The sequence below is a fragment of the Nicotiana tabacum genome, chromosome 19 (genome assembly GCF_000715075.1).
Source record: "Nicotiana tabacum cultivar K326 chromosome 19, ASM71507v2, whole genome shotgun sequence".
NCBI lineage: Eukaryota > Viridiplantae > Streptophyta > Magnoliopsida > Solanales > Solanaceae > Nicotiana > Nicotiana tabacum.
This window is the reverse complement of record NC_134098.1, coordinates 44,726,423-44,798,511: the sequence shown is the minus strand read 5'-3', so window position 1 is coordinate 44,798,511 and position 72,089 is coordinate 44,726,423. Positions and strand designations below refer to the sequence as shown.

Below are 72,089 nucleotides of genomic sequence, written 5' to 3'. Positions count from 1 at the left end.
CCGAGATGGATGCAAGGTTTGGTTAGGTGGTTAAGATTGCCAGGCGCTTGGATCATGTTTGTCGTCTTGAGTGAGAGAAAAGAGAGGCCAAGAGGCCTCGTGGTTTGGATAGTTATAGTGGTGCCTCGTCTGGAGGCCAGGCACATCACAATAGAGACCGTCCTTTTAGGCTTGCTCAAGAAGCTTGTCAGATTCTCCATGATTTCTCAGTTAGCCACAGTTCATACAGTGCTTTCCCAATTCAGTCATCATTGAGTGCACTATCGGCACAAAGTTCTTACTATGCTTCATCTCTTTAGTGTTTCACAAACAGTATTTTGGGTTATCAGGGTTAGTCGCATGGTAAGCAGCCTCGTCACAGGAGGGGTTGTTTCCAGTGTAGATACTGGAGTCATCACAATAGGGATTTCCCCAGACCTCTGAGTAGTGCACCACAGCAGAGCATGCAACCTATGGTTCCAGATTTAGTAGCCACACCACCTATGCAGCCAGCTAGGGATGGGGCTCAGTTGGTTCGAGGTCACCCTAGAAAGGGAGGTTAGTCAGGTGGTAGACATGCCCGTTGCTATGCATTGCCAGCTAGGCCATAGGTAGTTGCTTCTGACACTATGATTATAAGTATTGTTTTAGTGTGCCACAAGGATGATTTAGTGTTATTTGACCCTGGTTCAACTTATTCTTATGGGTCATCATATTTTGCTCATTATTTTTGTATGCCTCATGATTCTCTTGATATATATGAGACTATAATTGATCTTTTATTGCTCAGTATGATTGATTTTGAGGTGATTTTGGGTATTGATTGGTTATCTTCGTACCACGCTATTCTTGATTGGCATTTTAAGACTGTGACGTTTACTATGTCGGGGTTGTCGAGGCTGGAGTTGAGAGGTTCTCTCGGTCACACTCCTAGTAGAGTAATTTCATTCTTGAAGGCTTAACGAATGGTTGAGAAGGGTTGTTTGGCATATTTGACCTTCGTGAGAGATGTTAGTGCTGATACTTATACTATTTGAGTCAGTTCCAGTAGTGACGGAGTTCTAATATGTGTTTCCTACAGACTTGTCGGGCATGCCACCCGATAGGGATATTGATTTTGCTATTGATCTAGTGTGGGGCACTCATGCCATCTCTATTCCACCATATCTTATGACACTAACGGAGTTGAAGGAGTTGAAGGAATAGTTATAGGAATTTCTTGATAAGGATTTCATCAGGCCTAGTGTGTCACATTGGGGTGCACCGGTACTATTTTTGAAGAAGAAAGATAGTTCTATGAGGATGTGCATTGACTACATGCAGTTGAACAAGGTTACCATCAAGAACAAGTATCCACTACCGCATATTGATGATTTATTTGATTAGCTTTAGGGTGCTAGGGTATTCTCAAAGATTGACATGAGATCGGGCTACCATCAATTAAAGGTAAGGGCTTCAGATATTCTTAAGATGGATTTCAGGACCAGTTATGGGCAGTATGAGTTCTTAGTGATGTCGTTTGGTCTGACCAATGCCCTAACAACTTTCATGCACTTGATGAACAATATATTTTAACCTTATCTGAATTCCTTCATCATTGTCTTCATTGATGATACATTGGTGTATTCTCGTAGCCAGGAGGAGCATGCGCAGCATTTGAGGATCACGCTCAAGATTATGAGGGAGAATAAGCTATATGCTAAATTCTCCAAGTACGAGTTTTGGTTAGACTCGGTGGAATTCTTAGGTCACGTGGTGTCCAGTGAGGGATTAAGGTGGATCTGAAAAAGACTGAGGCAGTTCAGAGTTGGCCTAGACCTTCTACCTCTACAGAGATCCAGAGTTTCCTATAGTTGGCTGGGTATTATCGATGGTTTGTACAGGGGTTTTCATCTATCGCAGCCCCACTGAGTTGACTCAGAAAGGTGCCCTATTCAGGTGGTCTGATGAGTGCGATGGGAGCTTTCAGAAGCTCAAGGCTACATTGACTACAGATCCAGTTCTGGTTTTTCCTTTGGGATTGGGTTCTTATACAGTGTATTGTGATGCTTCACGTGTTGGCATTTGCATGCGTTGATGTATGATAGTAGAGTGATTGCTTATGCTTCGCGTCAGTTGAAAGCCCATGAGAATAACTACCCAGTGCATGATTTGGAGTTAGCAACTATTGTTCACACACTCAATATTTGGAGGTATTATCTTTATGGAGTGTCTTGCAAGGTGTTCATGGATCACCGGAGCCTCCAACATCTATTCAAGCAAAAGAATTTGAACTTGAGGCAACAGAGGTAGTTAAAGCTATTGAAGGACTATGATATCATCATTCTTGATCATTCGGGGAAAGCTAATATGGTGGCCGGCGCCTTGAGTAGTGTCATGACCCAAAATCCTAACCTGTCGTGACGGCGCCTAACACATTTACTAGGCAAGCCGACAATCAGTAACAAATAAGAATTTGAATTAAAATATGATTTAATAAGCTCAATAACAGAAAATCTCATAAATGCTGGATAAGACAATTGTAACTTAACTACAACCATCCCAAAATATGGTGTCATCGAGTACATGAGCACTACAAAGTCTCAACATCAAAAAACAAACTCTAGTACAATAGTCTGAATAATAGAGCAGTACAAAAAAGCATGAAAAGAATGAGAGTCAAGGTATGCGGATATCATGGCAGCTACCTTGAAGTCTCCAAGCAAGCACTGGAAATAATCTATCAATCACTGTCATCCAGATGTACCTAGATCTGCACATGAAGTGCAAAGTGTAGTATGAGTACAATCGACCCTATGTACTCAATAAGTAACAGAACTAACCTTGGACTGAAAGCAGTGACGGGCTCAGAAGCGTACAGTCAGAACAAATATATTGACAACACATATATAGTAATGAGAATGTCAATAATAACTCAGGGAAACTTCCATATTCAGCTCGTTCATGTACAGAAATTTAGACATGCTTTCAAGTTCATAATTAAAGGCCAACACGGATAAGAACGTCAAAATATAGGAAGCTTAAGGAATGATATATCTTTATGCCTACATGTCAAATATGCATGTCAAAAGTACGGTATCACACTGATATTTCCAAGTACTAACTCTCAGAGTGCTCAATCTGTCTATCTCATATTCCCACTCATCACACATAATCACTCAGCACTGTACGGGTGCCTGCCATTTCCCCTCACCAAAGCACGTGTATATAAATCAGAGTACTTGTGCTCACGGCTGGTATGTCACACTCGGGAGGCGCAGATCCTGCCCAAGCATTAACATAAAGCCTATAAGACTTGTTGCAGCGTGCATCCCGATCCACAATAATAAATACGCCAGTAAGGCCTACTGCAGCGCGTAGCCTGATCCACAATATATAGCGAGCGGTCTCTCACCAACAGGAACATAAGGCATCGGCCACCACGTTGGCCTTCCCGGTATGATATGAAATGGTGATGTCATAGTCTTTTAACAGCTATAAGCATCTCCGTTGCCTCAAATTTAGATCTTTTTTCTTAAACAAGTGTTGTAGACTCCTATGATCTATAAATACCTCTCAAGACACGTTATAGAGATAATGTCTCCAAATCATCAATGCATGAACAATGGCTGCCAACTCGAAGTCATGAATGGGGTAGTTCTTCTCATGGGGCTTCAACTAGCATGAAGGATATGCAATCACTATACCCTCCTACATCAAGATATACCCAATACCAATCCGAGAAGCAACATAATAAACCATATATGAACCCGATGCTGAAGGTAAAACTAGAACTAGAGTTGTCGTCAAGGCAGTTTTGAGCTTGCGAAAGATCTCCTCACACTCATCAGACCACCTGAATGGGGAACCCTTCTGGGTCAATCTAGTCAAAGGTTCCACAATGGATGAGAAACCCTCTCCCAGCCTGAGAAGTGGTTGGTGCAGCTAGAACCGAAACCACCTGAGCAAGGCTCCTAGATACAATCAAAATCTGGGCCAAAGCCTCCTGAAGGGTTGGGATCACAATGGGCACAGCTGGTGCCTGAGCTGGTCCTACTGGCTCAACAACATCTGGTATCTTCTCCTTAGCTAAAGCAACCGGTGGCTCCACAGGTGTTGCTCTAGTTGTGGTACGAGCCGCACCTCGACCTCTACCGCAGCCCCAACCTCTCGTGTCTGTAACTAGTGGTACTGGTGGTTGTTTGCTAATTCCGTTCACATGTGTCCTCACTATCTATGAGAGAATAGAAGAGTAGAAGTTTAGATTTCGTAATTAACTAATATGCATGACAAGAATACAAAAATGTGAAGTTTCCTAACAGTTCGGTAGCCTTTTGAGGATAAGTACAGACGCCTCTGTACCGATCCGTAAGACTTTATTAAACCTGCTCATGACTCTTGAAACCTAAGTAACCTAGTGATGTGATACCATGTCACGACCCAAACCGATGGGTCGTGACGAGTGCCCGAGTTCTACCTATCGAACACCCCTAAGCATTTATCTAAGATATAAACATGAAATAAATATATATATATATATATATATATATATATATATATATATATATATATATATATATATATATATATATATATATATATATATATATATATATATATATATATATATATATATATATATATATATATATATATATATATATATATATATATATATATATATATATATATATATATATATATATATATATATATATATATATATAGCCAACAAGGCCACATACTAGCCGACTATACATGAATGTCTACAAACCTCTAAAAGAGTGTAAAACTGTATAAAGGATGGGACTGGGCCCCGTCATACCCATATGTATACAAAAGTATCGTACCAAAACTCAATAGCAGCTCCTGATCAAATGGAGCACACCAACTCTCGCTGAGCAGGGATCCTAAGATGGGAGACCATCAGCCTGTTTACATGCACCTACGGGCATGAAACGCAGGCCCCCGGGCAATAGGGGCGTCAGTATAAATAATGTACCGAGTATGTAAGGCATAAAAATTAATATATAACAGACATAAAAGAAACATGGAGTAAAAGACTCAACCTGTCAGTCTGAATTGCTCTGTTAATCATGAAACATTTATAATGTCATGTATATGTATATAAATGTCATATCATGCATATGTATATACGTACATAACATCATCAAACCTCTTAGGGCATCCCATCATATCATCTCAGCCTCTATGGGCGAAGTCCTAAACGTATACCAGCTGATGAGGTGGTGGTGCGTATATAACTCCATAACCTTTCCCCACACCCCAAATACATTTACTATACGCGTATATAACGCCATTTGGTCATGGGTCAATATACATGTATAAATGAATGCAATGCATAATGAAGTAAATCAATAAGATCTCTCGAAATATCATGAGACCCATGAACAGAGGATATGATAGTAGGACATATGGGGAATCCAGAACCTAGGCAACCCTAGTACTTCTAAGAATAGAATCATTTATGAAAGTTGTGTGCTTACTCGTTTCGTTGTAGAAAAGAAGGGATAGCCTTAACATACCTCAAGTCATCAACGCAACTCAACAACAAGCTTATGATAACTAGCGCACCAACCGTATAACAAAAAAATACATGTACGACTTAGATGGTGCTAGTATATTACGTATCTCAAACGATAACTCGACTCTAATATAAAACGGGCAGCATTTCCCTTGATTTTTCTGGTCCCTCAAGCATACTATAGGAGAGATACAAACACAATACAATCTGCAACTCAAAACCAACTTAATTATAATTCGGAACCTTCAATACAACAAAAACCCCAAATATACCATAACACACCCAATCAACAAGTTATCAATTAACCTGAAACTATAATGACGAGCGACCAACCTACTACGCTACCACATGTGGCATTTCTCCATGCCCTTTTATTCTTCCAAACTCCATAAATCAGCAGCACAATAGGCCAACACGAGTGGACTACAAAACAGTCCACTAAAAGTGGAAATAAATCGAACTCACGGCTTCCAATCACCATCCCGTGAGTTCTAACTATTAGGAAACCAATTTATCAACCTTCCTTGATATAAACACTTAAATACAGAAATTAGACGTTTCTTAACTGCGAAGTACCTTACAAAACTCGAACTACAAAGAAAAAAGAGAGGCGGTATAATGATACTTACGTCATAGGGATCGTTTTGATGTTATCGCTTCTCGATTTCGTACCCGGGATGTTAGTATTCTTTGAAACACTATTAGAGAGCTCAAGGATAGGTTTTATGGTGTTCTCTTGTCGGTTTCTATGTAAATATGAAGAGAGAGACGAGTTAAGACCTATATATCAACTTTTGAAAAGTCAAAGAGGTGCTAGCTTGGCACTCTCACATTGGCCCATCTTCCGACGCTTATATCTTTTTATCCGGATGTCATATGAACAAACAGTTAAGTTCGTTGGAAACTAAATTCCAAGAAATTTAATTTGGTATATAATATGTCCCAAAAATACCTCATATAGCACACAAATATATTTCTCAAAAAGCTTTGTTACAAGGCAAATCCGTAGTCAGTTTTTCTGCAACTTAAATCCGATTTTTTCCAAACTTTATATTCTTTATCCAAACATCATATATAGTTATATTATGACTTTAAACTCATTTAAATTATGTTTAACAAGTCTCATATTCATTATACGTCACCTTGGGACACACAGGGTATAACAATATCCCCCCCCCCCCCAGAAACATTCGTCCTCAAATATTAAACTTCCAGAGATTAATAGAACTTTTGGCAGAGTCTTATCTGTAATGGTACCACTACCAACCTGTTAGAAAGAAAACCCAACAATACAAATCCACACAGGGCCACAATCATCAATAACACCAATGGCCTCACACGACCAATGACAATAACTAAAATAAGAATCAAGTACCATATACGTACCTAAGGTTGTGATGTCTCAGTCCGATCCTCCTACAGAAGTGGAAACAAGTGAGGATACATAGACTTCATTTCTTCTTCATCTTCCCAAGTCATCTCCTCCACATTATTGTTCCTCCAAAGTACTTTAACCGAAGATACGTCTTTAGTTCTCAATCTCCAAACCTGTCTATCTAGTATAGCAATGGGAGTTTTCTCATATGATAGTTGCTCTGTGACATGAACATCGTCAATTAGAATGACTCTAGAAGGATCTCTGATACACTTACAGAGCATAGACACATGAAAAACTGTATGAACTGACTCCAAGTTGGAAGGCAAGTCTAACTCATATGCTACCTGGCCTACTCTGTGTATGATCTTATAAGGTCCAATGTATCAAGGGCTAAGCTTTCCTTTCTTACCGAATCTCATAACGCCTTTCATCGGTGATACCTTTAGGAATACCCAGTCATCTACCTGAAACTCCAAGTCTCGTCGTCAATTATTTGCATAGGACTTCTGATGACTCTGAGCTACTACTAGCCTTTCCCGTATAATCTTAATCTTCTTGACTGCATGTTGTACCAACTCTGGTCCTACTAACTTAGTTTCCCCAACCTCGAACCATCCAATAGGTGACCTACACTTCCATCCATAAAGAGCTTCGTATAGAGCCATCTGAATGCTGGAATGATAGCTATTATTATACGCAAACTCAATAAGTGGAAGATGATCATTCTAACTACCCCTGAAGCCTATCACACAAGTTCGTAGCATATCCTCTAGTGTCTGAATAGTACGCTCAGCCTAACCATTTGTGTGGGGATGAAATGTTATACTAAGACTTACTTGAGTCCCCAATCCTTTTGGAAGGACCTCCAGAAATTAGCTATAAACGGAGCACCTCTATCTGAGATAATAGATATAGGGACACCATGAAGTCATATTATCTCCTTAATGTAAAGCCTTGCATAATCCTCTATTAAATACATAGTCCTGACAGGCTGAAAATGGGCTGATTTTGTAAGTCTATCAACAATAATCCATATAGAATCAAACTTACACCGGCTACGAGGTAAGACCATGATGAAATTCATATTACTTACTTCCCATTTCCAATTCGGAATCTCTACAACCTACAATAATCCATCGGGTTTATGATGCTTAATCTTAACCTGTTGACAATTAGGGCACTGAGCAACAAACTCTGCTATATCCTTCTTCATTTTGTCCCACCAGTATATTTTCCTAATATCATGATACATTTTCGTCGCTCCTGGATGAACATAATAACGAGAATAGTGAGTTTCTCCCATAACCTGCTGAGCCATATTAGGAACACATAATCGACCTCAATATCTGAGGACTCCATCTCCTATAATCTCAAATGGTGTCTTCTCTTTTTGAGGGGTTGTATCTCTATAATGAGCTAGCACAGGATCCTCATACTGGCGTTCCTTCACTTCAGTTACTAAAGAGGATGTTGCCGTGTCCTGAATAGCAACTCTGGTATCACCTGAATCTAGTAATTGAACTCCAAAATTAGCTAGTTGATGAATCTCATGGGCTATCTCACTCTTATCTGGGTGTAAATATGATAGGATACCCATAGATCTACGGCTGAGGGCGTCGGCTACTACATTCACCTTTCCTGGATGGTATAAAACATCAACATCATAGTCTTTCAGTAGCTCCAACTATCTCCTCTGACGTAAATTCAATTCCTTTTGCTTGAAGACATACTGATGGCTTTTATGATCCATATAGATATCAACATGAATACCATACAAATAGTGCCTCCACATCTTTAGTGCATGAATCACCGCGGCTAACTGTAAATCGTGGGTCAGGTAATTCTTCTCGTGCTTTCTTAGCTGTCTAGAAGCATAAGCTACAACCTTACCATGTTGTATCAGTACACAACCCAATCCAATGCCCAAAATGTCACAATAGATAGCATAACCATCGGTCCCCTCTGGGAGTATCAGAACCGGTGTTGAAGTCAATCTGTCCTTAAATGGCTGGAAACTCCACTCACAAGCATCATTCCACTGAAACTTAGTTGCCTTCTGAGTCAACTTTATCAATGGTGCTGAAAGAGAAGAAATGCCCTCTACAAATCTCCTGTAATAACCTGCCAAACCCAAGAAGCTACGAATCTCAGTCGGTGTCATGGGTCTAGGCCAAGTCTTCACCGCCTTAATCTTCTGTGTGTCAACACAGATACCCTCATTTGAAATAATATGTCCAAGGAAAACTACAAAATTTAACCAGAATTCACATTTAGGGAATTTTGCGTACAACCTCCTTTCTTGTAGAACTCTGAGCATAGTACGCAAATGATTTGCATGCTCAGCCTCTGAACGAGAGTAAACTAAAGAATCATCTATAAATACAATCATGAATAGATCTAGAAAGGGTTTGAACACATGGTTCATCAAGTCCATGAATATCGCTGGAGCATTGGTCAAACCGAACGACATAACACGAAACGCAAGGTGCCCGTATCTGGTCCTGAATGTTGTCTTTAGAATATCCTTCTATCTAACCCTTACCTGATAGTACCCCAACTTGAAGTCTATCTTCGAGTAACACCTGGTACCCTGCAACTGATCATCATCTTATTCAACTGTCTGTAATCAATACACATCCGCAAGGAACCATCTATCTTTCTCACAAATAACATAGGTGCTCCCCATGGTGATGTACTGGGTCTGATAAAGCCTTTTTAAAGAAAATCCCTTAGTTGTTCTTTCAACTCTCTCAGCTCTGCAGGTACCATTCTATAAGGAGGAATATATATATCGGCCGAGTATCTGGTAATGTGTCAATAGCGAACTCAATCTCCCGCTTTGGCGGAAGGCCTAGAAGCTCATCGAGAAAACATCGGGAATCTCATTAACCACCAGGATAGATTGAAGGGTCGGTGACTTTGCTTTAACATCCTGTACCCGAACTAAGTGATATATATAGCCCTTTCTGATCATCTTCTTTGCCTTGAGATAGGAAATAAACTTACCTCTCGGCGATGCAGTATTACCTTTCCACTCTAAAACTAGCTCCCCTGGAAACTGGAACCGAACAATCTTTGATCTACAATCAACGTTAGCATAACAACAAGCCAACCAATCCATACCCATTATAATATCAAACTCTACCATATCTAGCTCAATCAGGTCTCCTATTGTAGAACGACTAAGAACTACTACTATACAATCTCTATATACCCGTCTAGCTATCACTGGATCCCCAACAGGTGTAGACACCTCAAAAGGTTTAATCAACTCAGGTTTTATCCCAAACTTGCTAGCAACCAACGGAGTGACATACGATAAGGTAGAACCTGGATCACTCAATGCATATACATCATATGAGGACACTGATAATGTACTTGTAACAACATCAGGTGACAACTATTGATCCTGTCGACCCGCTAATGCATAAACGCGGTTATGAGGACCGCTCGAGCTAGATGCTCCCTTTCTGCCTCTACCACGACCGGCTAGTGCCTATGAACCTTGCCTAGGGGCGTACTGATGATGACGAACCAGCTACAGATCCCTCTGGCTGAACTATACATGCACCACCACTCGTTGGACAATCTCTCATAACGTAGCCTGGATAACCAGAAGTATAACAAACACCCAACCCCACGAGGCACTGCCCGGCATACTGCTTACCACATTGAGCACATCGTGGCAAGGGTGGCCTCATCTGACTTGACTCACCTCTATACTGAGAACTAGAAGCCCTGGAACTCTGACTAGGACCTGGATATGTGGAACGATCAAATCTCCTACCGTCAAACTGAGGGGGTGCATAAGCCGAAGGCTGGGCTGGATACCTCGGGTACTACTGTCTTTGACCACCTCGAAACTCACCAGAAGGACTTGAATATCTCGCTCTCTTACTCTGGCCCCTATCATGCTCACGATCGGCCCTCTGCTTCTACTTCTGCTCCTCTACACCCTGAGTGTATGCATGAATACGAGAAATATCAATGCCTGGATGAAGTGAGACATACAGTCATTAAGAAGGTGCGGCTCCAACCCCATCACAAACCGATGAACCCGATCCTCCATATTAGCTACAATAGTGGGAGCATACCTAGCCAAAGAATCAAACTAAAGGTTGTACTCCCAAACACTCATATTACCTTGTCGAAGGGTCAAGAACCTATCAACTCTGGCCCGTCTAAGCTCTGGTGGCAAATAATGACGAAGAAAAGCCTCTGTAAACTCATTCCATACTGCTGGAAGGGCATCCTCACCTCTGGACAACTCCTAAGACTCGTAGCAATTAATTACAACATCTCGAAGTCTATATGAAGCTAGCTCAACTAACTCAGTCGCAATGGCCTTTATTACCCTCAAAGTCCTCTGCATCCTATCGATAAATACCTGAGGGTCCTCATTTGGATCTGCTCCAGTGAATATCGGAGGGTCCAAATTAATGAAATCATGAACCCTCGCACTAATGGCCCTATCTACATGACTAATACCTACCTCCTGGCGCTGAGCCTGTGCGGCCACTAATCGAGTCAATAGCTAAATAGCATCTCTCATCTCCTGACCCGGTGCATCTGGATGAGGAGCTAGGGGTACTGGAGCGGGTGTTGGAGTTGGTGCCCCTCAAATCTCCTCTGAAGAGGGAAGGGTATGTGAAGTATGAGATGGAGTCTCACTATGCGACTCTCTCCGAGCACTGGTAATTCGTGGCGCTCGACTTGTAGTATCATCTGCCATAGACTTGCCCTTATGGGCGGCTATAACCTTCTTGGGCATCACTGAAAACATAACATATCGTTAGGAAAATGAATCCTCATATCGCACGATCTATGATAAGAAGGGAGGATAACATCTTATATGTCCTGCAACCTCCTTTTTATAAGTACTCATAAACAAGACTCTACTAGACACGGTCTGTAGACAACCCTAGGATGGAACTGCTCTGATACCACTTTTGTCGCGACCCAAACCGATGGGTCGTGACGAGTGCCCGAGTTCTACCTATCGAACACCCCTAAGCATTCGTTTAAGATATAAACATGAAATAAGTGTAGGTCATCAATAACGTCTGGAAATAAACTACTGATTCATATGAACAACATACGTGGGAAAACATGCCCAAAAGACATATATATATATATATATATATATATATATATATATATATATATATATATATATATATATATATATATATATATATATATATATACACATACGGTAGGGCGAGCCGACAAGGTCACATACTATCCAACTATACATGACTGTCTACAGACCTCTAACAGAGTGTACAACTGTATAAAGGACGGGACTGGACCCCATCATACCCATATGTGTACAAAAGTATCATACCAAAACTCAATAGCAGCTCCGGATCAAATGGAGCACACCAACTCTCGCTGAGCAGGGATCTTAAGATGGGGGACCGTCAGCCTGTCTACCCGCACCTGCGGGCATGAAACGCAGGCCCCCAGGAAATAGGGGCATCAGTACGAATAATGTACTGAGTATGTAAGGCATAAAAATTAATATATAATAGACATGAAAGAAACATGGAGTAAAGGACTCAACCTGTAAGTCTGAATAGCTCTGTGAATCATGAAACATTTATAATGTTATGCATATGCATATAAATGTCATATCATGCATATGTATATGCGTACATAACATCATCAAACCGCTGAGGGCATCCCATCATATCATCTTAGCCTCTGTGGGCAAAGTCATAAACGTATACTAGCTGATCAGGTGGCGGTGCGTATATAACGCCATAACCTTTCCCTATACCCCATATACATATACTATACGCGTATATAATGCCATCTGGTCATGGGTTAGTATACATGTATAAATGGATGTAATGCATAATAAAGTAAGTTAATAAGATCTCTCGGAATGTCATGAGACCCATGAACAGACGATAAGATAGTAGGACATATGGGGAATCCGTAACCTAGGCAACCCTAGTACTTCTAAGAATAGAATCATTTATGAAAGTTGTGTGCTTACTCGTTTCATTGTATTATATGGATCATGCCAAAAGAAAAGAAGGGATAGCCTTAACATACCTCAAGTCGTCAACGCAACTCAATAACAAGCTTATGATAACTAGCGTGCCAACTCTATAACAAAGAAATACATGTACGACTTAGATGGTGCTAGTATATTACGTATCTCAAACGATAACTCGATTCTAAAATACAACGGGCAGCATTTCCCCTGATTTTACTGCTCCCTCAAGCCTACTATAGGCGATATACAAACACAATACAATCAACAACTCAAGACCAACCTAATTACAATTTGGAACCTTCAATACAACAAAAACCCCAAATATACCATAACATACCCAATCAACAAGTTATCAATTAGCCTGAAACTACAACGACGAGCGACTAACCTACTACCCTACCATATGTGGAATTTCTCCATGCCCTTTTATCCTTCCAAACTCCATAAATCAGTAGCACAATAGTCCAACATGGGTGGACTACAAAACAATCCAATAAAAGTGGAAATAAATTGAACTCACGGCTTACGATCACCGTCCCGTGAGTTCTAACTATTAGGAAACCAATTTATCAACCTTCCTTGATATTTAAACACTTAAATACAGAAATTAGACGTTTCTTAACTGTGAAGTACCTTACAAAACTCGAACTACAAAGAAAACAGAGAGGCGGTATAATGATACTTAAGTCGTAGGGATCGTTCTGATGTTATCGCTTCTTGATTTTGTACCCGGAATAGTAGTATTCCGATTTTTCCCAAACTTTATATTTGTTATCCAAACATCATATATAGTTATATTATAACTTTAAACTCCTTTAAATCATGATTAATAAGTCTCATATTCATTATATGTCACCTTGGAACGCACAGGGTGTAACATACCAACTTGTCGCGATCCAAAATCCCAATATGTCATGACGGCGCCTAGCACATTTACTAGGCATGCCGACAATAAATAACAACTAAGCATTTGAATTAACTAAAATCTGCATCTGCGGGACCGTATCTGCGGATCTCCTCTACTTCTGCGACTTCAGTTTCCCCTAACCAAAATCCGCATCTGCGGGAGATTCTTCGCACATAGGGGCTCGCAGATGCGGAAATTACCTTGCACCTATGGCCACTACCTAACCTAGCCAACCTCCATACCTACAGTCCTTCTGTCACTTCTATGACTTCACTCGTGCTGCCTCTTTCTCGCAGGTGCAATCACACCAGGCATCACAAAGTTCAGCGAAGTTCCAAGTCCAAAATCAATCCGAAATTAATATGAATCTCACCCGAGGCCCCCGAGACCCCATCCAAACATACTAACACATCGTAAAATATGATACGAACTTAGTCGAAGCCTCCAATCACATCAAGCAACATCAAAAACATTATTCGCACCCCAATTCAAGCCTAACGAAACTAATGAATTTCCAACTTCTATAACAAATATTGAAACCTATCAAACCAACTCCGATTGACCTCAAATTTTTCACACAAGTCATAAATGAAATAACATACCTACTTTAACTCCCGTAACCAAAATCTGAGTCCGGTATCAATAAAGTCAACTCTCGGTCAAACTTTTCAATCTTCCAAACCTTCAACTTTCCAACTTTTACCAATTCAAGCCAAAACGACCTACGGACCTCCAAATCAATATCTGGAAATACTACTAAGTCCAAAATCACAACATGAAGCTATCGAAACCATTAAAACTTTATTCTTGAGTTATTTACACATAAGTCAATATCCGGTCAACTCTTTCAACTTAAGCTTCTAACCTTGGGACTAAGTATCCCAATGCATTTTGAAACATCCCCAGAACTAAACCAACCACCAGGGAAAGTCATATATCCAAAAATGAACATAGATTAAGCAATAAATGGGGAAACAAGATTATAATACTCAAAATGATTGGTCAGACCGTTACAAATAGGAAGGCGTAGAGCATTGGGAGTCTTGTTTTCATTCCAGCTGGGGAGAGATCGTTAGGTTTGGATGTTAATGCTTTTGCCAACATATTTGTGAGGTTGGATATTTCGGAGCCTAGCAGAGTTGTTGCTTGTGTTGTATCACGATCATCCTTGTTTGAGCGCATCAAGGAGGATCATTATGATGATCCCCACTTTATTTTCCTTAGGGACACGATGCATCATAATGATAACAAGGAAGTGAATATTGGTGATGATGGAGTATTGAGGCTTCGGGGTCGGATCTGTGTTCCTAATGTGGATGGCTTGAAAGAGTTTATACTTAAGGAGGCCCATAGTTTGAAGTATTACATTCATCCTGGTGCAGCAACGATGTACTATGATTTGAGACAACATTATTGGTAGCGGAGGATGAAGAAGGATATTGTTGAGTATATTTCACGATGTTTGAACTGTTAGCAAGTGAACTATGAGCATCAGAGATCGAGTGGTTTGCCTCAGAGATTATATATACCGGAGTAGAAGTGGGAGAGTATAACTATAGATTTTGTAGTTGGGTTGCCACGGACCTTGATGAGATTTGATGTTGTCTGGGTTATTGTGGACAGACTGGCCAAGTCTGCACACTTCTTTCCAGTCATGACTACCAACACTTCGAGTAGGTGGATCAGATTTATCTTTGAGTGATTGTTCGCCTTCATGGTGTGCTTGTGCCTATTATCTTAGATCGAGGCACTCAGTTTACATTGCATTTTTGGAGAGCAGTGTAGTGTGAGTTGGGCACACAGGTTAAGATGAGTACGACATTCCATCCCCAAGTGGACGGGCAATCCGAGTATACTATTCAGATCTTGGAGGACATACTGTGATCCTGTGTCATTGATTTTGTGGGTCAGTGGCATCGATATTTTCCTCTGGTAGAGTTCCCCTACAACCACAACTATCATTCGAGTATCCAAATGGCTCCGTATGCGGCCTTATATGGGAGGCAATGTCGTTCTTCAATTGGTTGGCTTGAGCCTGGGGAGGCTAGATTGTTTGGCACTGATCTAGTTCTTGATGCTTCGGAGAAGTTGAAATTGATTCAAGAGCGGCTTCGTACAATTCCAGGCAAAAGAGTTATACTGATAGCAAGGCTTGTGATGTGGTATTCATGGTGAGTGAGAGGGTTTTTCTTAGATTTTCGCCCCTAAAGGGTGTGATGAGGTTCAGGAAGAAGGGCAAGTTTAGCTCTCGGTATATTGGTCCTTTTGAGGTGTTAGAGAGAGTTGGGGAGGCAGCCCATAGACTTGCCTTGCCACCTAGTTTTTCAGGAGCTCATCTAGTGTTTCATATTTCCATGCTCTGGAAGTACTTTCAGGAGCCTCTGCATGTATTGGATTTCAGCTCGGTGCAGTTGGACAAGGATTTGACTTATGATGAGGAGCTAGTGGCCATTTTGGATAGGCAGGTTTGCAAGCTGAGGTTGAAGAATATTGCTTTGGTAAAGGTTCAGTGGAGTGGTCAACCAGTCGAGAAAGCAACTTGGTAGACCAAGCATGATATGCAGAGCAAATATCCTCACATTTTGGCATTTTAGGTATGGCTCTGAACTAGTTCAAGGACGAATACTTATTTAAGAGGTGAAAGATTATAGCGACCCGGTCGGTCGTTGTTTGTATTTTAGCCCACTTTTCCCGATTTGATGCTTTTCGTATGTTTATTTGTTGTTATGTGACTTGCGAAGGCTGTTGATTTGATTTTGGGAATATTTTGCATTGAATCGGAACACTTAGTTTCAAGGTTAGAATCTTAAATTATAAGGGTTGACCAGAGTTTGACTTTTGTGTAGACAACCCCAGTATGGTATTTTGATGGTTCCACTAAGTTTGTATGGTGATTTTAGACTTAGGCATATGTCCGGATTTGGATTTGGAGGTTCCTAGGTTGATGTGGTTCTATTTGGGGAAAGTTGGAAACTTGAAAGTTTGGAAAGTTCATAGGTTTGATTGGGAGTTGACTTTGATGATATCGAGTTAGGATTGTTGTTCTGAAGTTAGAATAAGTCTGTTATGTCATTTGGGACTTTTGTGCAAAATTTGAGATCATTCTGAGTTAGTTAGACGTGGTTCGACATGAGTTTTGGAAAGTTTGAAGCTTTCTTAGGCTTGAATTGAGGTGTGATTCGTGATTTTGATATTATTTTGTGTCATTTGAAACCTCGAGTATGTCTGTGTTATGTTTTGGGAGTTAGTGTCATTGGATAGGGTATCGGCGGCCTTGGGTGTGTTGCAGATGAGTTTCAGATTTTTTCCATGTTGTTTGGCAATTCTGGTTTGCTATTTTCGCACCTGCGATGGATTGAGTGCACTTGAGAGTCCGCAGAAACGGAGGATAGTCTGCAGTGTAGGTGGCAAGTGGGCCGGTCCCGGGACTAAACGGGCCAAGTAGGCTGGTCCAAACACTCCCGGTCCGGGGCCGGTCCCTACAAAAAGACCACGTAGCCCGGGACTGTTTAGCCCGTTTAATTTAGGACCGGCCCGGGACCGTTTGGACCGGCTTACTTAGCCCGTTTAGGCCCGGGACCGGCCCACTTGCCACCCATACTACATACTATCCTCCATTTCTGCGGACTCTCACCTGCCCTCAATCCATCGCAGGTGCGAAAATAGCAAACCAGAATTGCCAAACAACATGGAAACAATCTATAACTCATCTGAAACACACCCAAGGCTGCCGAGACCCTATCCAATCACACTAACTTCCAAAACATAACACGGACCTACTCGAGATTTGAAATGACACAAAATAATATCAAAACCACGAATCACACCTCAATTCAAGCTTAAGGAAGCTTCCAACTTTCCAAAACTCATGTCGAACCACGACTAACTAACTCGGAATGATCTCAAATTTTGCACAAAAGTCCCAAATGACATAACAGACTTATTCCAACTTCAGAACAACAATCCAAACTCGATATCATCAAAGTCAACTCCCAATCAAACCTATTAACTTTCCAAACTTTCAAGTTTCCAACTTTCCCCAAATAGAACCACATCAACCTAGGAACCTCCTAATGCAAATTCGGACATATGCCTAAGTCTAAAATCACCATACAAACTTAGTGGAACCATCAAAATACCATACTGGGGTTGTCTACACAAAAGTCAAACTCTAGTCAACCCCTATAATTTAAGCTTCTAACCTTGGAACTAAGTGTTTCGATTCAATTCAAAATATTCCCAAAATCAAACCAACAGCCTTCGCAAGTCACATAACAACAAATAAACATACGAAAAGCATCAAATCGGGATAATTGGGCTAAAATACAAACAACGACCGACCAGGTCGTTACAATCTTCCACCTTTTAAATAAGTATTCGTCCTTGAACTAGTTTAGAGCCACACCTAAAATGCCAAAATTTGAGGATATTTTCTCCGCATATCATACTTGGTCTCCCAAGTTGCCTCCTCGACTGGTTGACCACTCCACTGAACCTTTACCAAAGCAATATATCTGAGTTGAGGAACTTCATCGATAGAGAGGATAATATATCTAAGAGTGGGAAATTAGTTAAAACTGTAATCTGAGTTGAGCTAAAACTTGATCTTCCATCATCGCATATTTATACTAGCTAAAAAGTACCATACTTTGGTCTTTTCATGTTACAATAAAGTAAGCAATAGTAACAATTATAAAAGAAATTAGAGAGAGATTGTGATAGATTGATGATTTTATAAGTAAAATAAAAGAATGAGGGTGTATTTATAGTTAAAAATAGGAAAAAAGTATAATTATAAAAAGTTTGGGGTTAAAACAAAGTTTGGGGGTTTAAATGGCTATTTTATAAATACCAAACAACTATTTTTGACAGCCCAACGGCTATATTTTTTTATTTTTTAAAAAAAAAAAATTAAAAAAAAATATAGCCGTTGGGACCTTTTGGCCCGCTAAGGGACCGGTCCGGTCCCGGTCCCTGGCGGGCTAAATGGTTCCGGGCCTAGCGGGCCCAAAGCGTAGGACCCGCCCATGAGCCCGACCCAGGCCCACTAAAACCGGACCAAACAGTCCTGGCCCATTTAGCCCGTTTGGCCCGCGGTCCCGGGCCTGGACCGGCCCACTTGCCACCCTTAGTCTGCAGATGCAGATAGTCTGGAGAATAAGTGAACACATAAAATCAAAGGCACGAAAGCGGTATTTTTGTCTGCGGATGTGGAAATCACTGGGCAGAATATTTAATTCGAGGATTTAGTTATTTTTCATTATTAGGAGTTGTGGAGCTCGGCTAAGGGCGATTGTTGGAGAGTTTTTTACTACAAAGTGAAGGGTAAGTAAACTCTGCTTGATTTTGATGTTAGATCTTGTTTCCCCATAAATTATTACACCTAGACTATGTGATTTAAAGGAGAAATTTGAGGATTTGTTTTACAGTTTTTGGAGAGTGAAAATTGGTAATTTGAGGGTCGATTTGAGGTTGGATTTGGACGAAACACACATGTTTAGACTCGTAATAGAGTGGATGTTCGGAATTTGCGAGTTTTGTCGGGTTCCGGAGTGCGGGCTCGGGGTTGACTCTTTGAGTTGACTTTGTATATTTGTTAAAGATCAAAGCTTTATTATTTGGGGTTATTTGTGGCTAGATTCGAGCCGTTCGGAGGTTGATTTGCATGGGAAAGGATTTCTAGAGTATTGATTTGGCTTGCTTGAGGTAAGTATCTTACCTAAACTTGGTTGAGACACTAGTTGTCTGAGTTATTAGTGTGTTGGTTACGCGCTATGGGTGGCGCACATGTGTGTGTACCGGGGTATTATCCATGCTCGGGTTAGTGATTAGGCCATAATATGTCTTGATTTGATTGCTAAGTTTCATGCTATCATGATTCTTATGTTGTAACCCCTTTGTGAGCTAATTGAATAGTGTTAGAGGTTATTTGTTGTTTAATCTCTTGTTCAACTTGTTAATTGCTATTTTGTGCGTAATCGCATAATTTTGAACTATGGTAGTATAATTTGCACATGCCTAAACCTTAGCATATCACTTAGATCAGTCCATGAGTATTTACTTTGATATATATTGTTCATGTCCATATATTCTTGTATATACTTTATGTGTGATATGGAATGGTTTGATAGCACGTGAGTGATATGTGCGGATCTAAGTTATGATAGCACCTGAGTTATATGTGTGGTTGTTATATATGGAACGTGAGTTATTCGTACAGTGTGTGGATAAGGATCTATCCCCCTAGGGTCACACTCTCGTGTTTCTCTCTTGATGGTGTACACGCAGTATGAGAAAAACTAATCAGTGTTTGGTTATTGTATTTCTGTTCTACTTGCTATTTCATTGGATGTATACTTATTTTGTACCCATATCTTCTCTATATGCGGTTTGTTTTTATTAGTGACAACACGATACATATCTTTACAATATGTCTGCATGTGCATTGAGACTTAAAAATAGATGCATATCTTCTCTATATGCTAGATTGTTAACTGATACAGAGCTTGGCACATTATCTCTTATGCACCGAGGTGACTTTATCTGTGTTTTATGATTTGATGATATTATTGATGTGTAATTTGTGAACTGAGTAGGTTATTAGCGAGTATCATTGATAATTCTTGCCTCCATTACCTTGCTGAGGTTAGTTATAATATTTGCTGATTATATGAGATTGGTTGTACTCATACTACACTCTGCACTTAATTGTGCAAATCCAGGCATTGGACCGAGCCGAGAGTTGCTATGATTGTTGCTGTGAGTTACCGAGATACGAGGTAGAGCTGCATTTCGACTGCAGTCTTTGGCGTCTTGTTTCATTTCAGTGTTGTTGTTTTCATTTCAGAAAGTATTTTCATTTTGTATTCCAGACTTGTACTTCTTGTAGTGGCATGGCTCCTGCTTGGTTGTGGATGTTGTGCATGTCCTCACCATGTGTGACAGAAAACGAATAGAATGATTCAAACATCAACAATAAAATAAAGTCACATGATACAAAAAAATAAAGAAGTGACATTTCCTAAAGCTTTATAGCCTCTAGAAAATAAGTACACACGTCTTCGTACAGTTCCTCCAGACTCTACTAAGCTTGCTCATGACTCGTGAGACCTAGGGAACCTAGTGCTCTAGTACCAACCATAGGGTCGTGATGGCACCTATCATCCACTTGCTAGGCAGGCCAATATTTGCTAATTATTTAACCAGTTTTAACAATTTATAACGAGATAATGACAATTATTGATTGATAAACGCATAATATATGGAATAATAAGATGAATAACACTGTCTAAACTACACCCAGAAATTCGGAGTCACAAGTACATGAGCGACTAGAATACTACAAATACGGTATGAAATGAAATATAACTGTCTGGAACTAGATAAACAGTAAAAACATGATAGAAGGGGACATTAGGAACTAGGAACGCCGAGCAACGCTACCTCAATTCTCCTGTAGAAATCGGATCCGAGCAATCTCTTCTACGCTCCGCTAGGACCAGCACCGGGATCTGTAAAAGAAGTGCAGAATTATAGTATGAGTACAACTGATCCCATATACTTTGTAGGTGTCGGGCCTAACCTTGACCAAGTAGTGATAAGGCTATGACATGACACTCACTATAAACCTGTACGAATAATAATAATAATAATAATAAAAGAAAACAGAATATAGATAAAGTAGTAAACTCATAAGTACAGGATTCGAAGGTCAACTAACAGAGGGCACCAAAGTAACATCACCTCGTAACCTCATATCACAGTACAAAAATAGAGTACTATAACTACCAACAGTTATAACACAGTATACTCTGGTGCGACGTGCAACCCGATCCCACATAAACACAATATATGTTATGACGTGCAACTCGATCCCAATATCATATCATTATCTGTTGTGGCGTGTAACCCGATAACAACATCAATTTATTTCAATACTTTTGCAGCGCGCAACCCATTCTCAATATCAACTCATTAATATGAACAACTCAACACAACCAATAATGTAATCCCAACAGAAAAGGTACCAAAGTGTACAAAGAAGCAGGGATCTACTAGCACAACAAAGAATAACCAACACCTTTACTCAGAAACCTCAACAAATCATTAAGACAAAAATAGCTAAATGACTCACATAATTGAACAGAATGTAATAAAGTACAAGTAAGGTAATTACAACAAAGGCAAGTAAAGGCATAAAACAGTGAAAATATCCAACTTGTACAGGTAAAAGCATATAGGAGGTAGGCAAATTTTGATCAAGTAACAAGACCGAGCAACAGTTAAATGATAAATAACAAATAAGGCATGATTTAACAGTTAATGACATTTAGCAATCAAGGCAAATAGCGCAACATAACATGGTATAACTAATGACATGAAGGTAAATAATCCATCTCGCATGCTTTAACCAATGACAATGCATATCACTCGTCACCTCGCATATACATCATCCCCACACATAGTTCACATAGCAAATAGACCAAACAAGTCCTAATTCTCTTAAGTCAAAGTTAAACACGACACTTACCTATTTACGCAACCAAATCAATAACTCAACCACGCCTTTTCCTTTAGAAAGAGCCTTCAAACCAATCGGATCTAGCTAAATATCATTCAAACAATTCAAAATAAGGTTTAGAAACTACCCACGAATGAAAAGGGTTCAATCATTAGCTAAATTTAAAAAGTCAACAAAAGTCAATTTGAGGTCTAAATCTCAATTTTATAAAATCCCCAAATTTTACCCAAAACCCTAATTTCTACCATGAAATTCCTTGATTTGATGTTAAAAATTCATGAAAAGTAATGGGAATTGATTGAAAACTAGTTAAGGCTACTTACCAATGATTTTGGTAAGAAAACTTTTAAACAAATTGCCTTTAGAGTGTTTAGGATTGAAAAATGCTGTAAAATGAGCTAACTCCTAATTTTTCCCTCTTTACCGAGCTGCAGGTGTCGCATTTGCTAACAAGTCGATATGTGAGACACTAGTCACAAATGCGAACAGTGCATTAGATGCACAAACATTGCAAATACGACAAAACCTTCGCATTTGCGAAGGATTCCCTTTCGCATATGCGAGGCGAAGCTTCGCAAAATGCGAAGCTACCCAATACTACATTTCATCGCAAATGTTATGCTAGAGTATCAAAAACGAATATAGTAAACCTCACAAAAGAGACTCATTCTTTGGAAATGTGAAGGCCCAGCCCCAGCCCATGCTCGCAAATGCGATCACTTGACCGCAAAAGCGAGGTTCGCAAATGCAAAGCTTTATTCCATACTCGAAGAAGTCGATTCAGACTCCTCAGGTGAGTCTGGTAGTGACATAGACGTCACCTATGAAACAGACTCTAGTCAATCTAGTGGACAATGCAATCGCAATAAAGCATCTTGTAATTGTGACGATCTTCCTCCCAAAATCAGAGTTTTGTCTGATAACTCTAAAGAAGCCATCTTCGATGTCATTCAACACATCAACGATAAAGAATCAAGAAATCGCTATGTTCGATCGATCTTAAATTTCTTGAAAATTCAATGAGTCGAACCTCTTCTCTTAGAAGAACGTCCTTAGCACGACCTTCGTCAGCTAGACCCCTTTCTTTTTCAAAAAACCCAGAGGAAAATAATCACACTGACAATGACAAGGGAAAAATCATAGGAGTCGATTTCTATGATGAAATTCCCAAAGTCTACTATCAAGACCTTCCCACTAGTCCAACTCCTAGTGAAATGAACCCTCCTCATGATATACCTAGTTTCGTTAAGATGATTAAGTCAGGAGTTCCTTTCACTCCACACCTCGAGATTCTAAAAATTCTTTGGACTCTTCCTGACAATCAAACCAAAAGAAATTGGTATGTCGCCACGTACTCTCTTCGGCAAAGAGAAAACTTCAGAGACTGTTGGATAGCAGACATGAAAAGAATTAGATGTGAAATCGAGTTCTTTAAGTGGTTCGAAATATCTTGCAAACTCGATAATCAAAAGAATTCTCTTCAAGTCCTCATCAACAAGTGGTATACAACCACTAATAAAGTTATCGAATCAGTCACTCCTCCCCTTGAAGGGATCAACATCTCAGTTTCCAATATCGTGATTCCCGTTTCTTCTTTTAAAACAAAAGTGAAAAGCCTACCGACATAGTTTCTTGCTCCGGCGTCGATTGTGTCATCGAGCAAAATAACTACACCAATCAACTTCTTCATGTTGTCTCTAGACAGATAGAAGATTCCAAAGATAAGTCTTTATTCAGTGGAAAACCAGCTCTGTCGAAACCTAGCACTAGTCAGAATGTTGAATCCAACCCAGACTTCAAAATGACTGAATTCTCCACGGATAAATTCCTAAAATTCAAATATTCTTTTGATATATCTGGTAACATTCTCTACAAAATAAATGAACAACGTGCTAATTTCAATATCTCTAAAAAGAATGACTTGAAACAAAAAAGAGTTGCCACTATTTAGGAGAAAGATATCCTTCTCCATAGATTTTCCAATGATCGGTATCATAAAGAAAACAATTATCACAAATGTTCTTCCTTTCCTGACCTTCAGTACGAAGAAAATGTTTTCCTGTCTCACGAAAGAAGAAGTATCACCGAATGGAATATCGATGGTTTAGCTGAACATCAAATATACAACAAACTCCATGAAATAGGTGTTTCCGTCACAACTTATAAGATCAGAGGTTCTTCAAATAAAGAAGCAGCCTAAATGATTGTCGCAGGTTTCACCGGTATGTTAAGACATTAGTGGGATAATTATTTCTCTGAAAATGTCAAACAAGCCATCTATACCTCCACAGTTTTTGAAACGGTCATTAAGACTGAAGGAACCACTGAGACTTCCTCTCAAATAACCAGAGAAGACGTTTGTGCTACCCTTCTACCATATCGCAAAACACTTCATTAGAGAGCCTAAACTCTTCCAGGATAGAAGTTTGTAAATCCTCAACAATATTTTTGGTCCGACCTTAGACGATTTCACCTGGTACAAAGACCAATTCATCAGCAAGGTCATGATTAGACCTGATTGTCGTCTTGATTTTTGGAAAAAATGCTTCGTCAGCGGACTTCCTCCTCTTTTCGCTGATAAGATCAGAACCAAAATCTGAGATCGTTGTGATGGTAAAATTCCTTATCATCAAATAACTTATGGTGACCTCATCAATATAATCAATGTCGTAGGTATAGAACTCTACACTGACATCAAGCTGAAACATCAGCTCAAAAAAGAGCGATCCTTCTCTAGACGAGAGTTAGGCAGATTTTGCCAAGACTTTGGATTTACCTCCATTTCTGCCCCTTCTACCCATTCTTCCAAAAGGGACTAAAATCCAAATCCTACAAGAAAACTCTTCGTAGCAAATCTTGTAGATATTCCGAGAGGACCCCAAAAGAAAATCCAAGTTTTGCAGACCTTCTAAGAATTCTAACAATAATATTTGTTGGAACTACGGAAAGACTGGTCACCGAGCCAATGAATGAAAATCAGGTAAGAAGAACAAGAAAATCAATCTTTTAGAAATCAGCGAAGAAGAAAAGAAAGAGCTTTATTCCATACTTGAAAAAGTCGATTCAGATTCCTCAGGAGAGTCTGGTAGTGACATATATGTCACCTACGAAACAGATTCTAGTCAATCTAGTGGAGAATGCAATAGCAATGAAGCCGGGTATTACTCAGGTACCTCACACACATAGAGAGAAAAAAATACCACACTAAAAGCTATAGCAATAATAGAACAAGATTTTAAGTAACAGTCTTACGTAGATAAAGGTATAACATAATATACGATTAAAACATTGTGAAATTATAAATTTTCCTTGCCCCATACAGTATACATACCTCCAATTGAGGAGCCTAGGTACGAAGACCATACTGTGCTCATGGTTTGCTTCCATAAGCATGGTTACTCCCTTTTCACTTTCGATTCTTGCCTTAGGGGCAACAGTGTTTGACATAAACCTATAATATACTCTGTAGATAACGGCTATCTCTCGAGTATTGGCTTTGCTATTCATATTCTTGGTTTTGATATTAAGTGTCAAGGCATCCATGACATTGGTAAATAACCCATCCTGCATGCTTTAACCCATGATAACGCATATGCTATCATCACCTTGCATATACATCGTCCTCACATATAGTTCACATAGAAAATAGAACAAACAAGTCTTATTTACCTCAAGTCAAAGTTAAACAGGATACTTACCTCTTTCCGCACCCAAATCAATACTCAAGCACAACCTTTCCTTTAGAACAAGCCTCCAAATCAACTGAATCTAGCCAAATATCATTCAAACAATTCTAAATAAGTTTTATAACGAATGAATAAGGTTCAATCTTTAGCTAAATTGAAAAATTCAATAAAAGTCAACCTCACGCCCACTTGGTCAAAATTCGAGATTCAAACCAATTCCCGATTACTCATTCTCCCCCCATCTTTGTTATGTGATTTGTTTCGAAATCCGACCTCTGAAACCACCGGAAGGATAAGGCTTCTTCTAGATGTTGCCTCTCTACCCTGACTACTAATCCTCTCAATTCGTCTAGCAATCTCTACAACCTTATTGAAAGAAATATCAACCTCAGTCTCTTTGGCCATCTGTAGCTTGATACCATAAGTAAGGCCATCTATAAATATCCTCACCCTATCCCTCTTAATAGGGAACAAAATGGCTCCATGGTGTGATAGATACACAAAGTTTTTCTCATACTGGATAACTGTCATGCTACCTTGATAGAGGCACTCAAACTGGATGCGTAGATCCTATCTCTAGGTGAATGGGATAAAATTCTCCAAAATAGTTGTGAAAACTAATCCCAAGTGAGTGGAGGTGAACTTAGCGGTCTACCCCGAACATACTCCCACCATCTCTTGGCCGAACTAGTCTTCTGAAACACTGCAAAGTCGACTCAATTGGACTTCACTATACCCATGTTGCACAATACCTCATGGCAACATCCCAAGAAGTCTTGTGGGTCCTCAGAAGGTGTACCACCAAAATAAATAGGGAATAGCTTGGTGAACTCGTCCAACCTCTTCAACCCCTCTGTCGACATAGTGGATCTCTCCCCCATCTGTGTAACAATAAAGGGTTGAACTACTCTAACTGCTGGAACCGTCTGAGTCTGATATATAGGAGCCATTTGATCTGTAGTGTGAGTAGCAAAAGTCTCAGCTCCTCTCCCAGCCTAAGAGACGGCTGGTCCTCTCCATAGGCCCACTAAGCGGATTATGGAGTCCTGCAGTACAGGGGTGGAAATGAACCCCTCTAGGACCTGAGTTGATCCAATTGGCATGGCTAGAGTATGGATCTCCTCCTCTTGCTTGATATGAGGCACTGCAATAGGTGCTTCTACGCGGGCTCTAGGCTGAGCTTTGGCTCTGCCTCGGCCTCTACCTCTTGTAGTGGCTGCTACCTGGGGCTATGCCTCCTGCTCGGTTGTGGATGTTGTGCGTGTCCTCACCATCTGTGAGAGAACACGAATAGAATGATTCAAACTCCAGCGATAGAATAAAGTCACATGATAAAAAAAGAAAGAAGTGACATTTTCTAAAGCTCTATAGCCTCTAGAAAATAAGTACAGACGTGTTCGTACCGTTCCTCCAGACTCTACTCAGCTTGCTCTGACTCGTGAGACCTAGGCAATCTAGTGCTCTAGTACCAACCATGGAGTTGTGATGGCGCCTGATCCACTTGCTAGGCAAGCCAATATTAGCTAATTATTTAACCAGCTATAACAATTTATAACGGAATAATGACAATTATTGATTGATAAACTCATAATATATGAAATAATTAGATAAATAATGCTATCTAAACTACTCCCAGAAATCCGGAGTCACAAGTACATGAGCGACTAGAATACTACAAATACGGTATGAAACGAAATATAATTGTTTGGAACTAGATAAAAAGTAAAAACATGATAGAAGGGGACTTCATGAACTACGAACGCCGAGCAACTCTACCTCAATTCTCCTATAGAAGTTGGATCCGAGTAATCTCCTCTACGCTCTGCTAGGACCAACATCAAGATCTACAAAAGAAGTGCAGAATGATAGTATGAGTACAACTGACCCCATATACTTTGTAGGTGTTGGGCCTAACCTCAACGAAGTAGTGATGAGGCTATGACCTGACACGCACTATAAACTTGTACGAATAATAATAATAAAAGAAAAAAGAATATAGATAAAGCAGTAAACTAATAAGTACAGGATTCGAAGGTCAACTAACAAAGGGCACCAAACTAACATCACCTCGTAACCTCATATCACGGTACAGAAATAGAGTACTACAACTAACAACAGTTATAACACATCATATTCTGGTACGGCGTGCAATCCGATCCCACACAAATACAATATATGTTACGGTGTGCAACCCGATCCCAATATCATATCATTATCTATTGTGGCGTGTAACCCGATCCTAACATCAATTTATTTCAATACTGTTGCGGTGCGCAACCCATTCCCAATATCAACTCATTAACATGAAGAACTCAACACAACCAATAATGTAATCCCAACAAAAAAGGTACCAAAAAGTACAAAGCAGCAAGAATCTATTAGCACAACAGAGAATAACAAACACCTTGTACTCAGAAACCTCAACAAATTATTAAGACAAAAATAGCTAAAGGACTCACACAATTGAATGCAATGTAATAAAGTACAAGTAAGGTAAAGACAACAAAGGCAAGTAAAGGCATGAAACAGTGAAAATATCCAACTTGTACAGGTAAAGGCAAATAGGAGGTAGGCAAATATTGATCAAGTAACAAGTAACAAGAACGAGCAACAGTTGAATGATAAATAACAAATAAGGCATGATTTAACAGTTAATGACATTTAGCAATCAAGGCAAATAGCGAAACATAACATGATACAACTAATGACATGAAGGTAAATAATCCATCTCACATGCTTTAACCAATGACAATGCATATCACTTGCCACCTCTTATATACATCGTCCCCACATATTAGTTCACGTAGCAAATAGACCGAACAAGTCTTAATTCCATTAAATCAAAGTTAAACACGACACTTACCTCTTTACGTAACCAAATGAATACTCAACCACGACTTTTCCTTTAGAAAGAGCCTCCAAACCAACAGAATCTAGCTAAATATTATTTAAATAATTCAAAATAAGCTTTAGAAACTACCCACGGATGAAAAAGGTTCAATCTTTAACTAAAATAAAAAAGTCAACAAAAGTCAACCCCGACCCCTTTGGTCAAAAGCCAAGATTCGGATCAATTCCCGATTATCCATTTACCCTCGAGCCCGACTATGTGATTTGTTTCAAAATCCGACCTCAAATTGAGGTCTAAATCTCAATTTTATAAAATTTCCAAATTCTACCCAAAATCCCTAATTGCTATCATGAAATTCCTAGATTTGATGTTAAAAATTCATGAAAAGTAATGGGAATTGATTGAAAACTAGTTAAAGTTACTTACCAATGATTTTGGGAAGAAAAGGTCTCAAAGAATTGCCTCTAGAGTGTTTAGGATTGAAAAATGCTGTAAAATGAGCTAACTCCTGATTTTTCCCTCTTTTACCTACCTGCAGGCGTCGCATTTGCTAACACGTTGTATATGTGAGACACCGGTCGCAAATGTGAACAGTACATCAGATGCACAGACATTGCAAATGCGACAAAACCTTCGCATTTGCGAAGGACCCCCTTCGCATATGCGAAGCTGCCCAATACTACATTTTGCTAGAGTAGCAAAAGCGAATATAGTAAACCTCGCAAAAGCGGCTCATTCTTTGCAAATGCGAAGACCCAACCCCAGCCCATGCTCGTAAATGCGATCAGTAGTGAGGCTCGCAAATGCTCGATATGAAACTGAAAACAAGCGACTGAAATGCAGTGGCTATTCCGAATCAATCTGCAACGCTTCCGAAACTCACTCGAGCCCCTCGGGATCCAATTCAAACATGCACACAAGTATAATAATATCATGCAAACTTGCTCGCTAACTCAAATCATCAAAATAACATCAAATAACATGAATCGGCCGTCAAAACTCAAGATTTCAACTTGAAAACTCAACATTCATAGTTTTTCACATAACACGCCAAAATGCGCTTGGGTCACCCCGTACTCCAACCAAACATGCGTACAAGTCCAAAAAATCATACGAACCTATCGGAATAGTTAAAATACCGATCGGAGATCGTTTACCTAAAATGTTGACCGTGATCAACTCTAACCTCATTTTAAGTAAAAAAAATCACATTTTCATCAAAAATTTATGTAAAAGCTTTTCGAAAAAAATGCATGGACCACACACGCAAATCGATAAATATCAAATAAATCTATGAGAGGTTTCAAAATACATAAATAACCGCTAGTACTCAAAATGACCTATCAGGTTGTCACACACATACACACAAATACACACACATGCACACACACATATAAAGTTATGAATTTGGGCGTTCCTTTCTTTTCTTTTTTAATTTACTTTTGTGGAAGTAAAAATTTGAAATAGGAAAGACCGTACAACAGGACCCAAAAATTTATTTATTTTAACATATGAAATTAGATATACATAAGATAATATGATAATATACAATATGTATTTGTTAGTATATATAATATACAAATTTGTAGGAAAATATCCAAATTTAAAAAATAATTATTAATATACCAATATACTTTTATTTAACAAATCTCCATCATATACTTTATTTGAGTACGTAAAGTGGTATTCTCAATATTCGTGATATGATTTGTAGTATGTCATAAATACTAGTGAATCATGTTATATTTTGTTTGAGCATATGGTAATCCTATTTTTCTTGATAAAATGTGTAATAAATCATGCTAAAATTATTTGAACATGTTAAATGATATGCCCAATATTTTTGTTATACTACATTACCATGATTGCTATTGAATCATGGTATATTTTACTTAAGTATGCTACATTGTATTTCTAATATTCTTGGTATACTGTATAGTATACCATGATTACTGTTAAATTATGGCATTCTCAATATTCTTGGTATACCATTATTACTATTGAAACATGGTAAACATTGTTTGAGTATCTTAAATGGCTTTCCCAATAATCTTGATATATACGCACTAGTATACCATGATTACTATTAAATCATGATATTTCCACTATCTAAATAATTATTCATTTTATTACTTTTGAAATCATAAGTTTTATTAAATAAAAAAATTAATGCATTTCAAATCATGGATACATACAATATTAGTAAGATATAAAATAAAAGGATGACAATATTAAGCAAAACCAATAACATCTGCTATTATATCCCAAATTCGGTATCACAAGTGCATGGGCATCTACTACAAAGTACAATACCAATACAACATCTGTGTGAAATAAAAAATAGATAGGATAACATAAATGAATATGATGGAGACTCTGTGTGTTGCAGTTCATATCATGGGATGCAGCTCACCGTAAAATGTCCCCTCAAAAGTTGCGTCCTTGCACCCAAATGACAATCAAAAAGATCCTGCATATTTACTGCAGAAGTACAGTATGAGTACGTAAATCAACGCGTACCCAGTAAGTATCTAGCCTAACCCCAGAGAAGTAGTGACGAGGGATCGACATTGACACTTACTAAAGGTCCAGTAAAATAATATAATAAGACATGATGTATATGAAACATAACAACAATAATGAGCTAAGAACTGTAATTAACAAAAATTCTCCAACATTGTGAAAATATAAATTTCTCAAATCTCATATGCTATCTCGACAGATAAGAAACCTCAAATAAATGACAGGTCTCAATCAAAGGAAATTCTCATGAATATTCAGACTCCTAGCGATATTGCCCACGAGTCATGTCGGGGTCGTACGTCCCAATCCAGAATAATGTATACACTACCGAGGGTCGACCAGCGCGAACCATAGATGCATCTCAATATGTTGCCGAGGCGTTCGGCCCGATCCACACGAAGAGAAGGAACTTATCGAATTTACAACGATCGACTAGTCGTTTTGAGGTTTAGCATTTTGTTCAGTGGTTCGAGGTCTTGAGTGGCTTCAAAATTGTGTATTATGACTTGCATGTATGGCCGATTTCGGTTTTCAGGAGAGTCGGGATTGATTTAGAAGAATGATTCTTGTTATTGAAGTTTAAGTGGTAAGAGTTGACCGGAGTTTGACTTTTTTGTACACGACCCCGAAATGGTATTTTGATGATTTCAATAGTTTCGTATGGTAATTGGACTTAAGCATATGACCGGATTTGAATTTGGAGGTCCGTAGGTTGATTTGATGCTTTTTGGCAAAAGTTGGAAAATTGAAGGTTTGGAAGGTTGAGAGGTTTGATCGGGAGTTGATTTTGTCGATATCGAGTACAGATTGTAATTCCGCGAGCTGATATAGCTCCGTTGTTTAATTTGGGACTTTCATGCAAATTTATATTCTGGATCCGCCTCTTCTTAATAGTGCATCCATCCTCTCAAAATCTTGGATACGCCTATGATTGAGTGAACATTTGAGTAATGGACTAAAAACATCTCACGTGAGAACAATCTGAATATAAATCTTACATAAGAAATGTACAATCATGAGGAAAGAAAATGCCTTTCTGTTGAATTTTCGAATTATGCCGTTAAGAGTTGGTTATGGAGTTTAGTGTAGCTGTGGGTTTAGGATTTGAGGATGAGGAAGATACAAATATTTTAAATCAGTAGACTTCTATTTGAGGAAGTAAAAGGATGAGAAAGGAAAGGAAAATTGAGGTTTATAGCCCATTTCTTTATATTTATTCATAAATTTGGTAACATTAATTTATCTATTGGCGTGGTCCTTTTGGTTATTTCTTTTTTTATATTTTTAAAGCTTTGAAGAAATCTAATTAAACCTCTAAACTTTTGAATAGGCCTATTATTAGCTTCTCAAGAGGCGCACACAATCATTTTCTGTTAAAAATGTCATGAACAAAATAGAAGCAAAAACAAAGCAGTCTAAATTGCTGTTTTGGTCTGTAACAAGCTAGATATATCAAGTAAAGCTAGTCTTTTTCCATCTTCGACATATATTAATTTCGTCTGGCCTCCATACTCAATAGCTATATAATGCAGGAGATGATTTACTCACCCCGCCAAACCAATATCTTTATTCACTACTGTTTGATCAGCGGCTCGACTGGCAGGCAATCACTACAATATGCAGTGGCTAAGGTTTATTAATAGTATTCTAATTGTAAGTATCCAATAGTACTCTCTTGTCCATAGAAAAAGAATTTTAATGCTAGCGCAGAGTAGTAATAAGGGCTTTCACTCTTCAACGCTGATCGATAGTAATATTTTTCATTGTTTTGTGTCAAATGTCAATTACCGATGTCAAATTTTAGTTCGTACTTATTATGTATAACCCACTGGTTCATCTTATGCCTAACTTTCTTTGTTTTTTTTCGTTTTTCCTCTTTGCTTGTTAAAAACAGATTTTTGCATTATTTGTTGACCATGTCACCTCAAAACCAGATCTGGTGAACCGTTTGACCGGTCGAGATCCGGCTTCCCTAGTGTTGGAGATATGGGTAGCCGGTGCTTTTGTATTTTTTATTTTTAAGATTGTACAAAAGTGTATTAGGCGCATCTCACCTAATAGACTTCAAACAACTACAGAAAGATTAATCGAACTGTTTCCTTATTTAGAACACTCCGTCTTAGACGGTATAACCTTTAGTGATACTACGTGTCAAATTTGTCAGTCCGAATTTGAACAAACTGAGCATGTACGAGTGCTCCCGTGCCATCACGTGTTTCATCACAAATGTGTAACAGCTTGGATGGCTCGAGAGCTTATTTGTCCAATTTGTCGCCGCGATTACAGTCGTATTGTAGCTCAGTAGTTTAAATTTTGACAAATTTGTCTTGTAATAGTTATTAGATAATTCTTTACCTTATGACAATAAAAGCTGTTGTACTTGTACAGTATAACGAATATTATAGTAAAATAGCAGTCCAGCAGTAGCTATATTTTTAACCTTATCCATACTGACTCGCCAACTTACGGTAATACTAATATAATTCAATGTAGCAACACAGTTTGAACTTATTGAAATAGTGACTATCTTTGACTTTCTTTTTATAAACTTTTTGGTAAAAGAAGTTATGAGGTTCAATCTTGTCACTGGGTGGCAGAAAAAGTAGGCATAATATAAGCACGTGAGGATGGAGAGACGACTAAGGCAATGAGAATTAGCCATCCAGTTAGGCTTCGTTTTTCACACAATCTTTATATATACACAATCTCTCTGTAGTGAATAACATGGAAGATTAGATTGTATTTAACGACCTAAATCGAGAAATTACAGTAGGAAGACTAAGCAATGAAACGGTATCAAAGAAAGGTGATAAGAGGATTCAGATTCTTCACAACAATTCGCATAACTCTCTCTACTCATGCATACTACAGAAAACTACGTCGTTATATTATATAGCAACTATGTTTCCTTTAGATTGTCAGTAGCTTATCAACACCTTTTAGGGTAAGTTACATATTTGACCAGTCCACCAAAATAATTATATTCACGAACCAAATAGTTTTCCCCCACCTTTTATCAGCCTGGATCCCAGAAATAGTCAAAATAACATTTTTAGTGGGCCCAATTACTTCAACGTGGTCTGGCCCGTTTAGCCTATTAACAACACTCTCTTTGTTTTGGGTTTCCGACTCCAAAACGCCAGAGCATGGACAGAAACATAATCAAGACTAATGCTGACACTCTACGGCAAATGAATCCAACTGTTGATCAATTGCGCCTTCGAAATTAAATTTCATCATATAAATGTCTGACGGATGTAAGAAACTCTTGCAATAAGCTACAAAGAAGTGGTCTCCCATGTGCGCAGAGGAAGAGTGAGGTAGGTTTTCAGTGGGTAAACCAAGGTTTTCACTAAGGATGTTCAAATTAAATTATTTTTTTGATGAATGGGTGCACCAAAATTTTAAAATTAAATTACATATATTTAGGTAAACTATAAAATATTTCTCCATTAAATATTCAAAATAAATTATAAGATATCTTATTTAGAAGAATAATCGCACTACACAAATCATTACTCGAACACAAGAAAATAAATGAAAAAAGAGCAACCACTGATGTCCCAATAGTCCCAGCTTACAGTACTTGACTTCATCTACTCGTTTATATTGCCCGTGAGTAGGCAAAGACAGATTTTCAAGCTCCCTTTTGTGTTGGATTTTTAATACCCCTCTATTATTAGAAATTATTTAAAATTAACCCATGTTATGCTATTGGCTCAGAAAATTGAAGTCCCTACCATATTGGTATTGAAGCAAATATACCCCTAACTCGATCAGCGGAATGTGATATCTAAATTGAATCGAAGGAAGTACAATGTGAGTAGATGAGAGCAAACTTATAATATCTAATTCAACCTGTACACGAAATTTCACCTTCAAAGGTAAAAATTCACGAAGAAACACGCAATGCATGCCATCTAATTAAAGAATGAGAGAATAATCAATATGAATCCGCGACGAAAGAAAATGGAAGAAAACAATAGAGGAAATAGAACAAAAACAGTGAAAAATTCCTTTTTTCCAGTGAAGTTTGATCTTTCCGGCAAACACCTTGTTGTGGCTTACCATAAAGCCATTCCACGCACTTAATTTTCACGGAGAAGCACATACTTTTTATGTTAGCATTTCGTGTCTAATAGGCATAGTTTAAGCATAAATTAAGTGTTCAAATAGATCATATATTTAATTTATGTGTTTAGATTAAAAAAATAAACAATTTTAAAAGATCGTCTATGTATTTGACCTTTTGAGTTTGGAACAGGGAGGGTTCTGAAAAGAGAATGAGAGTGAGAAAGAATAAAAAGAGAGGAATAAACAGTTTAATACTATCTTACAAAATTACAAGTAAATACTATTAAAAAGGTTTCTATACTTGGCTGCAAATGTCGATAAAAAAACAACACTATAAAACTGTGGTTTCCAACCCAAAACACCGATAAAAAAGCCGGCCAACAATACTAATTCGGCCGGTTTTCGTAAAAAACAATTAATTATATTTTGTCAGTTAGCCGATTGCGTCGATCAATTTTTATACCGATTATTCTTTTTCTACACATTCAATTTGATCGATAACCCTTCAAAATCGACCGCATTCGGTTAATGTTTTAGCCGGGAAAGGGCGTATTTTTGTAGTAACGTCACCAAGCAATGTCAAGTGTTTGTGTTTTTCAAGGAAATGCTAAAAGCTGGTATCGGATCTGCGACATAAAATTGTAAATTCATCAAGAGTTGCTGAGACATTCTTTAGACATTGAAAATAAATATTGTCATAATAGTTGTATTACAAGACTTAGACTTGTGCTCTCTCACCAGGTCCCCCATAAAGAACAAATAGGAAAGGCTTGGTATCATCCCAAAGTGGTTCAAATAAAACCTTATACATATTGGGATTATCGGTATGCGTAGTCACATTATCTACTTCAAACGTTTTTCCTTCCTCGTTTAGAATTGTAAGTTTCGTACAATACGCATCATAAGCACTGTCTTTAATGGGGAAAAAGCTTGAGCCCATAGAAGGTTCAGGTACACCTGGTGGACTGTATACCACTCCTCCCCATTCAACGTTCGTAGCAAAACTTGTAAGGCCAGTAAAGATTCTTTGCGGCCAAAAACCAACTTGTTTATAGTCCTTTTCCATTAGAAGCCACCAGTTTCCGTTGGCTAGATCCTTAAATTTTTAAAAGAAAATGTCAGCTGTCAATATTATTGCGCATTTCAATTGATAACCCCTAAACTTGTACAAACTTGATAGAAATTCTAAATAAGAAAAAAATATAAAATATACCCGATCAATGTACATTTTTTCCTCCCAAATAGCCCCTCCACGTTGTGAAAGATAATCCTCGAATGACATATCAAGAGGTATCTCACTACTTACTTGTACAAAGCCAGGACACAATGTATTGAAACAATGAATTTTACCGGCCTAAAAAAAAAAAGAGAGAGATATATGATACATGAATTCTTGCAAATTGAAATAAATTATTAAACTAAAAGATACACTAGTTTCATGAACTCAAGACGAATCATCAAGGTACATAAGTTACCTGTAAGTGTATAAAAAGCCTAGTTTTGGAATCCCCATATAAAGTTGGGTCCACCTAAAAAAGAAATAGAGATATCATGATAATCGAGTATGCGTTTACTCATAAATTAAGTTTCTAATTTACATTTTAGAGGTAAAATATTAATTCAATCTTTGCAACATCTCATTATTCCATGAAACAATTTGATTATGGATGAAAAGGTATGTTAAACTTACTCTCCAACCAACTTGTAAGATATCTGAGTCTTTTTGAATTTTTAATCGACATGCACTATGTTGCTGGCCTTCAACACGAGGATTATAGAAATTAGTTGCCATTCCAGCTCCCGCAAACTTGTTATTTGGATTATTTAGAATTTGAGCTATTGCAAGCTGAATAGGAAAAAACAATATTAACTCACATAGAGTATCCAAATCAACTTATCTATATTCACGGACACCGTAAGTTTTTCTTTCTTTTCTCAACACAAGTGAAGCAGACGACAAAAGGCCAATTCCTAAATTCCAAACTTATTTAACTATATTTACATCAAGTAAGGCAGTTTCAAAAAGGCCAACGCAAAGAACTTGGCAGCACAAATTGATATTTCGACCCCCAAATTAGACTATAAGAATAAGAAAAACTGATTCCATTTCTTATTTCAAATTCAATTAAAAGAAACGTATAACTGTATAAGAAAAGCAATCAGCTGGAAATGACCGTTATTTTGATGTGTGGGGGAGGCTTTATGTGGTAAGCACATTCACCTTTCAGTTGATAAATCAAGAATTGAGTTACTATGAAGGGTAAGTAAGAAACTACTGTTAATCCTTATTGAGTTACTGGTTGTTTGTTTAGTTATTTGATCAACACAAAATAAATACTCCCTCCTTTCCGATTTATGTAAACTTTTCCGAAGCATGAGAGTCAAATTAATTAACTTTTTATCTGAATTCAAACATATTTTTTTTTACAATTTTAAAATAAAATTACATATTTAGAAATTACATAAAAAGTAATAGAAGTCACAATAATTAACATTCAAAATATTTAAAAAGAATTTATGGAAAACGTGGCCAAAGAAATTTTTTTTGACTCTCCAAATAGTAATAAGTTCACCTAAGGTGGAACACAGGGAGTACTATAAACTTTCCAATTCCTTGCACATAATATTATTTCCCCTTATAAAATGACCCTGTAGAAACACAAAATTGAAAATGAAAACATGATAAATTTTTTGCATACTTTTGTACCTTATATCCTTGTGAAGATATGTATCTTCCTTTTGCCTCACTATTGTTGTTGCTCTGCATTAGATGTACAGAAATATATGAGTTTTGCCACGATTAGCGAAACTTAAGCTTGTTTATATTTGTGCATGAATAACTTTTCTTATTTATAAATAAGTGAAACTTTTAGAATCTATATATAAGTAAAATATTGAATTCTCATGTTTAGGTATAAATTATTCAAGCAAAAGCAGTAAATTGGCATAGATTATCTCACGACAGCTGATTGAGAGCCGAATGTGACATTTTCTGGCGGTGGTATACGTCTTTGTCTAATAAGATCATCTTTAGTTATTCGCTTAATGGGAACAGTTCCAAAAGGGCAACCTCCATCTTTTGACCATATTGTCGATGACCTACTAGTTGTTGAGGCATCTGAATTTTGCTTCACTCTAGATAAAGTAGGTTTCATCTGTTCAACCAAATATTTAATTACATGTCAACAATATAATATTTTGTAAAAGAAAATTAAAAGTAAAATGGAAAGAGAGTAGAGATATGCCTTAGGATGATAATTATGGTCCTTCAACAACGGATGATCAAATGCATGTTGTTTATAGAAATCTATACAATCGTATATATCTTCATATTTCGTCTGTGAACAAAACAAATAATAAAATAAGTAATCTAAGTTTCAGTAATTGCACTACTTGCTATTCAATATGTACCTTTTAAATACAAAACAATCTCACAAAAACAACTGTCAGTAGACTACTCCTTTTTCTAAAAAACTTTAAGACATTTGACTTTGAAAAGTTAAGCCATTGTAATGCCTTTTGTCTGCAAATTTGCAAGATAGTATAGAAAAATATTAATATGTAAAGAGTTATATAATATAGAGGGTTCAATTTTCAAACACAAAAAAAATTTATAAAAAATATGGAAATAGAACATAAGGTCCTTTACCCAAAAACCATGTGACAGAGTAATATTGTTTTTCCCCCCTACAAAAGCGATATTAGCCAAAAAAGAAAAAAAAAACAATAATGTCCCAGAGACTTACGAATAAAATGATCTTTTTAAACCCAAAATAAATACCTTAGCTATTTTGACCGCTGGCTTGTTCAAAAGCTTTAGCTGTTTCTCTAACTCTGCATCCTCTAATTTGGATAGGTTTTTCTCTCCTTGTACCCCATTATAACTCAAAAGGAAATATAGCATCAACAAAGTTTGTTGAACAATTCTTTGATGCATCCTGAATTCATTCATTCTTTTTATAAGCATGAATGTCAGGTGTTTTCAAAAAATTAAACTAATTAACACAACATGAAAGAACTAAAAGATGAACTTGATTTGCTAGGTATATGAGACCTTTGTTACTACGAGAAAGACTTATATAGAGGCATAGAAGAGCATTATATTGGCTAATTATACAAGATATTAAATTACTGAAATATTTTGATTAACAGAATCTATAAAGATTTTATAAATGTTGACTGACCATCTCTGACTAAGAAAGAATGGGAAAAAAAGGAATTTCACACATCTACTTTGAATATTTAGTGTCTCATTGGACAAACCTTTTGTCATACAAATAAATTACTGGAGTATCATACAAAAAGCCAACGAATTGTTCAGAATGAAACCATAAGAGAGCATGGTCTTAGTCTCTTATGTTTACCTAAATGGTGTCTAAATTTTTGTCTATTTAACAATTTAATTTCCCGCAGACAAAAATTCTCCTAATTGAACTGCCTAAAGCAATTAGGCATAAATGTTTGTTGTGAACTTAGTTTGGTTTTAATACAAGGCTTTATTTTAGTAATTAAGAAATGTTATTATCAAAACGGGAAGAACAATTCAAAGATAATAAAACAAGCCTAAAGTTGGACATAGAACCCCCACCTTTTGGGACAAGCCTAAAGTACCTTAGGTCTCATTTATTTTTATTCAAATTCAATTAAGATTAAAATATCTGCATCTAAATATATATCTTGAAATAAAAATTTGTACTAAGATCTAAATACTAAATAATTAAGACAATTATATTTTCAACATCTGAATATATAAAACTTATCTTTATTTTAAAATCAATAATATAAAACTCAAATAAAACACTAATTAATCAATGTTATATCATAAAATCTTTTTAAAATATAATATTGTAATTGGTGGTGATGGCAAAAGGTGGCGATTGTGGGTGCCAACTAGGAATGGTGGCTAGTTGAGGTGTTGGTCGTAGTTATAGATACTGACTGGGTGGTGGTTAGTGTTGGTGTTGACTGAGGGTGACACGGCCCAAAATCCACTATAGGTCGTGTTGGTGTCCAACGTCGTCGTTAGGCAAGCCAACATTGAACTAACACATTAATTATTTATTTTATTATTTTTAAAATAATAAATTTTATTAAGTAAAAAAATTTACGCATTTAAAATCATAGGTACATACATAATTAGTAAGACATAAAAATAAAAAGTGATAATAATATGCAAATCCGTAAACATCAACTAGAATATCCCAGAATCCGGTGTCACAAGCGTATGAACGTCTTTTAAAGAGTGCAATAATAATACAACATTTGTCTAGAATATAAAATAGACATGATAAAGAAAAATAAATAAGATAGAGACTCTGTGGGCTGCAGTGCGTAGCATAGAAGGCAGCTCACCATAAAGTCCTCTCAGCAGTTACGTCTACGCGCCAAGATGGTCACCAAATGAACCTTTTAGATGTTGCACATTTCATGCAGACGTGTAGCATGAGTACGTAAATCAACGCGTACCCAGTAAGTATCTAGCCTAACCACGGAGAAGTAGTGACGAGGGATCGACATCGACACTTACTAGTGGTCCAATAAAACCATATAATAAATTACAACAAATGAGCACAATAGTAACAATGAGGTAAAAACTGTAACTTATATAATTCTCCAACATTTCTTTTGATGATTTAAATCTCTCAAATCTCATGTGTTGTCTCAGCAGATCAGAAATATTAAGTGCAATCTCAAACGGACAAGGAATACCATATAAGTGTCAGGTCTCAATCAAAGGGGAATCTTATGAATATTCGGACTCCTAGTGGTATCACGCACGATTATGCTGAGGTCGTACGCCCTGATCCAGAGTGGTGTGTACATTGTTGAGGGTCGATCGGCGCGAACCAGAGGTGCATCTCAATATACTGCCGAGGCATTCGGCTCGATCCACTGGAAAGGAAGAAATTTATCAAATTACGAGTCATGTACTTACAACATAGGTACATGAGCATCAAGTAAATATGACTTTTACCGCTTATCAAAATATATCGCCAAACAACTCAAGGTGATAAGCTTGGCCTAATATATTTTCGAATCAATTTCAATTATAAATTCAAGTAATTAAACTAGCAAATTGAGTTCAAATAATTCAAATATTACATGATAAAGTCCTAGGTCTGCCCGGATATAAATATACTTTTAACTACGTATGGACTCTCATCACCTTGTACATACGTAGTATCCACAACTAGTAGCACATAACAATTTAATACCTACGAGGTAGTTTTCCCCCTCACAAGGTTAGACATGAGACTTACCTCACTCCGAAGTTCCATAACCGGCTCCAACACTTCTCTAATACCTCAAAACCCATGCCCATCAATCTGAAACTAATCAAATAACATGCAAACCAGTAAGAATATACTCCAACACTCATAATTAATAAATTTATAACAATTCCCAACTCCGCTAAAAAAGTCAACAAAGTCAACCCCCAGGCCCACGTGCTCGAATTCCGTGAATTTTTGAAGATAAACATTACACATAATACCACGAACTCAAATATATAATTTTTTACCAATTCCATGTCTAATTTCGTGGTCAAAATAAAAAATACAAATTCTAGGTCGTCTACAAAACATCCCACATTTTCCACTTAAACTACTGAATTTACAAGCCTAAATTCATGTATATGACTCATAACGTGTAGAAATTACTTATCTCATGATTGATGATGAAAATAGCGCTCCAAAATCACCCCAAAGTCGCCTCCCATGGAAGAAATAAAGTAAAAATGAGCCAAACCTCCGATTTAAAATAACACTTCCTAGCCCGACCTTCTTCGCGAATACGGCCTTACCCTCGCGTTCGCAAAGAGAAACATGCTCCATCTCCAAAACTCCTCTTCGCGAATGCGAGACAGGGGTCGCGAATGCGGTGCTTTACTAGCCTGCCCATCGCGAACGCGTCCGTACTTTTGCGAATGCGAAGACCAAGTCCCCCACCATGCCAGCTTCTTCATCGTGAACGCATCAATGGAATCGTGCGAAGCCTTACCGCCCAAACTTTCGCGAACGCGAAGCACAAAATCCCAGCAGCCAGAATCTTTCTTCGTGAACGCGTGAATCCCTTCGCGTTCGCGAAGAACAAAACCAGACACCAGCATCAACAGTTGCAAAATAAGGAAAAATGATCCGAAACCACTCCGAATCACACCGAGGCCTCCGGGACCCCGTCTAATCACACAAGCAAGTCCCAATACCTTATCCAAACTTATCCAAAGGATCGAAACGTCACGAATAACATCAAAATTATGAATCGATGATCAAAATTCTTCTTTCTACTTTTAAACATTCAAATTTCGACGAACGCGTCTGAATCATATCTAAGCATTCCGGAATGACGCCAAACATTACATACAAGTCACAAATCATAATACGAACCTATCCCAGGGCTTGGAATCCCAAACAGACATCAATAACATTAAAGTCCACTTCAAATCAAACTTTGGAAATTCTAAAACTTTCAAAATGCCAACTTTCCACAATAAGCGCTGAAATGCTTCCGGACCACCCGATTCTCAACCCGAACATACGCCCAAATCTGAAATCATCATACTTCTGAGATCGTTTACTCCAAGGTCAAACCTTGAAAAACGCTTCCAACTTAAAGCTTCCGAATTGAGAATTTTCCTTCAGAAACGACTTCGAACTTCCCAAATTCAATTCCGACTATGCGTACAAGTCATAAAACATGAAGTGAAGCTATTCAAGGCCTCAAACCGTCGAACGATGAACTAGATCTCAAAACGACCGGTTGGGTCGTTACATTCTTCCTCACTTAAACATACGTTCGTCCTCGAACGTGCCAAAAACCATTCCGGAGTTGCCCAAAATTCCTGTTTAACACCTTGTGCATCTATATGTGCCACCACAACCCATGTGAGCACATTAGCTCGAGCCAAACTGAAGATACTTCATGCTACCTTAACCCACAATCCTTAAAACCAAGTTCCAACATCCGGAATTCTCTACGAGACCTGATTCTAACATACAAACACCGTATCAATCTCAACACTTTGTACCTAACATGATCATGTACCCATGCTGAAACCACACAATGCACCGCATAATTTGTATGCCCATAATAACATCCTCCAACCGTAAAAGTTGCAAATTCACTAACCTGATGCCCGTAGTATACTTTATAATGAGTATAAGCCCTGATCCAACCCTCACAATACTGCAATGATGAAAGCGACACGTAGAAGCTCATAACCACTTGCCTAATCAATAAATACTGGAGTCTCTCCGCTTAACAAGAACCATTTCCTCATTCTAAAATGATTACTGACAGTTTTCTCATAATATACATTATATAAATCCGATTGCACTGATTTCAGGCCCGACAACCTCGTCTCACCCAGTTCAAGCTGCTCGACCGGCAAGCCACATCAAAAACCACCTAAAATCTCATATGACGATATTAATGCGTCAACAAGCCACAATTCGAATATGACCAATTAAGGAAAAACAAACTCGGGAAAAGAACTATCCAGCCCGCATGACTAATAAAACGGCCCAACAAATGCTATGAACTTATCTCAGAGATGAGAAACAAGGCATACAAAATAAGTATAAGGAATCATACTCAATATCGCACTGTTGCGGCGTGAAACCCAATCCAAACATCGTACCTGTGGCGGCGTGCCACCCGATCCACACTTAGCAATCAATAAAGAAATACCTACCGAGCCAAAATGCTCATACCCACGAAATGCCCGAATATCGACCACAAGCATGCAAAGTGCATAAACACAACCGTGGGGAGATAGATAGCGCCATGCGCTACTAAATGCCAAGCACGACTAAGTTGCAATAAACGACCTGCATCTCAAGAGCCATCTTGCTCATGTAACACCACAAGCTCGGGATCACAACACATGTGCGAATGATCCAGCCGTCTCACAACCCACATGGCATATAGAGTATTACATAGAATAGCTGACGACAGGAATAACATCCAATGCTCGAAGACTCCTCCATAAGCAATGTTATGCCGAATGAACACATCCGACCTAATGTAGAGCATACATTCACATTAGATCTACCAACGGACCTCAAGTCTATTTCGATCATTCCCAAATAGGTCTATAACCTCCCAAGGACCCACAATGACATTATACATAACATATATAATTGACAGTCAAATTCGAAACAACTTCCATAGTGCATAACTAAAGTAATAGAGTGTCTCTCAGACATACACTCTCTAATTAGTGACAATACTAGAATCTTCATACCTGATTTCAATATCTAACACTTAAATGACTAACACGTCACACTTATAAGATCATCCCGTGGTATATACTCCCACAACCTTCCACACCAGGTAGTAAAATCTACACATCCATGGCTACCAACCATATTATTTCTGTAATGCAAATCATGAACTCGCAATTCAATACACAATGCCTCTTCCACATAACACCATTCTCAGGTGACACTAAAATAGCGCCAACATACTCTAAAAGTCTGAATTTCTATCGCTTCTTTGAACTCGTGACATCCTCGACAAAACTAAACCGCAACCTTGACTTTTAAATCCTAATTCCATACCGCTCACTGCATCTATCATGCTGTTATGCGAGAGTACAAGAATTTTATCATAACTCTTGAACCACCAGTAGAATAAACACTTCATTGGCTAGAAACCTTTTACTTAACTCATTTCAGAAGAACAATCGCATCACGCAGCCATATTCCCATAACGCATAATACGCCAACCGCAAGTCGTGGTCTAAACCACCATAACTCTTTCGGGAATCATTCACACATAGCAAAACCATCAGAATTAAATACCTCTAAATCAATCATATTACGGATACTGCCAAATGCCCAAGTGTATCCACAGATATCTGAATAACCTTACCACACCGAAAGAACCGACCCTTTCCTTAACCATGCTAATTCAAACCACTATTAACTGACTCAACTTCTTCCGATTTACTCTTGAATTGCCTTCAAAACAACACTTCTATTCAAACACACAATGGACCTCGAACAATACTCATCCCGAGTGACCACAATCACGAGACCACGTCGTCTCAATGCCGATAAGCCATTCTATACCCTCCCTTGCACTTGATAGTATCTCTAACTGATACACCCATTCAGAAAGACCTTCCACAAATCCGAAGTTGTTTCTCCCATTTCTCAAACACTGCACTGCAGACCCGATGATAACATAGAAATTTCACAAGTATTTTTCACACTCTGCTGCAAACCCAGTCTTTAGACACAAAACGAACCCAAATTCCTTAGACACCGCACTGTAATTCTTGAACCCACTAGAACCATTGTTAAGAGTCACCCACTCTGACCTGGTCCTGAATATAACCAAACTCTAGTGCTTTGTTAGCACATAAACACTCCCAAAAAAGCAACCAGATGAATTCTTTTTCTTGTACATCACATCCGTAAGAAGCATAAACTCTGAGTCATCCCAAAATCTGCACATGAATCAATAAGGCGAAATGTAGCACACATTTATCAAGTCCTTTGCCCGAATTACCCTTGATGTTTTCTTTCCTTAATTATAACAAATCCACCAACGTACCAATAACCCAATACCGCCAAGGCACATAAGCACATGAATCGATCGTAGGCGGTGGGCTCCCCCACTTAGCTTTAAGATACAATCACATAAATCCATAACACACAACAACTCCTCCTTCCCAATTACCATGATCTCACACCGTTAACCAGCCAAATTTCTCGTACTCTCTTATTAAACGTTTCATAAAATATTCTAAATTATCAGCCACAATGGCACATTCGACCTCCTGATAGTCGTACCATCTTGTTCAAGCGATCCAAGCTCACATCGCAGTACATGCCTCCCGCTGGGCAGAAAGTAGAACTCTTCGTGGGAACGTCATAAAAAATCACTAAACCGCTAACCTGCTCACAGGAGATAGCCCACCTGTGGAATTCCATATCAACTTCTTCCAATGACATTGCTCTGGTTACAACTACCACGAAATCAGTAAACCCTCCTGAGCCCATGCTCGTCCACCAGCTGTAAGAGTATGTTCATTCCCTATTAGCATCAACTGAAGGTCCAACAATATGTTCCAAACTCGAATTCTTGTTGCATCCAAAAATCGATAATCAAGCTTTCACACCCTCTTCATTTCAAGAAAACTCCTTTCCGTTATATTTAACCCTTCTCAGTACAGTAGCTGCCATCCTAAATAAAATCCATAGACTTAGTCATTGTCCACCATAATCCCTAAATTGCTCTAAACTTTCTCAAGGCATGTGATTATCCTACCACATAATCCATACGCTACTCTGCCACTCCCACTTCGGTTATACCATCTCCTTAAGCAACTATTCGGCCTCTGTTGTTCATACTTGACTTGCTAGCAATTCAACCACCACGAGACACTTCCCACTATGTCCTTCCTCCTCCTTCGCTACCAAAATACTACCTCAAATCATAATCTATCTTTGTAGCACCCAAACGGATAAACTGCCACCAACTCTGAGCTTCCATAAAGAACATCTCTCTCGATCCATCAATACTAGAAACACCGTTTCGACTCTGAAGCCTCCATATACTACCATCTCTGATAACTGCTGCTTAGGTACCATTCCACAACACCCTGCCCCGAAGGCAATTCAAAGGATACCATAACACTGATGAGCCTTAATGCATTTCAATAAGGACAACGACACCACATCACAATGAGAATTCCACCACGTTCGAAAATATCAAGTCTCTCTATTCCGTCAACCAAGGCCTGAACATCCATAGTCAAATTTCCTTTCCTCCACTGGAATTAAAATGCCAAATATCTAAACCATAAACCGAGTAATCCTCCTTTTGAGTCATTCACATTTTAGCGACACATAAATAAGTACCTTACTATTCATACCAACACTACACATTAACAATGCATGAATATCATAATACATTGTGCATAGCCTCAAAACCGTAGGCAACACTAGCATTGGGCTAAAACGACCGAACACCCTTCCACAAGGTGACGATAATAGCATGCCTGATTACGCATGGAGAAACATCCTGGGACATGCGGAGCAGATATCCACACTTATTTGGCACTCCAGGTACGATTCTAGACCGGTTTGATAACGAACGTTTGTTTAAGAGGTGGAAAATGTAACAAGTAGACCGGTCATTTTGCTTTATAGATCCCCATTCCCCTAATTAAGACTCCCCCCATATGTGCTTTTACTATTTTATGATTGCATGGATGGTTAGGTTTGGGTTTGGAAGGGTTCATGTTGAAATCAGAACACTTAGTTCCTTAATAGTAGCCTAAGATGGCCAAGTTTGATTTGAATCAATATTTTGAGTAGCCGACCTCGAAATTGGTATTTAATTGTTTAATAGGTTTGTTTAATGATTTTGGACTTGGGCGTGTATTCGGATCGGGTTTCGGATGATCCGGGAGCATTTCAGCGCTTAATGTCGAAAGTTGGTTCATTGAAAGTTTTCTAGTTCTTTAAATTTGATTGGAGTATACTTTGGTGTTATCGAGGTCCGTTTGGGATTTCGAGCCTAGGAATAATTCTGTATTGTGATTTATGCGTTGTACAAAAAATTTGGTGTCATTTCGAGTAGTCTAAGAATGATTCCGCGCATTTAGAGCTAGTTGAGAAGTTTAAAGTTAATAAGTTGATTCAACTTGGTTTTGGGTTGCCATTCTTAGTTTTGATGTTGTTTTATGTGTTCCGAGGGTTCGTAAAGGTCCGTATTACGTTTATGGACTTGTTGATGTAGTTAGACGGGGTCCCGAGGGGCTCGGGTGTGTTTTGGACTGCCCGGAGCTAAGTCTAAAACTACTGCATTGCTGGTTCTGGTTTCCTTCATCGCGAACGCGGAGGTCCTCTCGCATTCACGATGAAGGATTTGGGGAATGGGTGATTTTTCTCTTCACGATCGCGAAGCAAGGGACGTGTTTGCGGAGGCTTGGAACCAGTGGCCTTCACGTTCGCGTAGAAGGCCTGGGACTGGGCAACTCAGTTGCCCTTTGTGTTTGCGGGTTGAGGCCCGCATTCGTGATGAGAGGGCGTATCAGTGCATCGCATTCCCAAGAGTCTTCTCTCTATCGCGAAGAAGACTTTCCTGGGCCTGGTGCTTTGCCTTCACGATCACGAGGCTTCTTCCGCAATTGTGAAGAAGGATCGCTGGGCATTGGGCTTTAATAAAAATTGGACTTTGGCCTACTTTGTTCATTTCTTGGTTGACGCTAGAGCTTCTTGGAGAGAGGTTTTCCAAATTGGGTTGGGTAATTACTCTAATAGTTAAATCGTGAACTTTTGAGCAAATATTGCTTAGTTTGTATAACCTTTGGCTAGTTTTAGGATTCCTCGGCACCGACTTGAGGCTTTTAGTGTGATTTATGGACCGAGAAATGGGCTTGGAAACGAGGTAAGTCTCTCGCCTAACCTTATAAGAGGGAATTAACTCCATAGGTGCTTAAATTGTTATTTGCTACTAATTGTGGGTACTACGTATGCACGATGTGACGAGAGTCCATAGGTAGCTAAAATTCATATTATGTTCGGGTAGACATAGGACTTTATCATGCAATACTTGCACTATATGAACTCAATTTGTTTGTTTAATTACTTTTATTAATAAGTAAAATTTGATTAAAGATTATGTTTGATCGAGCTTAATTACTTAGAGATTTGGAGGAATGATTAATAATTGCTGGAAAAATTCGTAGCTCCTTTATGGGCTTACCTTGGGTTGTAAACACGAAATTCGTAGTCCGAAGAGTTTCCCTATTCCTGTGGATCGGACCGAACGCCTCGGCAATATATATATATATATATATATATATATATATATATATATATATATATATATATATGATTGTTATGGATCAGACCGTACGACCTCGTCATAACTCGTGCGTGTTGTCTCTAGGGGTCCGATTATACTGGATATATCCTTCATGACTTGAGAAATTGTAATTATGTGTTGGCCTTTACTTGTTGAGATTAGCATGTGATATTTGGGGACTTTTTAACTTGTTGTTTTGTTAAAGAATCATTTAATTATTTCCTCATATTCCATTATTGCTGTTGTATTTCATGCCTATTTATAATTCTTGCACATTATGTATATTGACCATTAGTAAGTGTCGATGTCGATTCCTCGTCACTACTTCTTTGAGGTTAGACTAGAAACTTACTGGGTACACGTTGTTTATGTACTCACGCTATACTTCTGCACATATTGTGTAGGTTCTGAGGCAGGTACATTTGGAGTTCGTCCAGGCACGCATCCGCATGACCCGGAGGCCTAGTGGTGAGCTGCTTCTCATGCTCCATTCTGCAACACCCAGAGCCTTCTCTTGTTATGTTTATCATTTCTGTCTATTATGTTTCAGATAGTAGTTTTGGGGAGTTTTATATTCTACTAGATTCTCGTGCACTTGTGACACCGGATTTCGGGGAGTCCTAGTGGATATTCATGGTTTTTGATTATTAAATTCTCTACTTTACTCTCATGTTTAGTTTATGTTTTACATTACTACGATCATCTATTTTTTGTTTCGTTATTAAATAAAACCAATGACTTTAAAAAAATATTAAAATGAACAATTAAATGGATAGTTCACCATTGGCTTGCCTAGCGGCGACGTTGGGCGCCATCACGGCCTATAGTGGGAACTGGGCCGTGACAGCTTGGTATCAGAGCACTAGGTTCACATAAGTCTCACAAGTCATGAGCGGGCCTAATAGAGTCTTGTGGATCAGTGTGGATACGTCCGTACTTATCTTCGAGAGGCTATAGGGTGTTAGGAAACTTCTCTTTCTTCATCTCCTATGGTGAAGTTGATGTTGTGCTAAGTATCTTTCTCTTATTTTCTCACAGATGGTGAGAACGCACGCGGCAGATGTACCCGGCGGTGGAGAAGCTGCTCCCCCTGCTGCTATAGGCCAAGGCAGAGGCAATGGGAGGGCTCCAGCTCCTGCTAGAGGACGAGGGCATCCTAGAGTTGCTCCCATTGTACCACCAGTGGATCCAGTAGACGATCCTCTCATTAAGGAGCAGGGTGAGATGCTTGCAGTTGAGCCGGCCCCAACAGATTTCATGTCCGCACTGGGATTTCAGGAGGTCATGGGCCGTATGCTACGGTTCATGGACTCTATGACGTAGGCTGGTTTATTTCTAGCAGATCCAGCCATATCTTAGGAGGGAGGGGGAGCACAGACCCCTATCGCTTAGGCTCCAGGGCACGCTGCTGCCATATATTAGACTGAGGTGCACTACCTTTGAGCAGGGCTCAACTAGCTGCAACAGCTATACCAAAGCCCAAACCAAATGCGACCGTCGAGCCGCATAAGCTATTGGATAGATGGACCAGACTGCATCCTCCTGCCTTTGGTGGTGAGCGACATGAGGACCCCCATGGATTTTATTGACCGTTGCAGAGATATGCTGCACAACATGAGAGTATTGGAGTCCAACAGGGTGGAATTCACCACATTTCAGCTGGAGAGCAGGGCTCGTAGATGGTGACAATCCTATCTTCTTAGCAGACTAGTGGGTTTGCCTCCCTTGACTTGGGACTAGTTAACACGTCTCTTCTTGGAGAGATATATTCCACCCTCTCAGAGGGAAGAGCTACATGGTCAGTTCGAGCAGCTCCAACAGGGTCAGATGTCTATGATCGATTATTAGGCGAGGTTTTCTGAGTTGTATCGCCATGCACTTATGATAATCCCCACCGATGCTGAGAGAGTGCGGAGGTTTATTGTGGGCTTGAATTATGGTATTCAGGGTACTATGGCCCAAGAGGTTGAGATGGGGACTCTTTATGAGCAGGTTATAGAGATAGCTCGGTGGATTGAGGGTATCCACAACCACGACTGATTGTATACGATGGGGGAGAAGAAGCCTCGGCTTTCTGGAGGATTCAACGGCGCCCATTCTGGGGGCAGAGGTCAGTTTGTGAGGGGTCAGTCCAGCAGACCCACTTATTCAGCACCACCGCCTTCTCGGGGTGCACCTGTGCGGCCCTATTTCAGTGACATTCTAGAGAGCTCCTACCGTCCACCGGCTATTCAGGGTTCTTCCAGCGGGTATTCAGGTCCTCAAGGTTAGTCATCTTCCGCACCGAGAGGTTGCTATGAGTGCGGGGAGCTTGGTCACATGAGGAGATCTTGCCCCAAGTTACGGGGCAAGGCAGTGCAGCAGGGCCATCACCCTATGATCACCGCACCAGCTTTCGCACCGATCGTCGGGCCTGCCAGAGGTGGAGGGCTGGCGGGTAGGGGTCTCCCTGGAGGCGGAGGCCAGTTAGGTGGCGCTCCAGCTAGGTTTCATGCTTTTCCAGCTAGACCAGATGCAATAGCCTCAGATGCCGTGATCATATGTATTATTTTTGTCTGCGGTAGGGATGCTTTGGTCTATTTGATCCAGGGTCTACATATTCATATGTTTCATCTCTATTTTCTCATTATCTGGATGTCTTGTGAGTCCTTGGGTGCTCTTGTATATATGTCCGCGCAATGGGTGGTTCTGTTGTTGTGGATCGGGATTATTGGTCTTGTATTGTGACTTTCTGTGGTTATGACACCAAAGAGGATCTTCTGTTGCTTGATATTACCAACTTTGAGGTCATCTTGGTCATGGACTGGTTGTCTCCGTATCATGCACTTCTTGATTGCCATGCTAAGATTGTTACCTTGGCGATTCCAGATTTGCCTAAATTGGAGTGGAGGGGTTCATCTATCAGTGCATCTAGTCGGGTTATCTCTTTCTTGAAGGCTCAACACATGGTTGAGAAAGGTTGTTTGGCTTATCTGGCTTATGTTCGAGATACTGCTACAAAGACTCCCATGATTGATTCAGTGCCCGTTGTGCTGGAGTTCTCCGATGTGTTTCCTTCTGATTTACCAGGCATACCACTAGATTGTGATAGCAATTTTAGTATTGATTTGGCGCCAGGTACCCAACCTATCTCTATTGCACCATACCAGATGGATATGAAAGAGTTCAAGGAACAACTTGAGGAGTTGCTCGTGAAGGGGTTCATCATGCCAAGTATGCCACCTTGGGGTGCACCGGTATTATTTGTGAAAAAGAAGGATGGGAGTATGCGGATGTGCATTAATTACCGCTAGTTGAATAAAGTTACCATTATGAACAAGTACATGTTGCTGCATATTGATGATTTGTTTGACCAGTTGTAGAGTGCCAGAATGTTCTCTAAGATTGACTTGAGATCTGGGTATCATCAGCTGAAGATCCGTGCATCCGATGTTCCGTAGACGGCTTTCCGAACTAGATATGGTCACTATGAGTTTCTAGTGATGTCTTTCGGCTTGACCAACGCCCCGGCAACGTTTATGGATTTGATGAATTGGGTGTTCAGTCCATATCTGGACTTATTTTTCATTGTCTTCATTGATGACATATTGATCTACTCGCGTAGTATGGAGGAGCACGAGCATCATTTGAGAGTTGTGCTTCAGACCTTATGGGAACAAAAGCTATATACTAAGTCCTCCAAGTGCAAGTTCTAATTAGAGTTTTTGGCATTCTTGGGACATGTTATATCAGGGGAGGGTATTAAGGTAAATCCTAGGAAGATCGAGGCCTGTCCAGAGTTGGCCTCGTCCTACCACAGCGACCGAGATCTGGAGTTCCTTGGGGTTAGCAGGTTATTATCGTCGGTTTGTGGAGGGATTCTCATCTATTGCAGTACCTTTGACTAGATTGACCCAAAATGTTGATCCATTCTAATGGTCCGATGATTACGAGGCGAGATTTTAGAAGCTCAAAACCGCATTGACTACAACACCGGTGTTAGTGTTGCCTTCTGCTTCAGGGATGTATACCTTGTATTTTGAAGCTTCACGCACTGGCCTGGGTTATGTATTGATGCAAGAGGGGCGAGTTATTGCATATGCTTCACGTCAGTTGAAGCCCTACGAGAAGAATTACTCCATACATGATTTGGAGTTAGTTGCGATAGTTCATACTCTCAAGATCTAGAGGCATTAACTTTATAGGGTGTCCTGTGAGGTTTACACCGATCATAGCTTCCAGCATTTGTTTAAGCAGAGGGATATCAATTTTAGGCAGCACAGGTGGCTTGAGTTACTGAAGGATTATGATATTACTATCCTTTACCATCCGAACAAAGGGAATGTTGTTGGGGATGCCTTGAGCAGAAAGGCCGAGAGTATGGGTAGTTTGGCATTTATTTCAGTAAAGGAGAGGCCATTGGATTTGGACATTCAGTCCTTAGCTCACAGACTTGTGAGGTTGGATATTTCAGAGCCTAGTCGAGTTCTTGCATGTGTTGTGGCTCGGTCTTCATTATTTGAGTGGATCAAGGCTCGTCAGTATGATGATCTGCACTTGCTGGTTCTTAGAGAGACGGTACTATGGGGTGGTGCCAAGGAGGTTACTATCGGTGAGGATGGTGTTCTGCGACTCCAGGGTCCCCTATGTGTCCCTAATATTGATGGCTTGAGGGAGAAGATTCTAGAAGAGGCACACAGTTTTCAGTATTCTATTCAGCCATGTGCTACGAAGATGTATCGCAACATGAGGCAGCATTATTGGTGGAGGTGGATGAAGAAGAACATAGTGGAGTATGTAGCGATGTGTCTAAATTGACAACAGGTTAAGTATGAGCACCGGAGGCCACGTGGCCTGCTCCGACAGATGGTTGTACCGGAGTGAAAATGGGAGCGGATCACTATAGACTTTGTAGTTGGGTTGCCATAGATGTTGAGGAAGTTTGATGCCATTTGGGTCATTGTCAACAAGCTGACCAAGTCGGCACACTTTTTTCCGGTTGTGACTACGTACTCTTTAGAGAGATTGGCCCAGATTTACATTCAGGAGATTGTCCGGTTTCATGGTGTGCCTGTTTTCATCATTTCAAATAGAGGCCCTCAGTTCACTTCGTATTTCTGGAGAGCAGTACAGAGAGAGTTGGGAACCCGAGTAGAGCTCAGCACTGCCTTTCATCTGCAGACCAACGGGCAGTTGGAGCAGACAGTTCAGATTTTGGAGGATATGCTCAGAGCGTGTGTAATTGACTTCGAAGGGCAGTGGGATCTATTCTTGCCTTTGGCTGAGTTTGCTTATAACAATAGTTATCAGTCCAACATCGAGATGGCTCCATTTAAGGCTTTATATGGTCAGCGATGTAGTTCTCCCATCGGATGGTTTGAGCCTGACGAGGCTAGGTTATATGACACTGATTTAGTGAATGATGGCTTGGTGAAGGTAAAGTTGACTCAGGAGTGGCTTCGCACAACACAATCTACAGAAGATTTATGCGGATCAGAAGGAACGTGATTTATCATTATGGTGCGCGAGAAGGTTCTCTTGAAAGTCTCGCCAATGAAGGGTATCAAGAGGTTCGGGAAGAAAGGGAAGATGAGTCCGAGATTTATTGCCCATTTCAGGTGTTGAGGCGAGTTGGGGAGGTTGCTTATGAGATTCTTTTGCCTCCCAGTCTATTGGGAGTTCATCCGGTCTTCCATGTAACTATGCTCTGGAAGTACCATGCCGACAAGTCGCATTTGTTAGATTACAACACGGTTCAGCTAGATGAGAGCTTGGGTTGTGAGGAGGAGCCAGTTGCTATTGTTGACAGGCATGTTCGCCAGTTGAGGTCCAAGAAGATTTCTGTGGTAAAAGGTCTAGTGGAGGGGTAAACCAGTCGAGGAAGCAATTTGGGAGACCGAGGGGGACATTAGGAGCAGATATCCACACTTATTCAGCACTCCAAGTATGATTCTAGACCCGTTCGAGGATGAACATTTATTTAAGAGGCAGAGAATGTAACGACCCGATCAATAATTTTGCTTTCTAGATCCCCGTTCAACTAATTAAGACTCCCTTTATGTTTCTTTATTGTTTTATGACTTGCGGGGATGGTTTGTTTGAGTTTGGAAGGGTTCGGATTGAAATCAGAACACTTAGTTCCTTAATAGTGGTGATGTCCAAGTTTGACTTGAGTCAACATTTTGAGTAAACGACCTCGGAAACAGGATTTGATGGTTTCAATAGGTTTGTATGATGAATTTGGACTTGGGTGTGTGTTTAGATCGGGTTTCGGGGTGATCCAGGAGCGTTTCGACGCTTAATGTCGAAAGTTGGTTCATTGATGGTTTTCTAGTTCTTAAATTTGGTTGGGAGTAGAATTTGGTGTTATCGAGGTCCGTTTGGGATTCCAAGCCTAGAAATAGTTCCGTATGGTGATTTATGACTTGTATGCAAAATTTGGTGTCATTTCGAGTAGTCTAAGTATGATTCGGCATGTTCGGTGCTAGTTGAGAAGTTTGAAATTCATAAGTTGATTCACCTTGGTTTTGGGGTGCGATTCTTAGTTTCGATGTTGTTTTACGCATTCTGAGGGTTCGAGCGTTCGGTGTGTTTTGGACTGCCCGGAGCTAAGTCCAAAACTGTTGCATTGCTGATTCTAGTTTCCTTCTTCGTGAACACGGAGGTCCTCTCGCATTTGTGATGAAGGATTTGGGGACTGGGTGATTTTTCTCTTCACGATTGCGAAGAAAGGTATGTGTTAACGGGGGCTTGGAACCAGTGGCCTTCGCGTTCGCGATTGCCTCATCGCGTTCACATAGAAGGCCTAGGCAACTCAGTTGCCCTTCGCGTTCGCGAGTCGAGGCCCGCATTCACAATGAGAGGGCGGCTCTATGCATAGAAGACTTTCCTGGGCCTGGGTGGTCTGCCTTCACGATCTCGAGGCTTCTTCCGTGATCGCGAAGAAGGATCGCTAGGCAGTGGACTTTAATAAAAACAAGTCTTTGGCCTACTTTGTTCATTTCTCTCATTTCTTGTCCGATTCTAGAGCTTCTTGGAGAGGGGTTTTCACCTAGCTATTGAACATAAGTGATTTCTATACAATGTAAGTTAAATACAGAGATTATGGGAAGATTTTAACATGTAAAATGTAGAAATTTTAGGAGTTTGTTGAAAAACCTAGGTTTTGATAAAAATAGGATTGGACCATGAAAATAGTTATAGAATTGAGTAGAAATTATATATTTATATTCTTGAGGTTATGGGTAATAATTAATTACAAATATTTTCGGAATCCGAGATGATGTGCTCGTGGGTGAATTTTAGGAACATTCCAAATTAGGTTGGGTAATTACTCTAATAGTTAAATTATGAACTTTTGAGCAAATATTGATTAGTTTGTACAACCTTTGGCTAGTTTTGGATTCCTCGGCACCGACTTGAGCCTTTTACTGTGATTTGTGGACCGGCAAATGGGCTTGGAAACGAGGTAAGTCTCTGGCCTAACCTTGTAAGAGGGAATTAACCCCATTGGTGCTTAAATTGTTATTTGCTACTAATTGTGGGTGCTACATACGCACGAATTGACTAGAGTCCATACGTAGCTAAAATTCATGTTATGTCCGGGTAAGCATAGGACTTTATCATGCAATACTTGCACTATTTGAACTCAACTAATCATTTAATTATTTCCTCTTATTCCATTATTGCTGTTGTATTTCATGCCTATTTATAATTCTTGCACATTATGTATATTGACCACTAGTAAGTGTTGATGTCGACCCCTCGTCACTACTTCTTCGAGGTTAGACTAGATACTTACTATGTACACATTGTTTACGTACTCACGCTTCAGTTCTGCATATATTGTGTAGGTTCTGAGGCAGATACATCTTGAGTTCGTCCAGGTGTGCATCCGCATTACCCAGAGGCCTAGTGGTGAGCTGCTTCTCATGCTCCGTTCTGCAGCACCCGAACCTTCTCTTGTTATGTTTATCATTTCTGTCCATTTTGTTTCAGACAGTAGTTTTAGGGAGTTTTGTATATTCTACTAGATACTCGTGCACTTGTGACACCGAGTTTTGGGGAGTCCTTGTGGATATTCATGGTTTTGTATTATTAAATTTGCTACTTTACTCTCATGTTTAGTTTATGTTTTACAATACTACGATCATCTATTATTTGCTTCATTATTAAATAAAACCAATGATTTTAAAAAATATTAAAATGAACAATTAAATGGATAGTTCACCGTTGGCTTGTCTAGCGGCGACGTTGGGAGCCATCATGGCCTATCGTGGGAATTGGGCCGTGAAAGCTTCAATGGAATCAAATCGCATGACGAGGAATCAGGAAGGGAAGTGCTCCTAACAACCTTGTAGCCTCTCGAAAAAATGTACAGACGTCTCCGTACCAATCCGCGAAACTCTACTAGACTTGCTCATGACTCATGAGACCCAAGTGAACCTAGTGCTCTGATACCAAGATGTCATGGCCCAAAACCCACTATAGGTCGTGATGGCACCCAACGTCGCTGTTAGGCAAGCCAACGGTGAACTATCACGTTAATTATTCATTTTATTACTTTTGAAATCATACATTTTATTAAGTAAAGAAATTTATGCATTTAAAATCATAGGTACATACATAATGAGTAAGCCATAAAAATAAAAAGTGATAATAATATGCAAATCCGTAAACATCAACTAGAATATCCCAAAACCCGGTGTCACAAGCGCATGAGCGTCTGCTAAAGAGTGCAATAATAGTAAAACATCTGTCTAGAATATAAAATAGTCAGGATAAAGTAAATAAATAAGATGGAGATTCTAAGGGCTGTGGTGTGTATCATAGAAAGCAACTCACCATGAAGTCCGCTCAGCAGTTGCGCCTACGCGCCAAGATGGCCACCAAATGAACCTGTCAGATCCTGCACATTTAGTGCAGAAGTGTAGCATGAGTATGTAGATCAACGCATACCCAGAAAGTATCTAGCCTAACCTCGGAGAAGTAGTGATGAGGGGTCGACATCGACACTTAATAGTGGTCCAATAAAAAAATATAATAAATTATAACAGATAAGGAGCAAAACAGTAATAATGAGGTAAAAACAGTAACTCACATAATTCTCTAACATTACTTTTGATGATATAAATCTCTCAAATCTCATGTGCTATCTCAGCAGATCAGAAATATCAAGTGCCATCTCAAATGGACAAGGAATACCATATAAGTGTCAGGTCTTTTTCAAAGGGGAATCTCATGAATATTCGGACACCTAGCGGTATCACGCACGATTATGCCAAGGTCGTACGGCCCAATCCAAAGTGGTGTAGGCACTGCCAAGGGTCGACCAGTGCAAACCAGAGGTGCATCTCAATATATTGCCAAGGCATTCGGCCCGATCCAGAGGAAAGGAAGAAACTTATCGAATTACGAGTCATGTGCTTACAACATAGGTACAGGAGCATAAAGTAGACCTGACTTTTACTGTTTGTCAAAATATCTCGCCAAATAACTCAAGCTGATAAGCTCGGCCTAATATATTTTCGAATCAATTTCAGTTATAAATTCAAGTAATTAAACTAGCAAATTGAGTTCAAATAATTCAAATATTACATGATAAAGTCCTAGGTCTACCGGGATATAAACATACTTCTAACTATGTACGGACTCTCGTCACCTCATGCATACGTATCACCCACAACTAGTAGCACATAACAATTTAGTACTTATGGGGTAGTTTTCTCCCTCACAAGGTTAGACATGAGACTTACCTAGCTCTGAAGTTTCATAACCGGCTCCAATGCCTCTCTGACACCTTAAAAACAATGCCCATCAATCCGAAACTAATCAAATAACATGCAAACCAGTAAGAATATACTCCAACACTCGTAATTAATCAATTTATAACAATTCCCAACTCCGCTCGAAAAGTCAACAAAGTCAACCCCTAGGCCTACATGCCCGGATTTCGAGAATATTTGAAGATAAACATTACCCATAACACCACAAACTCAAATATATAATTTTTTACCAATTCTATGTCCAATTTCGTGGTCAAAATCCAAAAATACAAATTCTAGGTCTTCTACCCAAAATCCCACATTTTCCACTTAAATTCTTGATTTTACAAGCCTAATTTAGTGTATTTAACTTACAACGTGTAGAAATCACTTACCTCATGATTGATGATGAAAATGGCACCCCAAAATTGCCCCAAAGTCGGCTCCCATGGAAGAAATGAACTGAAAATAAGCCAAACCTCCCATTTAAAACAAGACTTCCCAGCCTGACCTTCTTCACGAATGTGGACTTACCCTCGCGTTCGCGAAGAGCAACTTGCTCCAGCTCAAGAACTCCCTTTCATGAATGCGAGACAGTGGTCGCGAATGTGATGATTTACCAGCCTGCCCATCGCGAATGCGTCCATAATTTCGCGAACGCAAAGACTAAGTCCCCCACCAGGCCAACTTCTTCATCGCCAACGCGAAGCCTTGCCTCCCAAACCTTCGTGAACGCATGACAACGGTCGCGAATGTGAAGTACAAAATCCCAGCAACCAAAATTCTTCTTCGCGAATGCGTGAATCCCTTCACATTCGCAAAGAACAAAACCAGACACCAGCATCAGCAATTGCAAAACAAGGAACTCGAACAAGTCACTTTATTCATTGAGTTCCTGGAAAAAAAGGTTTACTTGTAAACGTGGTTAAGCCCCTAAATCAGACGTAAATTTACTGAATTTCTTATGGTTAAGACTGATTGTTTTGCATGGTCTCACTTAGATATGACAGGTATCCCCTCGAAGTGGCAATTCACAAGATAATCTTGGACACCAATTTCTCCGATAAAGTAGAAAAAGCCGCCTATTGCCGAGGTCAGAAATAGGTTTGTAAAGGAGGAGGTAACCATGTTACTTATTATAGGTTCAATACATGAGGTTGAATATCCCTATTGGTTAGCTAATGTAGGGGTAGTACCAAAAAATAACAATAAATTTAGAATGTGTATTGATTTTAAAGACTTGAATAGGGCATGCCCTAAAGACTCTTTCCGATTGCCGAACCTCGATCAAATGATTGATGCCACGACTGGGCATGATTTGATGAGTTTTATTGATGCGTATTCGGGGTATAATCAAATAAGGATGCACCTAGAGGATCAAGAGAAAACATTATTTATTACTAATTTAGATACTTCTTGTTATAATGTGATATCTATCAGAGGCTCGTTAACAAGATTTTTGAGCGTCAAATTGGTAAAACTATGAAACTATATATTGATGACAGGTTGGTTAAGTCTCTTAGTGCAGTTGCCGAGAAATGTGCTTTTGGAGTTGGGTCCGAAAATTTTCTCGGTTTCTTGGTTTCATAACGAGGAACTGATGTAAATCCGGATAAGATCAAGGCCATAGAAGATATTCCTGATCAACTTAATAACATAAAACAAGTGCAAAGATTTACCGGAAGATTGACAACCCTTAATAGGTTTATATACAGATCTTCAAATAAGTGTCACCGATTCTTTTCATTATTAACAAAGAAGAATGACTTCACGTGGACACAGAATTCCAACAAGCATTGAAGGATTTGAAGATATACTTGTCCAGTCCTCCTTTGATGTCCAAACCGATGGATGAAGAGCAATTGTTAGTGTGTTTGGCAGTGTCAGAGGTAGCAATAAGTGCAGTCCTGTCCCGGGAATGTGAAGGTATGCAATACCCATTATGTTAGTAAAATACTGCCAAGTGCGAAAACTCGATATCTGCACCTGGAAAAGTTGGCTTTAGCTCTCGTACTTGCTTCTTGAAAGCTTATACCATACTTTCAATGTCACCATATAGCCGTTGTGATAATTGTTTCCTTATAGAACGTCCTTCATAAACTTGAATTATCAGGTCCATTTGCTAAATGGACGGTAGAAATTAGAGAGTTGATATCAAATATTAACCATGGACTATAATAAATTCACGAGTTTTGGCCGACTTTAGTCTATGTCCCGAGTTTGGATCTGGTTTACGGACGGCGTATTCAACATGAACGAGTCCGATCTTAGGATAGTATTAATTACTCATTTAGGAAAAATCCTAAGGCAGGCCATACGAACTGTTCCTTTAACTAACAATAATGATGAGTATGAGGCTATGATAGCAGGACTCGAATTCGCCTGGGGACTAGGCTCTGAGATGATTGAAGTAAAGTGTGATTCACAACTAGTAGTCAATCAGATATATCAAATTTTTGACGCTAAAGAAGAACATATGCAGCAGTACTTAAACAAAGTCCAAGTTTTACTTTCTCGGTTTAGGAAGTGGCCAGTGATCCATATTCCAAGAGAGGAAAACATGGAGGCTGATACATTAGCTAACTTGGGTTCTTCAACGGAGTTGAAGGGCGTTGCTTCCGATTCGGTTGTATAGTTGTTGCATTCTGTCCTAGATGTCGATGGTTATTGCGAAGTTAATTAAACAAACCTAGTATGGGATTAGAGTAATGAAATTATTGAATATTTAAGACATGGCAAATTCCCTAAGGATTCTAAAGCCTCTCGAGCACTCGAAACAAAAGTTATCTAGTATTGTCTTTTTCATGGATAACTATACCGGAGATATTTTCAGGGTCCGTTGGCTCGATGCTCAGGATCAGCGTAGGCTGATTATGTAATAAGTAAAGTTCATGAAGGAATTTGTGTCAATCATTCCAGAGCAGATTCATTGGTGCTAAATTTAATGAGAGTTGGTTACTATTGTCCCCGAATGGAACAAGAATCTAAGTAGTTCGTTCAAAAGTGTGATAAATGTCAATGTTATGCTTAGTTAGTACACTAGCTGGCTGATGTTGTGCATTCAATTGTATCGCCGTGGCCATTTATGAAATGGGGGATGGATATAGTTAGATCTTTGCCTCAGGGAGCCGGACCAGTAAAATTTCTTTTGATTATGAGTGATTATTTTTCTAGATAGGTTGAAGCAGGTGCTTTCAAGAAGGTTGGAGAAGAAAGGTGATAGATTTCATTTGGGATCACATTATTTGTTGATTTGGAGTACCAAAAGAAATTACATGTGATAATGGTCCATAATTCATAGGCTCCAAAGTAACAAAATTCTTAGAGGGATTGAAGATTATAAGGATTACACCGTCTTCGTATCATCCAAGTGATAATGATAGAACAGAGTCAACAAACAAGGTAATAATTCAAAATCTCAAAAAGAAGTTAGAGGATGTAAAAGGCAGGTGGCCTGAAGAGTTACCGGGAGTACTATGGGCGTACCAAACCATGGAAAAAATCAAGCATCGGAGAAACACATTTTCCCATCATATATGGAGTAGAGGCTCTGATTCTAGTGGAGATAGGTGAACCAACTATTAAGTCTTCCCAGACTGTAACGATCCGACCGATCGTTTTGAGCTTTAGCATTTCGTTCGGTGGTTTGAGGTCTTGAGTATCTTCATATGATTGTCACTACCCCAAATCTATCCTATCGTGATGACACCTAACCCAACCCGATAGGTAAGCCAAGTTATAGTCAACATAAATCAAATGAGAATAATAAAAGTAAATGAGTAAAATAACTAAGTTTTTATATAATCTCTTAAAGATTGGTAGTACAAGTAATGAGTTTCTAGGACTTAGAATTTACAATGCTGTTATGAAATAAATACATAATCTGTTCGAAATATACATAAATAAATTTGCAAATCTAAAGCTACCAAGGACAAGTGGCAGCTATAACCGGAACGTAGGTACATCTTCAATGCTAGCTCCTGCCATACACAACAACATCAGCTCCAAGATCTGCATGCAAGGTGGAGAAGTGTAGTATGAGTGAACCGACCCCATGCACTAAATAAGTAACAAACCTAACCTCAGGTTGAAAGCATTGACGAGGTCGGAATGGTCAGAGTCCAATACCAATAGCCAATAATAACTCGTAATAATATAATGAGAACATTAAAGGCAAATAACTCAAGAGATATATGTTCAACACGTTCACAGTTACGGGGAAGTAGGCATGCTTTTCAAGTAAAACAGCCAATTCCAAATTTCACCACTAAAAAACAACAAAACATGAGTTTATCAAAGAATTGTATTCCCAATTCACAACACCAGATTTTTGTTTACCAATTAGCATGAGGAAAGTACATCTCTATGCCTACATGTCAATACACATGTCTAGTAGTCAATTATCATATACTGTCTAGCATGAGGAATATACATCTCTATGCCTACATGTCAAATCATAAATGTCACATTTTTGTCTAGCATGAGGAAAATGCATCTGTATGCCTACATGCCAAGTATGCATGTCAAATGAAAGATTTCACAATGGTATCCCCAGGTACTCTCACCCTTAACTTACTCAAGTTGTCTGTCGCAAATGCCCACTTTATCACACACACACACACACACACACACACACACAATCACTCAGCTTTTTACGGGTGCCTGGACTCAATCTCCCTCACCAAAGCACGTGTATGTATATCATTGTGTCTGCGCTCACTGCAGGTATGTCAGACTCCGGAGGGGCGGATCTTGCCCAAGTTCTAATCAAAAGCCAATGAGGCCTGATGCGGCGTGCAACCCGATCCACATAATAATAAGCCCAGAGGGCCTGCTGCGCATGCAGCCCCATCCACATAATAATAATGATAAAGCCAATATAGCCTGCTGCGGCGTGCAACCTGATCCACAACAACACTCTCAACAAGGCTCTAAGGCCCACCTCAGTCATCAAACTCTCAAGTCTCAAGGGCTCACAATCTCAGACCACTCAGCACAACAACTCCACATATGGAATAACAATGATAACATGCGATGTAACAATGAATGATGAACAGAGACTGAGATATGATATGCAAATGAAGAACCATGACTAAGTGTATAATTATAGTTAAATCAGATAACTTAAAACAATAGAAATAGCCTCTTTAGGTCTCAATCAAATAAGCACATAGCCTAAACATGATTTCTAACATGAATCACAGCTCAAATAACCAAACAAGTAGGAATTACATGGATAAAACAAAACTTGATAGCAACACAATACAAAGGTCACCTAGCATGTGCATCACCCCAACACAACACAAATAACATGTTTTTCAGGGATAATTACCCTCAATCCTAAGCTTAGAAAGGTTACTTACCTTGAAAAAGTCAAATCAAATACCGAGCAAGCCAAACAACACTCAAGAAATGCCATCCCGCACAAATCAACAAAGTAGAAAACACTTACCCCAATCGTCTCCAAAAATGCCCAAATCCGAGCTCCATAGCTCAAAATATGATAAAATGACCAAGACTTTCGAAATAGAGTACTATATACACTGCTCTAGGGATACCCTTTGCAAACACTGAAGGAGCCTCGCGTTCACGAAGCACAAACTCAGCCGACCATAAAATTGCCCTTCGCGTTCACGGAATAGTCCTCGCGAACGTGATAGATAGCATAAGTAAACCTTCGCGAACGCGGCGTCGTCCACACGAACGTGAAGACAAGACCTCCAGCTCTTATACACGAATGCTGACCTACTGCACGAATATGATGCCCAAGTCCACCCAAACTGCGCGAGCGCGATCAAGAAGTCACGGATGCGAAGAGGAAAATTGCCCAGCTCCAGATAAAACCTACGCGATCGTGGCTTCATCTTCGCGATTGCGAAGAAAAACAAGCACACCAGAAAACAACAAAAAATAACAGTGCCCAAAATGATCCGAACCCCATCAAAAACACATCCCTAGCCCCTCGGTACCCCATCCAAACATACCAATAAGTCCCAAAACATAATGCGGACTTACTCGAGGCCTAAAATCACACATAATAACATCGAAACGATGGATCGCACGTCAAATCAAACTTAATGAACTTTTGAAGTTTCAACTTCCAAAACTCGTGCCGAACCATATCAAATCAACTCGGAATGTCCTCAAATTTTGCACACAAGTTCCAAATAACACAACAAACCTATTCCAATTCTCAAAACCACAATCTGAATCCGATATCCTCAAAGTCAACTCTGGGTAAAACTTATGAACCTTCCAAACCATCAAATTGCCAACTTTCGCCAATTAATGCCAAAACCTTGTAAAAACATCCAAATACAAATACGGGCATATGCCCACATCCAAATACAAATGCGGGCATATGCCCACATACAAAATTACCATCCGCTCCTAAAGGAACCATCAAAACTCTATTCCGAGGTTAATTACACGAAAGTCAAACTTGGCCAACTCTTCCAACTTAAAGCTTCTAACATGAGAATCATTCTTTCAAATCAATCCGAATCACCCTGAAAACTGAAAACGACAATTCACACAAGTCATAATATATCATACGAAGATACTCATGCTCTCAAACCATTGAGAAAAATGCAAATACTCAAAACGACCGGTTGGGTCATTACAATGATGAATCAAGATTTGTGTGTATAGTTGGTTTCGATGTTCTAGAGGTTCGGGATTTGATTTGAATGAGAAAATTTCATATTTGGAAGCTTTAAGTTGAATAGTTGACCGACTTTTGTGTAAGCGGTCTCGCATTCATATTTTAATGATTCCAATAGATTCGTATGGTAATTTTGGACTTAGGTATATGTCCAGATTTCAATTTGGAGGTTCCTAGGTTGATTTGGCTCTTTTTGGCAAAAGTTGGCAATTTGAAGGTGTAGAAATTTTATAAGTTTGACCGTGAGTTGGCTTTGATGATAACGGTTTCAGATTGATGTTTTAGAAGTTTGAATAGGTTAGTTACATCATTTGAAACTTGTGTACAATGTTTGATCTCATTCCATGTTGGTTTGACGGGAATCAGACACTTAGTTGTGATTTTGGAAGTTCTTCAGTTTCATTGTGATTTTGAAGCGTTTTGGTGTTCGACTCGGGGTTCTATATGTTATTTTGATGATATGAGAGTGCGAGCACATTTGTGTGAGGTTTATGTACTTGTTGGTATGATTGGACGGGATCCCACAGGCCCTTGAGAGTTTCAAATTGGTTTCAGATTAATTTTGCTAAGTTGAGTTGTGCTGGTTCTAGTTTTATCGCATTTGCAATGAGGAGGTCACAAATGCAGCCATCGCATTTGCAAAGGAGTGGTCGCAGTTTTGACTCTTGGATGCTGGGAAGGGACCTCGAATTTGTGAGGATTATGCGATTGTTGGGGCGTATACATTTGCAAGTTGTGCGTCGCTTTTGCGACTGGTCGCTGGGGAGGAACTTCGCATTTGCAAAGTATACTGTTGCAAATGCGACATTTCCTAGATCTTTTAGGGTTCACTTTTTCACGCCTTTGCTCGCTTTTGCAGAGGTCAAATTTGTGAACCTTAGATCGCAAATACGACATCTGCAGCTGGATATATAGCTGCCATTTCAGGACATAGTCTCATTTTATCATATTTTGAGCCATAGACTTCCCGGGAGACAATAGTTTGTAGGGAGTTTCACACATAACTATTGGGTAAGTGATTTTGACTCAATTTCGATATTATAACTTGATTTTTATGGATTTTAACATCAAAATCAGGAAATTTGAAGGGGATTTTGACTATATTTTAAAAAATAAAAATTTGAGATTTGACAGTCGAATTGGACTCGATTTTCTAACCATATATTTGGACTCGTAAGGTTATGCGTAGTCGAGATCTTCCCTTGACTCGGGTTTTGACTGGGTGGGTCCTGGGTTGACATTTGTTGACTTTTGGAATTGGGTAAAGATTGCAACTTTATTAATTAAAATTGATTCATTTTGCATTGTTTGATGTTATCGAGTCATTTTTGGCTAAATTTGAGCCTGTTGGAGGTGATTTCTAAGGGAGAGACTATTTTTGAGTATTGATTTGGCTTGTTTGAGATAAGTGTCTTGCCTAGATTTGGTTGAGGAAAATTTTCCTACTAATTGATATTGTTTGCTACATGCATGAGTGATGTATATATATGTGTATATACATGTGCCATGGGTATTCATGCTCGGGGTAGATTATAGCCCACTCTATGCCTTATTCGGTTGTATGTTTTACTTGATTCCTTGTATTATTAAATTAACCGACTTCATGATTACTATAAACCATGTTAGAGAAATGTTGAGGCTATTGGTACCGTGTGTTGAACATGATGAGCAGATCTTGAGACTTATGCTATATTTGCCTCGAAGATAGATACACGTAGGTTATGAACTCACATCTGGACTTGTTTTTGTAATGTGCCTTGATTGGGATGTGTAGACTCTGTGATACATATGTGATCCTTTGTATGAGTACTTGAACTTGGTTTCTATACATGATTTAAACATAGTGATACTTTGTCCGCACTTTTGTTGTTATCATGTCCTTATGCGCTTTGATGAGCTATAAGAATATGCCTCTTGATGATAATATGTTATCTTGAATTGTTGTGATAATTGTGGAACATGTGGACATGTTGCAACTAAATAAGGGAGGCAATTCATTATGATGTGTATGCGGCGAGATAAGGGTGGCCAGATGCGCATTGCGGTGACATAAGGGAGGCAATTCATTCTGATGTGCTTGCGGCAAGATAAAGGTGGCTTATGTGCATGCGACGATATAAGCGAGGCATTCCATTGTGATGTGCATACGGCGGCATAAGGGTGGCATAGTGGGGATGTTATGTGATAGTCTGGGGGCGATTTCTATTGACTATGTTTATGTGGTGGTTTGAAAGGGGGCATTCTTAATTGTGCTTATGACTTTTCTATGTGTGTCGTGAATGTTTACATGATTTGATGTTGTTTCTAAGATGCTAATCAGTGGCTCTGTTATTACTTGATGATTTGGTTGCCATGATGGACTAACCTATGAGGATTTGATATCTCATATTTTGTGGAGTTTTTGGTAGCATACTGGATTGACGAGATGAGAAAGTTAGCATCATGCATTAATATATTTGATTCTTGATAGGTTTTCTTGAACGTGTTATTTGGAAATTGATATGGAATCAGATTATAATGTGGCAAGAGGTCTTTGCCGTGCGAGGGTAATTGATAGTATGGACAAGAGGTGCCTTATATGTCCGATTGTATTTGATGACTTGTTGAAACTGAGCATTTACTTGTATTGAATCGTTATCACTTGCTCTGATGAGATTTCTGTTATTATTTTTCTGTTATACATCATGTTGTCAGTCTTTGATATATTGCACATGTTATTTGTCAAGTGGGTATATTTTGACTTAAAAACCTCGTCACTATTTCTTTGAGGTTAGTCAAGATACTTATTGAGTACACGGGGTCAGTTGCACTCATACTATATTCTGCACCATGCGTACAGATTCTGGAGCTGAGTAGATGTGAAGACGGAGCTTTATATTGGAGATGTGCTAGGATACCAGATTCATGCTATAGTTTGTTCATGGTAGCATAGGATTTTAATTCTGTTTTTGTAAATTTAAAATAGATATTGTATTTATTTCTCACATTAGTTTTTTTTTTGTAAATCTAAATCATAGTGGCTCATGACTTATACTACCAGTCCTCGAGATAGATGTAATGAATTCTGTTAAAGTTTTATTAATATATTGATGATTATTTTCTTATTGTAGTACTGACTTATACAGTTTGGCTTACCTAGCGGGTTGGGTTAGGTGCCATGACGATATTGGTGGGATTTTGGATTCATGACAAGTTGATATCAGAGGTCTAGGTTCATAGGTTCTACGAGTCATGAGAAAGTGTCTAGTAGAGTCTTGCGGATCGGTATAATGACGTTCATACTTATCTTCGAGAGGCTACAGGGCATTTAAGATCAACTTCCCATCTTTTTTTTTCCTTATCATGCGACCTTGTATCAGCCTGAAGCCTGTATCTTTAATTTCTTCGTATGTGATGTTGCGCGCTCAGTATCAGCTATGCACCGATGACTTATGATGTTGTAGATGGACTACAAGGATATGGATGCTTGGTTATCATCTCGATGTGTTGTCTAGACTTAGAAACAGATGCGATGGTAGATCTTTTAATTGTTCCTTTGTGGGATGCAGCATATTCTTGTATCTGGTTGATGAGTACGAACTCAGGAAGATTTATTGGTTGCCTAGTTATTCTGACCATTATAGGGCCATGGGAAGAGGTTAATTTAAGGCTAGTCAGTGGGATTTGAGGTTGTGTGATTCATATGAGGCTTCTATTAAGTGGAATACATATACGACCATTTTGGAGGGCTTGAGGAAGTTCACGCAACTGTGATAAGGACGGATATTTGCTTGGCATAGTCCTTTAAGTTTTTATGACCAGAGTCAGCTGAGTTTATGAAGCATTCAACAATTAACTGTGCGAGACCGGGCAGCTACGAAGGAAGGGCACTGCGAGTTACAGGTGATGTGTTCTATGGCTTCGAGCCAAGTGGGGGAGTCTCCTATCGATGATCGGATGGCATGGTCATGCGTATATTAGTTCTTCGACTTGGATGTGCTTGTGGATTGGCTATGATTTGAGAAAAATTTCATCGAGGATGATTTAGAGCAAGGGATCGATTGGATGTATGATGTCCTACACCTTCTGGTAATACAGAGGTCTTAGGATGATTCATGTTTGATACTCGTTGTGGATGTAATATTCAGGGAAAAAGAATCCCTTGGTTGTTGTATTTGGATATCCATGTGATGGTGGAGCGCGGGTTGTTCAGTACGTATTGGCTGCTCATTGGGGATTAGAGCAAGATGAATGACTATCGAGAATATTCCAATGGGTTTAGGACTCATATGTGATATTTACGGGTTTTCAGATTTGCATATGGTTAGGAATTGGGGTTTGCATTTGATGGTGTCAAGACTTGTGGTATTCTATATCATTATTGATTATACATTATGGTATTAGTAAGGTTAAAGAAACAGCTTTAGGTTCATTAAAGGGTTCTTCAGTGCATATATTGTTATGTTGAGGTACTCTTTCTCTTAGCAGTCTATGTAACTTGGTTGATTTAGAGGGATTTAGTTCTAATGATTTGGTTACGTGCAAATGGGTACCGAAGAGTTTGCAATGGTTTGGACACGACTTGTAGATGATGTACTCTACATGCATGTGGAGTTCATTACGTGTTGTGATTTTGTTCTACGGGATTGAGTTAACTATAAGGTTTCTGGTTGATGGGATGCCTATCTACGTGTGTTTCAGAGTTGATTATGAAATTTCTGTATCTTCACAAGTTAGCATTGATAGTTGAGGTGCGCTGTGTGGGATTGAGATTTCACGAGCAAGGTTGCGGTGGTTCAGTTTACAAAGGAAGGTCATGAGTTCTAGACGACATGTGAGATTTTAGATATTTAAAGGTTGTTAGGACCACATGGAATTGCCTGATAAGGGTGTGCGTGTTCGGAGATGCATTGTGTTTTTTACTTTTGGATACTTGACTAGTATTACGGTAATAACCTGGTTGTTGGCTACTGAGGTTCAGATTTTGCTACGTGGTGCAGAAGATTTATGTGAGTATTTTCTGTGAGATGATTGCGTATAGTGGCATGCTAGTTATTGAGTGGTGGAGTTGGGTATCAGAGATAGAGATTCCTATATCCTTGAGTTTTAGAGACTGGATGTTCTCAGAGTCAAGCTATTCCTTGGTTTTGGACTGCGAAGATACGCTAAGAGTTAGACATCACGATCGAGGGGCCCAATTCACAGCTAATTTTTGGAAGAAATTTCAGCAAGGTTTGGGTACACAGATAAATCTTAGTACAGCCTTTCATCCACAAACTGACGGGCAAGCAGAGCGGACTATTCAGACGCTTGAGGATATGTTGCATGCGTGTGTGCTTGACATCAAGGGTAGCTGGGATGATCATTTTCCGCTCATAGGATTTGCTTATAACAACAGCTTCAATGCCAGTATTCAGATGGCACCGTTTGAGGCCTTGTATGGTAGACGATGTAGATCGCCGATTGGGTGGTTCGAGGTTGGAAAAGCTGAACTAATAGGACCAGACCTTGTGCATCAGGCTATGGAAAAGTTCAAGATCATAAAAGAGCGGTTGAAAACTGCTCAGAGTCATCAAAAATCCTACTAGGATGTTCGTCGCAAAGACTTAGAGTTGAAGGAAGATGATTGGGTGTTCTTGAAGGTATCTCCCATGAAGGGGATCATGCGATTTGGAAAGAAAGGGAAATTAAGTCCGAGGTATGTCGGGCCGTATAGAATCATTCAAAGGATAGGTCAAGTGGCGTACAAGCTTGAGCTACCACCTGAGATATCATTAGTGCTTCCAATATTCCATGTGTCCATGTTGAAGAAGGTAGTTGGAGATCCGTCCGCTATTGTGCCGGTTGAGACCATCGAGGTTAGTGAAGAACTGTCATATGAAGAGATTCCGGTTGCTATCCTTGATAGATAGGTCCGAAAGTTGAGGAACAAAGAAATTGCATCCATAAAGATATTATGGCGAAACCAGCAAGTCGAAGGAGCTACTTAGGAAGCCTAGAATGAAACGAAAAAGAAGTACCCTCATTTGTTTGAATAGCCATGTAATAGCTCTATAAAGTTGTCCCCCCCCCCCCAATTTTTGTATCACTTGTTCGGCTAATATAAAGACACTCCTTTCTAGTTATATGTCCCTTATGAGGCTTCTGTTGGTGTTATTTTGCATTCTGCTGTGTCATTTAATTTCTATATATGTTTCTAAGGTGTGTTTCGTGGGCTCTATGACGGGTGGATAGGCTTAAATACAAAGGAAACTCTAGCAAAATTTTCAGAAAGTTAGGAAGTTAGGCAAATCTGGGGCTGATGTTATGTGGTACAACTGAAACTGTGTTAAGCAAACCTTGATCCTCATTCGAGGATGAATGATCTTAAGTGGGGGAGGATGTAAGGACCCGTAAAAATTTAAACCAAAAACTCGGGGTTCCGTGGTG

General features: G+C 39.2%; 1 protein-coding gene across 1 annotated transcript; it reads right to left on the bottom strand.

Annotated features, from left to right (window-relative positions):
• Nucleotides 1-36,142: 36,142 nt before the first annotated feature.
• Nucleotides 36,143-39,402, bottom strand: LOC107793020 (protein neprosin-like). Its single transcript, XM_016615288.2, has 10 exons — nucleotides 39,232-39,402; nucleotides 39,100-39,137; nucleotides 38,886-38,973; nucleotides 38,696-38,788; nucleotides 38,411-38,605; nucleotides 38,158-38,211; nucleotides 37,141-37,296; nucleotides 36,926-36,979; nucleotides 36,664-36,804; nucleotides 36,143-36,546 (listed from the first exon to the last, which is right to left on the bottom strand). The coding sequence occupies exons 1-10, from the start codon at nucleotides 39,400-39,402 to the stop codon at nucleotides 36,169-36,171; spliced, it is 1,368 nt and encodes a 455-aa protein (XP_016470774.2). The 3' UTR covers nucleotides 36,143-36,168.
• Nucleotides 39,403-72,089: the final 32,687 nt, after the last annotated feature.

Excerpts from the sequence above, each read along its gene's own strand:
- LOC107793020 (XM_016615288.2), bottom strand. The coding sequence starts at position 39,402 with ATGAATGAATTCAGGATGCATCAAAGAATTGTTCAACAAACTTTGTTG. Across the intron at positions 38,789-38,885 it reads GTCTACTGACAGTTGTTTTT|ACGAAATATGAAGATATATA; the intron begins GTGAGATTGTTT and ends TTTTGTTCACAG. Across the intron at positions 36,547-36,663 it reads AAAAAATGTACATTGATCGG|GATCTAGCCAACGGAAACTG; the intron begins GTATATTTTATA and ends TAAAAATTTAAG.